At 36.8% G+C, this 72,089-nt stretch overlaps 2 protein-coding genes across 5 annotated transcripts; one reads left to right on the top strand and one right to left on the bottom strand.

The window, feature by feature from the left end:
• Nucleotides 1–43,312: 43,312 nt before the first annotated feature.
• LOC117780647 (cytoplasmic dynein 2 heavy chain 1) lies at nucleotides 43,313–70,301 on the bottom strand. Its single transcript, XM_034617261.1, has 25 exons — nucleotides 69,684–70,301; nucleotides 69,183–69,520; nucleotides 68,790–68,874; nucleotides 67,152–67,281; nucleotides 66,618–67,081; nucleotides 66,030–66,558; nucleotides 65,543–65,966; nucleotides 62,948–64,857; nucleotides 62,050–62,266; nucleotides 61,316–61,561; nucleotides 60,151–60,801; nucleotides 59,898–60,080; nucleotides 58,414–59,327; nucleotides 54,664–54,789; nucleotides 54,464–54,598; nucleotides 53,111–54,026; nucleotides 52,924–53,043; nucleotides 52,748–52,861; nucleotides 52,590–52,692; nucleotides 50,766–51,221; nucleotides 49,229–50,552; nucleotides 47,334–48,628; nucleotides 45,414–46,813; nucleotides 44,460–44,765; nucleotides 43,313–43,629 (listed from the first exon to the last, which is right to left on the bottom strand). The coding sequence occupies exons 1-25, from the start codon at nucleotides 69,718–69,720 to the stop codon at nucleotides 43,348–43,350; spliced, it is 12,705 nt and encodes a 4,234-aa protein (XP_034473152.1). The 5' UTR covers nucleotides 69,721–70,301; the 3' UTR covers nucleotides 43,313–43,347.
• LOC117780648 (putative uncharacterized protein DDB_G0271606) lies at nucleotides 43,939–58,014 on the top strand. 4 transcript variants are annotated; one of them, XM_034617263.1, is made up of 4 exons: nucleotides 43,939–44,262; nucleotides 51,971–52,114; nucleotides 55,211–55,357; nucleotides 55,687–58,014. In XM_034617263.1, exons 1-4 carry the CDS (start codon nucleotides 44,245–44,247, stop codon nucleotides 56,944–56,946), a joined length of 1,569 nt encoding a protein of 522 aa, XP_034473154.1. In that variant the 5' UTR covers nucleotides 43,939–44,244; the 3' UTR covers nucleotides 56,947–58,014. The 4 variants fall into 4 exon arrangements, with proteins under 4 accessions (XP_034473154.1, XP_034473155.1, XP_034473153.1 ...); XM_034617264.1 differs by having other exon boundaries at nucleotides 51,968–52,114; nucleotides 55,211–55,342; XM_034617262.1 differs by having other exon boundaries at nucleotides 51,968–52,114.
• Nucleotides 70,302–72,089: the final 1,788 nt, after the last annotated feature.

The raw sequence follows: 72,089 nt of genomic DNA, 5'->3' as shown, positions 1-72,089 counted from the left end.
ATAGAAGCAGTGAGATGTAGTAAGAGTAAAGACTGTAGATGAATTATGAGCCAAGTTTATGTTCAAGATACAACTGCTGTTCTGTTTAATATTAATAGTAGAGTCAAAGCAAAAGTCAAGCACATGCATTGATTATTATTAATAATATTCATTATCATTACTATGAATCAAGTTAATTAATTACTAAAATTTCCAAAAAGCACACAAATATAATAAATTATTGTCAATGCTTAAGAGCTCAGTATCTATGTGCATGAATATTGTTAAATTGTAATGCTCAAAATAATTTCTTTGACACCAATAGTTTTATTGGAGTTGAAGCTAGATTTGAACAGACAATTATAATTGTGACAATACAATTTTCCAAATTATATATTTGCAATCGTTGAATTTTATTAATTATAATTGTTCACTTAAAAACAATATATTTAATTAATTTGCAATTTACTACAATTTGAGCAATTTATAAACAATATATTGAATTAAAATATTTTATTTTAAATTATGTATATAAAAAAAAACTTTAAGCTGTCATCAAATCTTAACCGATTTCATTGCGGAATTTAAATTTCACCATTATTTGACCTTTACTTTGACTATGCATCTAACTTGGAAAATTTAATTTTTTTTCCTGTTAATCATTGCGGATGGCAGTTCGATAGGTTTAGTCCTAACTAACAAAATGACATATAAGATATAAGGGGGTGTAAGTGGGAGGGGCAAAATTTAAATGATTGCAGCTGGTGGGACTGTTGGGGCCTTTTGGCAAATTTTTTAATTTTTTTGAAAATTCTAATTAAAAATACGCGTTGGTTGACACCAAATCACCCAATTCGATAACTGGTTCAAAAGATAATTAAATTTGAAATTTTTTGTGGACTTCTCCAAAGGAAATGAAAAGTCAGTTTGCTTGTTTGTTTGTTTGTATCAAAGCAGTAAAAAACCTTAGATATTCTGATGAGGATTTATTCCTCTTCGAAAATATAGGAATGTTTGTTCTACGACTTTTTGAAAAAACTGCTACTTTAGCGGGAAAACGCTAAATCCCGCTAAAATTAAAACTTTCCCAGTTTCTAAACCATAAATGCTGCAGATATGTCCTATATATCTTTGGAAAGGTAAGTTTGAGGGCTTTTAGGCGTGCCTTTAATTCGGCAATCGGCACATTGGGCAAAAAGCCTTATACCTTTTACATTTTACCAATGCCGAACTATTTTTATTTTTAAATATTTAATATATATATAATATTTATATAATTTTCATATTAAATTTTTTATTGTTCGTCACAAAATTGGATATCAGAAATTTTGGGGCATCTAGCCTTTCATCACTAGACTTTTACCTCGTGAAGATATGTTCTATACTTTCTACTTGACACTTAACAAAAAAGTGTATTTGGGATTAATTGATATCTCTAAGTCGATGTATTATTTACCGATTGATGCACAAGTCGAATCTTTTTTTTTTGTCGATTCTCACATTTTGATTTTAAACTTGATTCACAGTTTGAATTTACATCACTGATTAATTAAGTGCTTTTCTAATTCGAACAGTAGAATTGAATCGAAAATTTATGCACATACAAAATTTGTTCAAAGCTATACATTTTTCTGCCGCTTAAGTGATTTTCTGAAGTCATTTGCTTATGAAATTTTGTATTGAAATATTATTTATTGTTTGTTACTCTATCAGAGTTGCCAAAAACAAAAGACAACTTGAGTTATTTGTGGTTTAGCGCAGAACTGGCAAAGCTATTGTTATGGAAGTCTCTATTAAATACAATAAGAAAAATTTTTAGATTTTATTTATTGCAAATGCAAACTGACAAATGCAGTAAAATTAAACATAAGTTCAATGACTCTCCGATTTGAGTGAAAGGCAAGCAAGAAAGCAGTCGAAATGGCCAATCGGCAAATTCATTTCAAGAGCTTTGTCGAATTGGCAACAAAATGTGCTCAAAGAGCATTGCCATGGGCATTGCTTAAAACTTGGCACAACAATAACATTTGGCTGAAATAGACACAAAAAAAAGACAAATAAGAAAGGCTATAGTCGAGATCCCGACAATAGGATACCCGTTACTTACTTCAATATATATAAATGTACTTTCAAGAAAATAGTACTTTAAAAAAATTACTTGTATTACTTTGAAAAAATTAAATCGCCATAGCTGCCGTTCTACTTGTCTGATATTGATGCGATTCAGTGGGATAATAGATAATATTACTAGATAACGTTAATTACCATAAAAGCTGTATTATCTTAAAAACTATGGGTGTGGTGGTTTATTGCGATTTGTCTGCCAAATTTGGTTACTCTATCTCTTTTAGTTTCTGAGATCCTTTTCGTTATACAGAATGTTTATCGCGATTTGCGAGGGCGAAAGGGGGCGTGTCAAAAATTTAAAAAAAATTTGGCCCTCTCCAACGCTTTTGGAGTCTGTGTGTGAAAGTTTGGTATCTCTATCTCATATAGTCTCTGAGATCTAGCCGCTCATACGGACGGACAGACGGACGGACAGACGGACGGACAGACGGACGGACGGACAGGCACACATGGCTATATCGACTCGGATGTTCATGCTGATCAATAATACATATTCAATATGGGGTCGAAGATGCCTCCTTCTCCCTATTACAAACATTCCAACGACCACAATATACCCTTTTACTTATTTTTTAAGTAACGGGTATAAAAAGAAAAGAAAATATGAGGAAAAGAATGCTAGCAAAATAGATGCATAAAATTTAATCCACTTCAGAGAAAATTTTACTGAGGAACAATCTCAATCTGATGGTAAAATCCGAAGAAAGTGGGCGAAAGTAAATGCTTGAGCGAACTGCTTTCACTTGAGCCTCGCCAGCAAATTTGATTTTGGCGCTGGGGCGAAGAAAATTTATTACCATATCGATATGCGTAATAACTTGGCAATAAAAATAAATCTCAGCACAATGCTATAAATACAAAAAACATCAGCACAAATGCGTTATAAATAATACTGCGATTGCCGTATTACAAATTCATTTCGGAAGCGCCAAACTCCAAATAATTTTTGCAGACAAACAAATAAACAGGCAAATGGACAGACACATAGACAAACCAACACACGAACAGTGCTGATAGACAAAACAAAACGTTCACATCAAAAGCTTGCAAATGCAGATTGGAAATCATCATGGACCAATGCTCAGAATGCCTGTTATGAAGATGAGGAGAACGTAAATTTACCCGCTAATATGAATATTGTCGTGAAAACGGAAATAAACAAATGTTTGCTAGCCCCTCCTCCACTCCACCCTCTCCACCCGCTCACTCACCATTCTCGATGGCGTGCCCAACCACGCCCTCTTTCACGGCCATTTTCATGCGCTCCTCGTTTTATGCCCAAGACATGAAGCATGCGAGATTTCATAAAAAGCGCAAAGAAAGTAAGTAAATGTATTTCTTGTTGATTGGCTCTTGCTTCCTAGCCAGGATATTGATAACGGCATTGCGAAAAAGAGGAAGCGGAGATAGAGGCGTGGACGGGGACGGGATGCGGGATTATCAGGGTCATCCAACGAAAACTTCAATTTCATTTGATGCAGAAAAATTGCTGGCAACACGTAAGTGCTTCATGGAAAATAAAATATACAAACGATTTGCTGCGCATTGTATTGCCCTCAAGTTGAATGTTCACTACTCATGATGCTCCATGATTCGTAGCACTCAAGCACTTAAAGACTCAATATTCAATGGGATAAAAAAATTGACTTTCACAACATTGTGGCATATTTTCTGTGCTCGTCTCTCTGTCTTTTAATTGGATCAGGTAATTTGAAAAGTGATTTTAGAAATATTTTCATTACATTTTGCATTGTTAATAGCGTTTCATCCATTTCGGTTTCTCTATTTTATCACATACAATTAGTTTATAGCTGAAATGACAAAAATTCAATAAGCTAGATTATATATATTTTCTCTTTGCTCCAATAAGTATGCTATATAAATTAATATTCAGTTTTTAGCTGGATTTTAAAGAGTTGCATCTTAAATTATTTTATTTATACTGTCATGACCAAAATTTGCATTTGATTGTACCGATCTAAAGTTGAAAATAATTGTTCTACAGATAGAATCAGTCAGATTCGTGAGTTTACATTCCAGGTTGCTAGCATTAAATATGCTCAGCAAAGCTGTGGTTCCTTTAGCTCTTTCGGTAAATTTCCTTATCGCACTGCACATTCTTATCTTTAGCATGCACATATTGCAACCACACACCCACTCACACTCACTCAGATTCACACCCATTTAAGTCCTTGTAAAGCCACGTCAGTCATGGGCGTGTTTCACTCGTCGTGTCATGAGGCTTATCAAAATTTACAGCTGTCCTCAGTACTCCGATCTCATTCCCCTCAATTGTCTCAGTGTCTGTCCTCAGTTGTCTGTTGGCATCTTCCATATTTTCTTTATTTGTTTGCCTTTGCCTCAGCTATAATATTTCCACATGAAATTAATTTCTCAAGAGCTCAAGTGCACATGTGACGAGTAAACACACACACACACACACACACACACACACACACAGAGCACATGCACACACATTCCATTTTCTATACACTAGCTAGAAGCATTATGCGTACACTCTTCTATAAATATATTTAAATACATATATACATAAATTTTGTAAATATGCTCATATGCATTATGTTGACGTCCTCGTTGTAAAATCTGTTCAATCTGTGCCAGTGACATGTGTTTGTTGTTGTTGTTGATGTTGCTTGTGAGATTAGTTAAGTTTGTTGTTGTTGTGACCATTTTGTATTATAATAACTCAGAAGATAATTCAAGTGTAGCTCAGTCTGTTGATGTGAAAATTGCCATTAAAATGTTTACTTTAAATGCGTTGAGTTGATGGTACTCAACTTACAGCGCAGATTCGAATTTGTAATGCAAATTAAAAAAAGAGAATTAAAAAGTCTTCTAAGGAGAGTGTTAGTTCAAATGCGATACACGGGATAATATAATAGTAATAAAAGCGGGGTGTATATAAGGATAGTCTCAAGATAGCTTACGATAGTTTTTCCATTTATTTTCTTGGCAATATAAATAAATTTTTTATTAATATAAACATTATAATCTCTTTGTTTTTATTATTTAAAACTGATTCATTCTTCTACGTCAGTATTGATTGCTTTGTTAAGTATCAACTTTATTATCTCAGCTGCATTGTTTTGTCTGTTAAAAGCATTTTCATCACTGTAATTTATTTCTTCATAAAAGAAACTGAGAAATGTTGTAATGTAATCAAGCAGTTTGAACTATTCGGTAGCATTTATAACAGTGCCACGAAAATGCAATTAAATGTGGCCCACAGACACTGAAATAAGCTCATTTGTCTCTGCCTTCCCCTCGATAAATTCACTTAATTTAGCTTACTCGGCTCATTCTGTGCTTGTGTATATGTAAGTATATATTTTATATGAAGTTGAATAATTTTTGATATGCCCACAAGGTGTTTATTAGCAACACGGGAATAATGTGCGTATAAGTAATATTATACAGCAGGTTTTTTGTTGTTTCGCTTTTGTTGGATGTTGCCTTGGGACATTACTCATACGTCATGCACGCCACCGCAAATACTCTGAGCCTCTTAAGAGGCCACTAAAAGCCAAAAGTCATAAAAGCAACAAAAATGTATGAGAAATAAGTGAAAATGCCGACGAGTGCCGCAGCAGACAAATGAAATAAACTACAGGAAAAAGCGCAAAAGGTGCACCTCAACAAAGGCAGTGCGGGGCGAGAGCGGGGACACTGAAGGCATTTGGAATGAGGCAGGCTAAGTAAAGCAACAATTATGGCTAAGAGGCTGCCAGGCAGTCACCGACACGGCGACAGCGACAGCGACGGCGACGAGGCGACGTCAGTGCAGACAGTCAGCAGTCGTCAGACGTCAGACGACAGTCGTCAGTCGTCAGTCGTCCGTGGGCTTTAATAACACTTAGCCAAGCCGAAACGAGAACGCGACGACGCGTCGGCAACAACATCATCATCTTCTTTAACAGCCAAGTGACGAATTGAAGCTAATATATACAAACAGAGGCATATAAATACATATATACAAACGTATACGTATACGCTGTATAAGTATACTTCAACATATATTAATGGTACTCCCACTTCTTGGTCTGCTCTGGCGGATGCCCTTTCTTGAGCGGGTTCACATTTTTTATGCCTTAACATTTGTTTTGTTTATTCTTATTTTTTCTCTTCGCATTTTGAGCTTTGTGAGCCGTAAAACAGCTCACGTAAGAACAACAACTACAACACAAAACAACAATATAACAATAACATGTGTTGTCCAAAAACAAAATTGAAACTCGGTTAAAGCTATTTATAACAAAAATAATCAGAAAATGCGGATATCTCTATAAAATACATTTAAAAAAGATACATGATTGACTACTACAATATTTAAAATGCCAATTAAAAGAATCTGTAGAATGTGAATACAAAATAAATAATATTTATAATTAATAATATTAATAATAAGAAGAAAAAATTACAAATATTATCAAGATATAACTACTACCTAACTACCAAGACATAAATAAAAGAACAATAAAAATTATATTTACCATAATATCTTAGAGCATAAAAAATATATTATAATCATAAAAAAAATGTTACAATTGAGACATAAATATTTAAAAATGTTAAAAAATACCAATGATTGTTGAAAGATCTTTGTAGTAATTAAAATTAATTAAAATAAATATATATATATATGAAAAATAATTCATCAATGTAATAAACCATTAAAAAGTATTGCATACTCCAAAAATTCACTTAACTTAACAAAATTATGAGCTAAACGCTTTAAATTCTAAAACATTATGAAATATTCGTTAAGACAATATATCATATCGACTCGGATTAGTTAAATCTATAACAAGTTTTATTTGTCTTTGTTAAACGAATATTTCATTACCATAACCTTTGCTAACTCACACAACACATAATACTCTGATAGACAGCCGAAGGCGATGACCGTCAGTAAAAAAACCTCGTAAGCCCCTCTTCCTTTTTTTGCCAGCCGAGCACCCTGTAACAAGTTGCTAATGCTGCCTGCTAAATTTATTGTTCGTCTGTCAGTTTGTCGGTCAGTTGCTTTCCCTCTCTCTTCATCTCTCTCCCTCTCTTTGTCTATATATATTTCTATCTCTGCCTCTTTTATGCTATTTGTTGTTTCTATTCTTGCTGCAGCGCCTTGGGGAAATTAGTTTTGTGCGGCTGCCTGCCTTGCCTTCTTTTCCTATTAGAGATTTTACTACTTCCTATTTCCGAAGTACATACACACATACACAGTGTTCCGGCTCTTTCTATTCTATGGGTATTTGTGCTCTGCTTTTTTACGTTTACTTTTATTTTATGGAAATTTCACACCATTTATTAGCCGCAAGTGCGAACTGGCCAAGTTATACTTTATGTCGACTTTTTTCAGCCTCATTCTCTCCATTTTGACGTGTTTTTTTTGTATTGCGTAGATGCTCCTCTGGGTAGATGTTTAGTTTTAATTTTCACCCTGCGATTGTTCCAACTATTAGCTGCGTAAATTTGCATATGGCCAGAACTATGAACTCAAGAGGATAAGGCGACCCGACTGTTGAAATGAGTTAGATAACAAGTTTTTGCACTTATAAAATTAAACAAATTTAAAGGTGATTTCAAAACCAAATAAAATTGTAATTATTATTATATTTAAAAGCATAGTTTAGCTTCTATAGATAGTTTCGAGAGTCACGCTTTGACGTTGTGGCAAAAAACTCTGTTTCAAAAATTTTGCTTTAAAAAATATCCACAGCACTCGCCACACTTTGGCCAACAACTGTCGCAGTAGCAGCAACAGCAGCAGCAGCAGCAACAGCAACAGCAAAAGTAACGGCAACAGCAAACAGAATAAAACTGAAGAATTATTTGAAACACGTAGCAAACATCAAACAAATTGCGGCGGAATCCTTTTAGCCAAGCTCTTTTCACGCGACAACGGGGAAATGTCGCAATGGCAAACAGGAGCTTCTATGGCTGCTTCCGGTTGGCTCTGCGTTATGGCAGCACTTCCGTTCCATCTCTTGCCACACAGCCAGCTGTTGTTGTTGTTGTTGTTGCTGTTGCTGTTGCTCTTGCCTGCACTCCAAAATTAATTCAAGCAGCAAAAATGGCGCGTTGATAACTTTTCACAAGGCAACAAGCAAGAGACAACACAAGACTGTGCACTGTCGGCGATCTCACCCGCAGTCTAAATGCTCACACAGATGTTGCTTTTTCCTTTTCATTTCCTATATTTTATTATCATTTACCCAATTCGTTTCGGTTCTTCTGCAGACCACATGCAGGTTTAAATCAACCTTCAAATTTGTAGCACAATATGTGTTTAAAGTCCCCCTCTGACTTAGCACAAATAGAAGCCCCGAATGCCAACTTACATGTGTGTAAACTTAGCCGCGACTGTCAAGTAAGGTCACATAAGTCATCTAGGCAACATCAGATACATTTCAATTGCCTCACAAGCAGGCAGACATTCTTAAAAAGACTACAGTATCAAGGTTATTGACAATAGCTTTTAGTCCTTATAAATTATTTCAATGACCACAGATGGGACAAATTTAGTTCAATTGATGAAAATCATGTTCACACTATCAGGACTATATTTTAGTTAATGTTGCCTATTTAAAATAGATATTTTAAAATTTTTAATCTTTAATTTAAAAGTAGCTTGTTCAATTAATAGATATATTTTTTATGTATATATATATTTATAATTTTTTAAATATTTGAAAGACTCTTAATCTGCATTGATTTACTTAGACTATACTAATTTCGATAATTTGGCATACACACTGAGAAAAAAGACCAATTTCTAATATCAAGAACAATCATCTTAAATATTTTGTTCCTAAAATAAGAACATTTTAAGACCGTTTTACTAATACTAAGAACATTAATTTAAAACATCAAAGTTCTTAATACAAGAATAAAAATCTAATATTGTTTGGAAAGTATAAATATGTACTACATCATACAAGAAATCGATTCAGCTGTTAATTGGCTCGAATCCCACTCGTAAGAAATTAAAATAAAATTTATTAGTAAGACAGAATAAAATGTATATAAATCAAAATTAAAAAGAAAAAAAATTATAAATTTAACAATAATTTTTTAAGAACAACGTCTTATTTGAAATGTTCCTAAAACCAAATTGTGTTTTCTTAATTTAAGAATTTTATGTTCTCGACGCGTTTTTAAACTGAAATTTTTAGCTTTATGACAAAAATCTTGATTTTAGAAAACTTTTTTATCAGTGCAGATTAAAATGCAATCATAAAGCATTCTTTAAAAATTAAATTTAAAAATGTATTCACATTAAATATTTCTTTTACAGAAAATTTATTCATTGAAGATTTCACAATTTCACTATTTATTTTCTTATTGAAGGCATTACTTTCTATGTTAATTTCTGTCTCATTCAAAATATCAAATCCTTTTAAATCCTCTGATATTTATATCGATTTTTAAACTTAATGAAAACTAAGGAAATACGTTTATCAGACAAATATCCGTTAATTCTATCTGCAAATGCACCAAAAAGTATGCAACAAAATTTTTATGCACGATATTGATGACAGGCAACTTCTGGAAAACATTCAATTGGAATATCTGAATTTCAGTAGCGCTCTTTTTTGTTTCGCTCGAACTAAAATGATAGAACTAACCACGTTAAACCGTTAGGGCGCACCACAAAATGGGACAAATGAAAACTTTTGCCTGGTCAATAGAAATACGTATCTAGTAGTACAGTGTGGCACGATGGTTGGGTGGGTGGTTAAGTGGACGGTGGGTTTGGCAAACGCCTTTGTGTGCTTGCCAATAATTCAAGGCGTACGGCAAAAAAAAATGTTTTATCTGCCTTGGGATGCTGTTTACATAAAAACTGACTGCTGACTAAATCCAAAAAGAAAAAAAGAACAAGAATTAAAGGCACACAAATGAAAAAAAGTGGAAAAAAGGAGGGGGAATAGAAAAGAAATGGAAAAATGGAAAAAGCACATAAGAACTAAATGGTAGGAATTTGAGATTAGATTATGATGCGAGTAGCTCAACGACAGAACACGCTACATATGACAAGGAGCTTAACTGACACTCCCCTTCCCCTCCCCCTTTACTCTGCTGCTCTTTTACTGTGCTACTTAATTAAGGACATTGCTCCCTTGCCCAAAGAATGCAAATGAAGTGCGCGTAAAAACAAAAAGTAAAAAAAAAAATCATTTTCTATTAGCAAGCAAACAATTTTAAGGCCGCAGCATAATAAAACTGCCTTCACGCAGAAAGAAAGAAAGAAAGAGAGTGAGAGCGAAGAGAAGAAAGAGATGGATAGCCCACTCACTTATCAGGTCTGATAAAAGCAATAACGGAAAAAATACTTTTGCTCCCCAAAAGCAGTAGCAAAGAGTAAGTAAAACCAAGGCAACTGGGCGCAGAAAAGTGAATTTTCGCATACACACACCCAAATTACACTTATACACATACACACACTCACCCATACACCCACACGTACAAAACGTTTAGTATGGAAATTAAATTTGCATAAATAAACGTCGACATGGGAAAAGCGACTACGACATCAGCTCGAAGCATTCAACTTACAGCTTTCCTCAGGAGCGAGGACACTGCCAGGATAACAGACAACGTGCCGAGCAACGGACGGGGGAAAATAGTGCCAGAAGAGTTGTCTAAGCTCCACACTAACCACAAATGCCAAGGCAAAGAAATCTCAAAAATGTATACGACTTGAGCACATACAAAATTAAATTTACCAAAAAAACCCAAAAAAAAAATAATAATAATAATAGACAAGGCGTGTCAACACATACAAATAAATAAATAATGATATGAAAAAAAACAAGTGGGAAAGGCTAAAGTCGAGATCCCAACCATAGAATACCCGTTACTTACTTCAATATATATATGTTAAAAGTACTTTATAGAAATTACTTGAATTACTTTGAAAGCATTAATTCGCCTTAACTGCTGTTCTACTTGTCCGATCTTGATGCCAATCAGTGGGATAATAGATAATAATAATATTTAACAGTAATTACCATCAAAAACGTATAATCTTTAACTGACGGTTTATCGTAATTTGCGGAAGTGGAAGGGGCCGTGACAAAATTTAAAAAAAAAACTTGACCTGCCAACACCTTTGGAGTCTGTGTGTGAAAGTTGGGTTGCTCTATCGCTTTTGGTCTCTGAGATCTAGGTGCTCACACGGACGGACGGACATGGCTATACCGACTCGGCTGTTGATGCTAATCAAGAATATATATACTTTTTAGGGTCGAAGATGCCTCCCTCTCCGCGTTACATACATTCCAACGAACATATATACCCTTTCACTTATTTTTAAGCAACGGGTATAATAAAACAATATAGAAAATTGCAAAGTAAAATTTGAAAAACTAAACAAAATAAGTACGGGGTCTAAAAACCACAACGTTTGTTTGTGAAGAACAAAGTGCATTTGGAATGTGATGTTAACCCTGTTCACATCGAATCAAAAGAAAATGAATTGTCATGGCTATTCTGCTTGGCAAGAGGAGGACAAAGGGGTTTAGTTCAAAGAACTTTTGCCTGTCAACGCGAATCGGGTCAAGTGCTGTTAGATTGTGGTTAAAGTCTTGACTCAAATACAAAGAACTGGTTTATGTCAAGTTAATCAACTTAACAAACCATTCAGTTATCTATATTGTTGTAAGTGTGCTTCAATTGTTAAGTGTGTCTGCTTATTTATGATCACTTAAAAGATAAACGGAAATTAAAAAACTGTATGGATAGAAATGTATATATATATTTCAGTTGCCTTTCATTAATAAGTGATCCGTTGAATCCCTTTTTATTTTGAAATTACTTTTATGTCTCTTTTTCTATCGTTCAAGTTGTTTTAGAGACCATCAACCAGCTATTCAATTAAAAATAATTTTCAACAAAAGTTCCACTAATTTATACAATAATAATATGCACGTACATTTTATAAGCAACAATGTAAGCTGAAACGTCAGATTAATTGCTGTGCCACATATGTGCGTGTACACCGAAGACGTTGCCATTATGCTACCTTAATCTTGCATATGTTAATCAAAATATTTGCATTCCCAAAATAACTGATTGGGGAGGAGGAGGGAGGCAGCAGCTGTGGCCAGTAATACGCAACCGAATTAAGTTCATTATGCCGACGTCATGCAAACAATAACAACACACACACTTACACACCCACTGGTAGAAGCGACGATAACAACAACAACAACAACAATATTGCGCTAATTTTGCAGAGCTTAAAGTCTTCATTATTTACAATGCCGACAAAAACTGAGCCGCTGCCAGCCACAAGGCCGCATAAACATTACTCAAGCTTAAAAAAGACAAAAAATTATGATTCTCCTGTGGTACACCTTGACACAGCTTGGCTGCAATAGCAACAACAACAACAACAACTGCGACAACGACAACAAGAGCGTTGAAAACGACAAGGACAACAATAAATAAACTAAACAAGCGCCAAAGCAGCCACAGAATCTACACAAAAATCTGCAAGCAAATGACAAACAAGTGGAGCCAGACAACAAAACAACAAACAGAACCGAAACCACTGTGCGAATACGACGACAACAAAGCCAAGTACGAGGTGTTCTGACTCCTGGACAAACACACACACAAACAAGCATGTATATACATATATATATATGTCTTATATATGTATAGAGAACTTGGCAATTTGGCTAAAACGCTACCATAACATTGGCGGGCGAAGCGCTCTTACCAAACACGCAAAACTTTACCGGTTACAATAATGTTCCATAAACACATTTCGTCGCCAAATCGCCAATTACGGAAGCTTAAAATCATTTTTTAAGTAGATGAATTGGAAATCTTTTTACTATCAAATGTGATAACATTGCAATAATAATGATAGCATAAATTGCATACGAATATAATAATAATAATAAACAACAAATGTTTTATAATAATAATAATATTTTTAAAAATAACCACAATTTTAATTACATTTCTAACTTCTTGCGAATTATTATGACTATTACTATTATTTTTACCTTTACGGACTTTCTTCAGTGCTAGTTGCATGGACACGGGTGTAAATATTTAAAGAAATAACCACAACAAGTTACAAATGAATTTTAGATGCATTTGACATTTGACTTATTGTTAAATGCATTTTTCCAGACCTCCGACTGAATACAACCGATGAGAAGCCAAAGAAGGCGAATGATAAATTTTATCACTACCGTGATAAGATGTGTTTTATATTTTAAGCCTGAGACAAAATTCCTAATTTTTCAAAAGACTGCCATATTTTTATATTTTTCTTAAGATTTGGAGATTTCTTGTTGATTGCATTTTGGCGAATGCAACCAATAAGCTTTATGTTTAGGCGCCTCAATAATATTCATGCAAATCGCCATGGGTGTGGCAGCTTAAAGTTCACACCCTTCTCGCCACACACACAGTTTCTGAATTGGCTACGCTATAATTGCCTCATGCTGGCAAGCCCATTTGCACTGCATTGACTTGTATGTGTGTGTTTGTGTGGGTGTGTCTGTGGGGGTGGGTGTTGGTGTTGGTAAGTAAGCGTTTAGCAAATATAACAAGCTATATGTACTACACACAACACACACATGGACATGCAAATGGAACAAGGCATTTGCTGAGATTAGTTGCCATTGCTTTGGAATATTATTGTTATTGTTGTTGTTGTTGTTATTGTACACCATAGGGTGCGTTACCTGCAGCCAGAATTGGACAGTCTCTAAAACACATTGATACCATCAAAATGGCCCACAGCTAAAATGCACAAATGTATAGCCAAAATTTGTAAATGTAAAAGCAAAACAAGTGGGAATAGCTTTAGTCGAGATCCCGACCATAGGATACCCGTTACTTATTTCAATATATATAAAAGTACTTTAAAGAAATTATTACATAATAAAAACTACTGCATACTTTCAGGTGTTTGAATTAATATAATAACTTTGTTAATAATTTTGGTTAGCTTAGCTAGGGCGGAGGTGGGCGTGTCTTAAATTTGAAACAAACTTGATCTGCGTGAGGTCTATAGAAATCTATGTGCCAAATTTGGCAACTCTATCTCATATAGTCTCTGAGATCCTTCTGTTTATACCGACGAACAGACGGTTTTTCGCAATTTGCGGGGCGAAAAGGGGGCGTGTCAAAAATGTAAATCAAACTTGACCTGCTCCAACGCATTTGGAATCTGTGGGTGAAAGTTTGGTATCTCTGTCTCTTATAGTCTCTGAGATATAGCCGCTCACACGGACGGACGGACGGACAGACAGACGGACGGACGGACAGACACACATGGCTATATCAACTCGGCTGTTGATGCTGATCAAGAATATATATACTTTATGGGGTCGGAGATGCCTCCTTCTCCCTGTTACATACATTTCAACGAACAAAATATACCCTTTTCTTATTTTTTAATTAACTGGTATAAAAAAAAAACACAATGCATAATTGTAATTGGGAAACACAATAGAAAATCATATGACGTTACTTATGCATATATCACATGAATGTATACAAATTCAACTGCTGTTTCGCTCTATACATGATAGACATATACTTTTGTTTGTACATTAATTATGCCCTCATGCATTTTAGATGAGTGGCAAAATTTGCAATGTCGCTTGAGTGTATAATTAACAATCGAATTTTGGTTCATTTGCAAATTATTGTTTTTAAGCATTATTGTTTTTCAATGGCAAAAGTTTGAGTCTTTTCGCCTGCCAATTATTGTGGAAATACTTGTTGTGGTGCCTGATTTTGAGAGTTTTGCCGAAATTTCAACTTATGTCTGGGTGCAAATTGTTTGTCAAGCGATGCAGAGCATGCAAAATTAATTACAATTGTTGAAAGTTCCGCCTTGTGCCCCATGTGCAGCCAATGAAGTGTGTGGCACTCAATTAACGCTTGAAAGCGTATGTGGTTGAATGTGAAAAGATTGATTTATATTCATTGCGGTGTGTGGCATAGCTTAAGTAATGCTTGAATTTGAGTTGGGTACGAGTTGAGAAACATGTGGTAAATAAATTGTTTATATATTAGCGGAATTTACCTAATTAAATTTAACTATTGGGTGTGAAGTCGGACAAATGAATAATTCAAAAGTCAATTGTTGCCAATTCTATTCAGACAATTGATGTCAAATCAGCGTTAAGCTCTTAAAATATCTGTTAATATCTTTACTTTAATTTGTAACAACAGTTTTCTCTCCTTCTGTCAGCTTAACATTAGACTCCACAGGGGAAAATGTTATGAAATTGATGTGACGCTGTTAAGGGGAAGTAACAGAAAGGGGCAACAGCAGGAGTCGCTTAACAGAGCTCTGTTAAAGCAATGCGTTCCACTTGGAGTCCACGTACAATCCCCACAATGCCCCAAAAAGAAATTTCTCAATGCTAATGTCTCTCGGCGGTGACATGTTAATTTCGAAAGAACTTATTACAAGTCGGGTTTGCCTGTACAGGACAAAAAGAAGGCAAGGTGGCAAGTTGGCTTATTGGTTCGGTGGCAAGATGGTTAAGTGGCAAGCTGGTTGCCGGGGTGTGTCGCTTTGATTTCTGCAGAGAAATGCCCTTTAATTACGAGCAGGAGGCTAATTTTTGTGAAATTGGTTTTTAGAGGAGGACAAAGAAAGTGGCAATACTTGCCAACAGAAACTGGGACAAGGTAACACAAGAACTTCTCTTAAAGATTTCAAATGTAACCAGCGATTTTCAATCAATTTAAGGTTATCACACAATAAAACAAAATGAAACTCCGACCAAAGAACGACGATAAAAAATGAAAGGTAACACAGAGAAAGGTGCACAAAATCATTTTTACCATAAAATTTATTGCTTTTGGGTTGCCAAATATTTGCCACACACACAAACACACACATACACAGAGGAGAGAGTGAGTGGAAAGCTTACTCCGATCCCAGACGTTGCTGTAGACTGAAGCTTAAGCACACGGGCTCAAAAGTGTTTTATAAACCTTCAATTGCTGTCAATTTATTGACAACATGTCGCAGCGGCGTCTCCACAGACGCTTGAGGCGACAAACAGACAAAACAAAAAAAAACAAGATGAAGAGCAAGAAGAACGTGTGTAAAAAGGACAAAAAGACAACGAGTGAAATTTGTTTGCCAGCCTTGGGCCAAATATGTAAAGAAGCTGCAGGGCACACACACACACACACACACAGAGACATGTTGGAGTGGTTATCCTTTTTGTTGGGCTTGTGAGAAATGCGCACAATTTACAATAGAAATTGCTGCGTGTGCATTTGGATAACTCGGCGTATACGCAATCAGCGGGAGATTGCTAAAAGCAAGACGATGACAAGAACAGCAACAGCTACAACAACAACAACAATGGCAGGTGACAAAGCAACAACAAAAAATACAAAATACAAAACGAATCTTATATTTTACATTTCAATTGTTTTTTATGATTGCGCTCAAAGTGCACACGTATGAAAAAAAAAAAAACGAATCGAAAGGAAAAAAAATGTTGTTGCTGTCTTCCTGCTGTCAATTTGAAGCTGTGCGTGTAAATTGCACAACAGCTGCTCGATTGACAGTCGCTCTTTATATGTATATATGGAGTTGAATTTGTGTTTGTGTTTGTGTGTGTGTGCGTGCCATCAGCATTTTGCTTGATTTTATGGCATGCCGCATTGAAATTGAAAGTGAAAAATGCTTTTCAGGTGCTTAAGTGATGAAGTGCCAATTGCTGCTTCTGTTTTGCAGTTACTACTTTGCTTTGATTGCGACCATTCAGTGTCCTCGCGCCTATCGATTTCCTCGACACGCCCTTTCCCCTTCTTCTATCCACAGCCATCGCCAAAAAGTAGGCAACAAAATTTTATGCCTTGCGTGTTTGAGTTACACGAATCGTATGCAAATGGAAATCTATGACAGACACTCTTCTTTTAGCACGCATACGTGTGATGAGAATGGATCCAGCTGCCATTATGTGCTTAAAGCCCCGATATGGCTGACTAACGTAATTAGGTTGAAGGTGTGTCTATTGTGAGTTGAATAATAAAAGTACAATCCAAAGAAAAACAATCTGTGATTTAAACGCAATGCATAACATCTGAGAAAATAAATAAAAAACAGAGAACAAAACAACAAAACCTATTCGGTAAATTAATTAATTCAAAAATTATAATTTCAGCTCATTTATTATTTACATTTTTTTTATCTATATAAACAAAATCCTCATTCATTCAGGCCAAGCCGCTTGCCGTACTGTTTGAAATTTTGGCACATCACAGCTATGACAAAATCATTGTGAGATAAGACAGTGCGAGACTCAGACTTACGGCCCCTTAGTTTGAATGATGCTAAGTCGTATTCGATAGATGGTAATCTATATTATTTTAAGACTATTTGACAAAAGAAAGACTTTTACCTCGTGTAAAAGCTCTTTTTGTTTTATATAAATATACTATTTTTTGCATTCAGCTATAAATTTCCAACAACAAAAAATGTCGTGGTTTTTTTTTTTTTCAAATAGTATGAACGCTTAAAAACGTAGTAAGCTGATCATATCCTTCAACAGATATTGACTACTGATCCATCAAGAGTAAAGAAGTGATTACTGGTTTAAAAGCTTGCCGAATGACACCAATACTTTTCTGGAGGTCGAGCAATATAAACTACCTTACATACTATAATATAAGTTAGTAATTACGACACAAAGTTCTCAAACGAATTGGAAATACTTCAAGGCTCAATATTTTGTGTTTACTGCGCATATTATTATTTTTTTTTACATACAAAACAAAAGCATACAAAAGCAATAGCAACCACTTTGTGTGGTGTCCGGGTTACAGAATATTTTGTACACAGAATTTGAGTGTTCAAATTATCGAGATTGTACAGTAATTTTATTTGGTGTTAAAGAAGTTTATTCAAGAAACATTTAAGAAGTTCTGCTATTTTCACACTTCAATTCCGTGAGCGAAGCAAGCAGATGGCGAAGCCCCCTATTATTATTATAAATGTTAAATACAAATAGTCGGCCGGTGCTACAGTCGAGCATACTTACTTTGTCAAAAACTAATAATGGAAAAAATTAAAAAATATTTAGTTAATTTAAATGCATATTCTATCATATTGGTTACAATGTCTCATAAAACATAAAAGATTTTCATACTAAGACTTGATTTTCACTCGATCGGTCCTATGACAGCTATATAATATAGTGGTCCGATTCAAAAAACAAACAAACTTGACCTGCCTGCAAGATAGAGGAATTTACATACCAAATTTGGTGTCACTTGCTTTTAAATTGTTCTTATAATTTGGATATGAAAATTTTTTTTTCGATTTGTGGGCGATAAAGGGGGCGTTGCCAAATTTCAAAACAAACTTGATCTGCTTGCAATATAGAGGAACCTACATACCAAGTTTGGTGTCTTTATCTCTTATAGTCTCTGAGATCTAGGCGCTCATACAGACGGACAGACAGACAGACAGACGGACCGTTACGCACATATTCGTTAAAACAAACCCAATAGACCCCTGTACTTTTTTTAAGTACGGGGTCTAAAAATCAAAAAGTAAATGAGTAAATTTGAAACAAAAATAATAATATTTTCATTTTAATAATAAGATCATAAATATATTTTTCTTTTTAAATTTCCTTATATATTTTAAATTTATTATTAATGAAACTATTTTAGCTAATGGTATACTTTCTCAATTCATCACATTATAAAATATTTGTTCATATAATAGACGTTACTACGTTATAAACATTATATATAGTAAAGCAGCTTGAAAGGAATCATAAAAATGCAAATTATACTTAAAAGGTTACGCTCAAAATTTTTTTAAAGTAGAAAATATAGCAACAGTCGACAACAACAACAAGTATAAGCGTTGGGCCGGTGGCAACTCCCCAAAGTACAGTTACTTGCAAGTAACTGTGCCACTTTAGAGCAAACTACTAAATTAAGGCGCATGGTAATAAAACAAGCTGAAAAAAGACGAATCCTCGGCCACAACAACAACAACATCAGCAACGATACCAACAAAAGCACCAAAAACAGTTTTACAACTTTAGGCTCGCGCTAACATAAAAAAAAATTTCTTATTTACATAAAGAAACTTTTAGGCTTACAAAATATAAAAAAACATGATATGAAAATAAAAATAAAAACCGCAAACGGAAAAATCTTAAGAGAGCAGCCCCAAACATTAACAGAAACAACTAAATTTGCATTTTTATTTTTTTACTTTTTTTGTGCCCCTCTATAATTTGTTTGCATCATACCCATACACGCACACACGCACACACAGACTGTCGGCACACCCAAAGAGTGTGCAGCATCTAAGTGACTTTTGTTGTTCGACGGCTTAGTCAAAATATATCAGGGTGTGTAAATTTTAAGCATGCAATAAAATAAACAGAATAATAATCACTGTTACTTCAGCTATATCTAATTAATTTTAAATAATTAATTAATAAATTAATATAATAAACTTTTTAAAATTAATTAGAAATTGATAAATTTAAATCGCAAGTCGTAATCAAATCGTTGCAATCGATAGCGTGTGTCAAGAGTAGCCACAAACTACAATTTGCTAGCCTGCAATCTAACCCATTTTCTCTCTATCTCCCACTTACGCAACAAATTCAAGCCTAAAGGCTGCTGCAGTAATTTGAAATAAAAGGCAATGTCTAATTTTATGAGATTTTAAAGGAAAATGCTAAGTTTTTTTTTACAACGAAATAAGCAGATACTTATTATATAATTTAATGAAAATATTAATAATTAAAATTATTATTTTGCAGCTTTAGTGCTCGGCAAAGATGCAAAGTAGTGCTGCAAAATGATCGCTATTTCCTCATGCAATATACAACATAGCTATCAGCTTCTTGATTTTGCCATGAAAATTATCATATTAATGTTCAACCTTTTTTAATAATTTGTATATTTGAATACATGAATATACATTAACTTCTCATTACATGAATGATAAATTTTTGCTACCTAATATTTGGTACCAAAAGAAAATAGTACAAAAATTGTTCTGTCTTTGTGCGCGCCTTGCATACAAAGTGAAATGCTGTCTGCTCGCACGTTTGATTTGCCTATGTAATTATTCAACTAAATCTAAATTGTAATTTATTTATGTGTGTGTGTTGTGAAATTTTCGGTCGTTTAATACGCATACATTTCAACTATTGTTCAGTTGGATGTTATGCTTAATTGCGCCAATCGCAGCTGCAATTTGGGGCAACGAAGGGGCGGGCTAAAAAAACAAACATTTGACCGTGTCGTATGGTTGGAACCTACATAACAAATTTGAAGTCTCTTCATATAGTCTTGAAATCGAAGCCCAAAGAAAATTCTACATTTTTACTGTGTTTGTTTGCCCGGATATGTCTCGCTGCACGTTTGTTGCCATCCAAATAATTCAGTCACTAAATTTTGCTTTTTATTTATGGTTTTGAAATTTTCTCTAATACGCACTTCAACTGATTGTTCAGTTAGGAGTGCTATGTCAATTCCGCTGTAAATTTATTTCAATTTTATGACGCGGCGTGGCAATCGAGAATCTGAACAGGACCCATTTCAAATACCTGGCATTCAAATTTGTATTCAACGCTTAACATGACAAATTGCCACGCCCATCGGATCAGGGCGCTGTCAATGAACGACAATTTATGCATTGTTGTCCATTCATGTCGATAGTCAAGGCATTCCAAAAACAAATGGCCATCGACTTTACATATTGAACGCAAAAGATCAAAATTGACTTTGAACTTTAGACAAATTGCCTGGCTGACATCAGGTTTATGTTATATATTTAAATTTGTGAATAATTTCGAAAGTCTAAACTAACAATTTAGTTTGAAATATTTAACATAAATGTGGTAAAAAGAAAAAAACTTGTTGATTATGATTATTACAATTAGGAGATTTTTATGAAGAGTAGTCTATAAGAAAAGTGGAGGATGGAAAACTATAAACAAATTTTAGGACAAAAAAAAACCGAAAATAATGTTTTATTTCTATGAAAACTGACAATCAAGTCAATTTTATACCTGTTAATTTAAAAATAAGTAAAAGGATATATTCAGGGGTGCCACAGAAATCACTGGAGATTTTGACGCCAGCTGATTTGCAAATCTCTGATCAAAAATAAATTTTTGGGGTTTGTTCTTGTTTGTTTAGCTAAACGCATAACGAGAACCACAAAATGCTCAAAAAATGTATTGTTATTTTTGTCTTTGTTTTTAAAGGCAATCCCAAAGTGTTAGTATTATATTTCATAAGTGGCAAAATAACAATGTTTTTGTAACTAATCGCTTGGAAATTAAATACAAAAATATTCAATTATTTTTCCCGCGAACAAATTTTAGTTGTGTGACAACCCTGCGATCATGTCAGCTGCTTAGTCTCTTATTCGATTGCTCGATTGTGAATGGCAAATCGGTTTGCTTACATTTGTAAAGTGCTTAAGTGAAGAACGAAAATTCAAAAGATGCCTCTTTCAAGATTTCTGGCCATTGATATCATGCGGAGGGAACAGCTGGCCAAGGAAAGGATCGATCGCAGGTTTCTTCAAAGTTCATCGAATCCACTGGCGACTGTTCTCCGTTTTTTATGTTGATTATGTACAAATACTGAAAAGTTAAAGTCTATTTTTATTTTAAACAGATTTTGATATAACTACCGTGTCGACAAGCACACATTTATAATGATTTTTAGTTTAATCGAAGAATACATGCCATCTCTTTCTCACTTTGTGTAAACAACCCAGCTCTTCTTCTTACTAAAGAGATTCACACATACCACAAGCACTGCAAAAGTTGTCAAATTCTTTTTTGTGTGAGCGCCTAGATCTCAGAGACTATAATAGATACTTTTTATGTATTGAAATAAGTAAAGGGTAATCTATGGTCGGGATCTCGACTATGGCCTTTCCGACTAGTTTTATTTACAAACTTTAAGCTAGTTAATTTGTCTAAAACTTTTCAACAATGTATTAGAGAAGATTGGCTTTCAAACGTTGAACAACTTAAGCTGTAAGTGACATTAGCACTTTGTTTCGTTAACTTGAAAAACTAAACTATCTGCACCCAAACAATATACGTGTACATATAGGCATGTGTCTATGTTATGTGTTTGACACTTGTACACAATTTTGAGGTGAAGATTAACTGACAGAGCTATCATCACACAAATATACCCACAACCCGCACAAGCACTCAACACTGACAGTCTGGCTAAGAGAACCCACACTTTGGGCCCTGCTTTAAACCTTTTCCATATAGCACTAAAACTGCTTTAGATACTTTTCTCGCTTTTCACTTCGAGTTTGTTTGCATATTTCTTTTTGGTATTTTAGTATCTGGCTATTAATATTTTACTTCTTCAGTTTTGTATGTTTGTTTGCTTGTTTGACTGCCAGCCGACTTGACGCCCCATTGTTGTTGTTGTTATTATTGTTGTTGTTGGCAGGAAACGTGCCAGACACTCACGTCCTTGTGCTCTGGCTAACGTAGCCCATATTAATACTCTTAACATGGGGTAACATGATAAGCTAACAAGTGTGTTTGTCTAGGATTTGACTTGATTTTTACGTGGTTTACGAGTATTTAGCCACGTTGGCTTTGCTTTTGCCTTGAATGCTTTATGACTGTTTACCGAATGTCCTTGACTTGATTCCGTGATGGCCTCGTTTCAAATTTAAGCCAAAAAAATTATATGCATCAATTATTTACACAAACTAATTGCAGTTTATTAAGAACATTATAGAAAAAATGAACGCGCACATGGAAAATCAATTAAAATTTGCCGCAGATAACAAAACATTTTGCGCTAAACCGCAAATCGTTGCCGCAAAATCAAAACAACAGCAACAATGCCAAAGGACACCCACAAAAACCAAACCCATCGGCTGACCCGGTCAATATTAGGTTTTAAAACACGGCGCATTAAATACACATTTGTATGTACTTATATTTACAAGCTCCATTCATGTCGTCAACACTGCAGGAGACATGTAGCGGGGGACAATACAACAATTTGCCAGTGGCTTTATAAATGTGGCCATGACTGTGTGTGTGTGTGCGTGTATTTGTGTGCGATAAGGTGCATACACAGAGACAGCACTTATCCACAGGCCAGATAGTCAAACAAACAAAATGCACAGCTCAAAAACCAAACAAGAATGCATAAAAGGAGCATGCTCGACGTACTTACATGCCCTGGCAATTAAATTTAAAAAGACGACAAGTAAGCTGACTTCATTTTAATGCAGGGACCGTAAGAATTATAATTTTAAAAAAATTTATAAATTTTTTGTTGGTTTTTACAAAAAATACAATTTTTATACACAATTATTTTTTAATGATTATATTATAAGAAAACTTAAACTTTCATTTTTAATTTAACAGATTAAATATTTATTTTAAGAAATATAAAAAAAGGTTGTTTTCCAAAATAAATAAAAGTTATTGTGACTCACACCTTTTATGTTTTTAGATTATGAAAATAATCCACTTAGCTCAAAAGATATCGACATAAGAAGGAAATTTAATTTAAATAATTAATATAATTCTTATTTGTTTTAATTAATAAATTATTTACTTTTAATTCTAAAAAAAATTATTTTTCTACATTTATAGTTCATACAATCTGGATTGCCTTTTATGCGGAGTATTAACATCACATAAAAGGACAACATTTTATTTTATGTGCATTTTCTTTTCTGCCGCTGGCAACAAAAAAGAAAAAAAAAACATAAAAACACAAACGAAATGCGTTTTGCTGGGTAAGAAATACGCTTATTTTTTGTGCAACTGCAACTGCACTAAAAAATGAACAAACTGCTATCTAAATAAATAACAGTATACTACATAAACAAATAAACAACTAGAATCTAGTTACTAAAGTAATTTTTAAACTGCTGATAGGAGTATTAATTTTATTTATTCTTATTTTAAGTAAAGTATGTATTAGATGTAAATACAGCTTTAATCGTTAATATGAAAAGTAAATAGGTAAATTTATAATAGATCAAATACGTATTATTCACATTAGATTTAGTTTATTAACAAATACTTTAACAACAATATCTCACAAATTAAATACATACTAATCGTCTTTAATAGAGAACTGCGATGAAATTTTCCATAATTAAAACAGGCATTGGTCAGAGTAGATTTAAGTTAAACAAATATATGTATAAATTATTTTCACTTTTTCCTCACAAAGTTAATGAATTTTTATTGGCTTTAATAGAGAGTTTAATTTGTTCGTTTTAAGGATTTGTGGCACAGGCTTAGTGAGCCATAAAAAACTATACAAAAATAATAAACTAATAAATATGAATTGTTATTAATGAGCAAAAGAAAAACAACAAAAAATGAAAACCGATTATTTTTAATTGAAATCAAGCTAAAACAATAGTATATCAGGAAACTAGCCCAGTTAAGAGCATTACAAACAGGCTCATTTCACAATTGCAATTAATATTATGCAAATTGTTGGAAGGGAAAAATTCAAAAATTGACTGAAAACAACTGGAAGCAGGATAAAACTGAATACAAGTTTCATTAAGTGTGACCCGCACATCTTTTTCTGACATTTTTTTTAATTTGTTTTGTAGGCTTTGGTTTTTTTTTTCATAATTATGATAATTGTTTTCCAATTGATGAAGCACAAACTCAATGTATGAATTTCAACGATGAAGTTAATACAAATTACTCTTTACTCACTCTATCTTGCTCTCTCCCTCTCACACTTTTTGTCTGTCTCTCTCTTACTGCCAAAAATAAATTAAACATTCGATTTTCAATTCGTTTACCGCTATGTCAATAAATTTATGTTAATATACATTTGGCTTATTTAAGCAGCGCGAAATTGAAATACCCCAAAACGCAAATGATTATACCCTGTATATGGATAAGCAAACGGGCATTTTATATGTTTGCAAGCAAATGTAAATGAATAAACCGACATCTATTAGAAAGAAATGAGAACAGAGATTGGATTAACTCCAAATCCATCAGTCCTGCCTGAAAGACTCTCGATTATGCTACAGTATAATCTAGTTATATATGCTCGATAAATAAAATTGTAGACAACGAAAAGCAAAATCAATGCAAATATTTATGAAAATCATAACTTTAATTGGCTTTTGGCTGTGAAATTTTATGGCAGCGATATTATTATTTATTTAAGAACTTAAATAAAAAAGAAAAACATATTGTTAACATTATTTTGTTTTCATTTCAAACGGTGCTAAATGGTATTTGATTGACCCAATTATGTCCAAATATCTTTCCGTTGCAAACGAAGTAACTTGCATTCTTTCCTTCTCTATCTGTCATTCTCCCTCTGTCTCTGTCTCATTCTTCATACTTGCCTTCTAATTATTTAACAAGTTTATGCAGAAATATCCGAGGGACATCAGCACCAGTTACAGCCACATCAATAACTGCAAGTGGGCCAAGCCCAAAGTTGGTTTAATGCAAATGGTTGCCAAGTCGTTTCAAAACGCATCAATGTACAAAAACTGCAAAATGGCATATTCTCCCCCGCCACAATAACTGGCTAAATGTATAAAAATTTTAAGCGTTTTAAGAACTGGTTTGAAAAGTTTCTGTTGCTGAAAGTCTATTAAGGCACTCATTTAATTTAGCTATAAAAATAAATTCATAATTAAATCAACCGATATTAATTCTGAATGTTATTTGATAGATACACAACACTGAAATAATTACCGTATAATATTAGGGCACTCTAAATATTTAATAACGATTTTACAAAACAGTTGAAGTGAAAGTATTTGGGATTAATTTATAAAAGCTCCATTTTTATTTATTTACTGAAAAAAAACTTAAAGTGGCAGTACACTGAACAGATTCTTATGTAAGCATATCGAGCCCTATTTGCATAAATAACGTAAGCGCCAAAAAGCAATCTTTACAGGATAGAGTAATTTTGAGTAATCGTGTGTCGTGTTTCGTATGCCGCTTTTCGCTTACGTTATAATTGACAATATCTTCGTAAATATATACAATACAATACAAATATAATATAAGATGCGGTTGGTAATTATGAGCACATTTGCATCAAAAAACAAATTTCGGAAAAATGGCGCTTACGTTATTAAAAATAAAATAAATAGGGCTCAATATGGTCACCCTAAATACGTAAAGTTTTAATATATTTTATTTATTTATAAGATGAAATTTCAAAGAACGGTACAACTCGAAAGCACAATATTGTACAACAAATTAGAGACAGTTCATAAATTGAATTTCATTTCGAACAAGTATTTGCACTTAAAAATGTTTGAAAATATAACAAATTTTTCATGTAGAAAACACACATTTTGCATGTAGAACATTTCCATTTAAAATACTATTATACATTTTTATTGAATTGCTATGCCTTTTACTCAGAATTTGCGCCTCTTCCTTAGTCGCAATTTATGCCTCATTCTATGATTTTTCTTTCCCTGCCCGCCTGTTGCAGTGTATACAATTTGTGTGGCAGCCAAAAACTTTTGACTCAGAACCCAAAAATGTGTGTGTGTGTGAGAGAGAGAAAAATGGGGAGGGTTAGAAGTGGAAAGTGATGTGGAGTCCAAAGGCGTTGACGCTGTCAGCCTGGCCGCATAAATATTTTAGATTTTATTCGCCAGACTCTTGTGTCATACGATATAAAGTGGTGACCAGAAGGGTAGGTAAGGTGGGCGGTGGGGGTAAGGGAATGAGTCGACAATAGCGACAGATGCATATTTTGCCAGACTAACCGGCAAGCTGTTCATCCGGCTGACGCTTGTTGTTACGGCCACTTCCCTGCCGCTTTCCCGCTTCTTGCCACTTGCATATAGTTGGCCAACTTGGCATGCGGCAACTGCAATGTTGACGCTGCTGTCGCTCAGCCTGAACACAGAGAAGGAGACAGAGAATAAGAGAACAGAGAAGAGAGCAGCTGCAAGAACATAAATTTGTTCTGGATGCCTTCGCTTGAGTTCTTAACTTGGCCTTTATTCAGAAGGGGGCAAATCGGGTTTCGGGTATTAATTTGTTGTATGAGCCAAAAATTTTTAATAAATATTTTAATGAAGAGTCAGCTTATGACATGGACGAGGGAAAAATGTCAGAATTTGACATTGTTGAAACCTGTGATGCATTTTGTCAATAGATATCGAAAGTTGAAAGCAAGGAAATCTTACGAAACATTTTCAGATAGAATTTCAACTTTTGCAAAGACTAACTTTTTGGCCAGACCAAAAGTGCATAGCTTACTTTATATAAGTCACATACACACACACACAAACACACACACACACACACACACACACACATACATACAAACCCTTCTATGTTAGTCAAAATTTAAACCTCACGCAGTTTTTGCCAGCCTTGGGCGACATTTAGCACTTGGCATGCCCCAAGAGCAGACACCCAGACCTGAACCCAGACCCAGACCCAGACCCGAACTCAGCTGTCGACATGCTCTCGGTCTCGACCCTGGCGTGGCGTACATGGCGCAGCTTAACTGTGACACATTTTACACATAATTTTCAACACCTAAATCCGCAAGTTAGTGCAGCCATCAGATTTTGCACACGTTACCGCAAACATAAAGCGTTGGATTTGCAGCATGTGGATGGAAGCGTGGATGAACCAGGGCTGTGTGTTCAAGTTGCCATAGAAACAGTGAGCTCGACACCATGGACACTTGTCCACTTGCCCACTTGCCCAGTTGCCCATATTCGCACTCATGTTCTGTGCCTTTTAAGTCAACCTCTGAGGCGCGAAATGAAATGCACAGCTTTCTGCATATGTTAACTAAATTCTAGGGACGCCAGACGATCCGTTATAAGCTACAATTAACTTTAACATCTGTGCTGTTACCGCTCCCAATAATATGCGAATATTAAACCCGGCACGATAATTCTTAATTTTTAGAATAAATCTTAATTTTAAAAATACTTAAAAAAAAAATATTAAAAAAAGATTTAACATCTTGATTATATTGTACAACCACTTTTCCCTAAATTTTTTTTATTATTTGCAATTAATTCTTTAAGTTCTGTCATAATATAAAATATATATATTTAAAAGAAATATTTTTAAAATTAGTAAACGATCTTTTATTACTATCTTATCTTAACTCTCGATATATATTCAATTTATTTAATTGTTAACAACATTTTTTCGGAATAAATTTTAAATTAAATTTTTGTCGATTTTCTTCGTTTCAGTTTCAGAATTTTTTCGTGGTCCCGTGGTCCTCTGGATAGAGTCGTCGACCAGGTACAATTATGAGGTTTTAAGGTTTGAAAAATGTGTTTGACTCCACACACTACCATGTTAAGAAAAGTCATGAATAGCATTTAAAAATTTACAACCCGCTAAGGAACAGCCTTAGAATTTAATGATTGGGTCACAGAGATTTGAGACCTAATATGGGAAAAGAAAAGTCTCCGAAATATACACGAATATATAAGTATACACTTTACTTTAAGCCAACTTTTTTTGTACACCTTCTCTCGCTTAACCCTCAACCTTTCTTTCCATACATAACAAACTGTTCAGACTATTCACAATTATTTCATAATATTTTTCAACACTTAACCTCAGGTATATATCATCTGGACACACATACGGCATCGGCACTATAATGTTACCTACATCTGCTACTATAATTTACATTTTAACCCATTTGTTGATGTTGTTCTTCTTGCTTTTGTTTTTGTTGTTACCCCTGAAATTGTTGACCGTCCATCATGTGAAGTAACATGTTTATTTTAAACAAAAGTTTATATTACATGTGGATGGGGTAGACGCGAGACGTTACCTACCAACTTGAAATGGAAATTAATAAAATTGTTGGCAGGCAGCACAACAGAGAGAAACTTACATAAAATTAATATGCAACATTTTGCTGTGAGTGCTGCCTCTGGCAGACACGTGTCCGTGTGGCATGTGTTGCATATATGCAAATGTGATGAGAGCATAACAAAAAAAAAAAAAAAAAACAAGGATACAGTCTGCTCCCTCAGTATATCAGTATATTATAATTCCTGCCCGGCTTTGTGGGCAGGCTGAGACTGTGTAAAGATTATAGACCAAAGGAGGCAGGGAGGGGGGTTCAGCCTTGGGGTCTGTGTTGTTTTGTGCGTAATCAATTACATTTATAGCGTGGCAGCTGCTCAGCGCAACATTTGTATAAATTAAGTTTGCCACGAGAATGCGGCAAAGAATCTCTCCATGCACCTAATCGAGTGTGTGTTGTGTCCTGGCATATTTATCAGTTGTGCTGTCAATGACAACCGACCGAAAGACAGAAAGAGAGAGAGTGAGAGAGAGGAAAGGGAAACGGATACTTCAGCGGCAATCGCTGCCTGCCACAATATTTTGCCAATCAATGCGGCAGCAGCAACAACAAAAAACAACTTGACTTCGGCCCAACTACAAGCTGTAAACAAATAAACGAAACTCAAACCCGACCCCGACCCCGACTCTGACTCTGACTCCAACTCCGACCCTGACTTCGACCCCAACTCCCATCGAGACACTGACACTGAGCTCCGATACGACCACGAGTCTCCCAACCAGGCCACATTGCTGCTATAGATATTGGCAAACTATGGGCAGGCAGGAGGCAGTCAGGAGGCAGTCAGGCAGGCAGTCAGGAGGCAGGCAGCATAAAGATAAAATGCCCAAAGGAATTGCAGCAGTTGGTAAAAGTTTTCAATAAGCTTTTCCCCCAGCTGTTGGCCGAGCGCAACAGAAAATGCATAAACATGTACACGAATTTCCTGAGCATGTTAAACATAATTTGATCGCATCGCTATTGACTGAAATGCTTTCACATAATATTTATTTGTTAGCAATGCATAACTATAATGCTAAAATTGAAAAAATACTTCAATTCTTTGTTTAAAATATTGTAGCGATTTATTTCGATAAATGCATTTTCATTTTAGTAAATTTGCTATTTCGGATTGGTTACACTTGCACACATCTATATAAAAACTGCAAATTAAATTAGATTTTGCATAATATTTACAAAATGAGTAATGAAATATTATGAGTGAAGTATGAAATTTTTGGTTTTAATGATTATAACAACTTTTGTAAATTTGCTATTTCGGATTGGTTACACTTGCACACATCTATATAAAAACTGCAAATTAAATTAGATTTTGCATAATATTTACAAAATGAGTAATGAAATATTATGAGTGAAGTATGAAATTTTTGGTTTTAATGATTATAACAACTTTTGCCTTATATTTACAAAATGAGTAAAGAAATATTAAGAGTAGGTATGCAATTTTCGATTTTAATTTAAGTAAAATGCTTACAGCCCTTGCCTACACTGATAAAAAAAATGTTCTAAAATCAAGATTTTGGTCTCAAAACTAAAAATTTTGGTCTTAAAAATGCGCCGACATCATAAAATTATATCTTATTTATTTCTTATGAAATAGTACATATTTATACTTTCCGAACTATTTAAGATGCACGTTCTTGATTATAGAAGTTGGTCTTTTTTCCAGTGTAGCATATGTTCATACTCATTTTATTATTATACAACTGATGCCAATATGATGTTGTTTCTTTTAACATTATTGTTTAATTTAATGAAATTAATTCAAATTTTCAAATGTATTACAAATAAAATATTTTTTTATTTTAAAATGTACTAAAATAAAATTCAAATTAATTTTATTTATACAATTTAGGGTAAAACATTATTTCAAATTTATTTAATGTAACTGCAACTTATATAAATTAATATTTAGCTTTGGTTTGCCATAAGCGAGCACACGGACAGTCGCAGAGTTTAACAAACGACAAACATTTGTTACCCAAAACGCATGCTCATGTGTAAATATATCCCTAAGATCCCAGATCCGATGCCTAATGCGGCCATAACTCAATTCAAACCTATTGAATCACGGCAAATTAACATGCAGACGAGTTTATCTCATGTATGTGATGTGTGTGTCAGTGTGTGTGTGTGTCTGTGTGTGTGTATGTGTTGTGTATGCCCACAGGGGCAGATGTCGCCTGTTGGCGTTTATGTTACCCAGCCCCGCCCACACAAAGACCCTTGCCCCCGTTTAAGCTTAGGCTAGGCATAGCAAAATAAGGGAAAACAAATTCGATAACAAATGGTTTGGAATTGAAGCAACAACAAATACTCGGACATAATATGTGTACACATAACTATACATACTATATGCTGATGCTGAAAGCCAAAAAAAAACAGTACAATAACAAATGAAGGAGGAACATCGCCGAATGTGAAACAAATGACATATTGTCATTGGCAAACAAAGTCGAGACCAGCCAAAAAATAGAGCAAAAGCAAAACACAGACGTATACTTATATCCCATACATATATATACTCGATGTCTCTGATATTTGGTATTTCCTCAACGTAAGTATAAAATTTATTATCAAACGAAGTGCATAAATTATTTAAGAAATCAGAAACAGTCCGAGATCTTGATGATTACAAATGAACTCAGACTGAGCGTATGTGCACAAAGTAGAATATATGAATTGTCTGAGGGAATAAACACTACGTAAAATGACCACTAATCAGACTGGGCTCTTACTAGATGGTCAAATTATCGGATCATTAGATTTAAGTTTCAAGTAGTGTTTAATAGAATTAAACTTTTTTAGAGATGAATCGTTTCGTTTATTTCCAAATGAAGCTCGAATAGATCATAGCTAAAAATTTAATTTATTTAGACTGCTAAATCTATATATATAAAACTATTTGTCCTGACTCACTCACTGACTGACTAACTGATTGATCATTGCACAGCCCAAACCATAAGATATAGGAGGCTGAAATTTGTACACAACATAGTTGAAAAACTTTTTTAGTATAAAAAACAATGATACAATTATATTAGGAAGCGACAGCACAGAGAGTGCTCTCATTTTTGTTAACATATATTGTTCAGTATGTAAGCAGACTAGCAGGCTATGAAATGTTTTGTCTCGCTCTCACTCACAGAATTTTTTATTATCGTATTTTGCTTTCGCTGTCATACATCTGCTGTTGTCGCTAGCTTATATAATTGTATCATGTAAAAAACCATGTCAATGCTCAGAAAAAAGGGGACTTCTTCTCTAAATGAACCACATTAGGTACAAACAAATAAACAAATTTTATTAATGACAATTTATCTTACATTTCTCAATAAAAATGCAAAATTCAACAATTTGTTTGAATAAATTCAAAAGTGTACAAAGGGAGTCTAGTAGTTTCACTCATGCCAATGGAAGACACAGTGTGCAATGAGCAAGTAAATTGAAGTCACAACTACCGTCATTATCATGATTGGAAAACCGATAATAAGGAATTGCAAAAAGTTAATTGCATAACCATGTTGATGGGCAATAGCAACAGTTACCACATTCGCAGAAGCTCCGATTAATGTGCCATTTCCCCCGAAGCAGGCACCAAATGAAATGGCCCAAATCAAGGGGGAAAGTGGCAGGGCCAACTTACTATTGGTTGCCAATTTAATGGTCACTTTCAGCATCATCGTTGTGATGGGAATATTGTCCACAAACGCAGAGGCAATTGCACTGACCCACAATAATAATAAAATAGCGACAGCCAATTGATAATTCTTATCCACACTCATGATCACAGAGATGGTTAATTCTCCCACCCAATCGATGAGGCCCATTTCAACCAAAGATTCCATGAAAATAAAGAGAGCCGCAAAGAAGATCAGAGTCGACCATTCGACACCTTTCAGAATTGAATCAAAATCTGGTTTGTTGCTTAAAATAGTTAAAAGTAGCGCTCCCAAAATGGCTGCCCAACACAGACTAATGCCGGACATGAAGGGAAATGAATGTAGGAAGAACATACAAATCGCAAATCCAAAGCAAACACTACATTTGATCAATAGAATTTTATCCCTGATTCTATATTTCTCCTTCATGTCAGCCAAAGTTTCATGAAAATTCGTCGACTTGCCGTCCTGTTCACTTTTTAAACGCTCCTTCAACTCATCGATGCGATTACGAATATTATGATTGACCAATACATTATCTTTATATTCATTGAGTTGGTTTTCCAGCGAACCTATTGAATCTAAGAGACCAGCTTCATTGGGATTAACAATTTTGTTACGACTCATTAAATAAAGCATTAGAAATGCCAATAACGTAGATGCAATCACACCAGGAAACATATGCAAAGTAAAGTTGAGAAATTGAATCCCATTTCCAGATACATATGGATTGGTTGCGATTATCAAATTGGGTGGATCACCAACTGGAGTGAGAGTTCCTCCGATATTCGAGAATATCGCAATGCTGATGAGCACCACTATCGTATTCAATCTGAGAATTTCACTCAATCGAATTGTTACAGGTACCATCAGTAGAACCATTGTTACGTTATCCAAGAAGGCTGATAGAAGGGCCGTAAACATGCATAGATAAAAGATAAGATACCAGACCTTTCCCCTCGACAGCTGATAGGCAAAGACAGACAGATAGTCAAAGACTCCAGTATCTGAGAGTATTCCCACCATTACCATCATACCAAAGAGTAACATCAATGTTTCCATATCGATCCAGTTAATAATAGTCTGTAATTTAGGCCGTGAATTCATCAGACTTAGAACTCCAATAGAAGCCGTTGCAGTTAGTAAGGCGGCGAATGTGCGATCCGTTATGTCGAATATGATCAGGGTATACAAAAAGAACAGCAAAATAAATCCATAAATAACGCCTTGCGTTGTGTCCAATGGATTGGGATCGATCAACATAGATATGCCAGTCGATTCATTATACAGATTCAAAAGCGAGATCTGCAGTTGATAGTTGAGATTATCCCATTTTTTATTTGTATTTTTTTGTATATGCCAATTTAGTTTAAAGTCTTTTCTCATAGATTCAAATTCATATATATTCTGAGAGAGGTAAACATTCCAATCTTTTGATTTCCACTCCGTTTCGTTAGACATGATATTATATTGTGTAAGACACAATTTAATGCAAGGCTCATTCTCCGAGAGAAGATTGTTAGTTTTAATAACATCGATATTACCCTTTAGAATAACTCTAACAAAATCATTAGTCGGTTCCTCCTCTATCCTTACAATCTGTTTCACCCGAGTCTTCAGAGCAATGAGAACTTCATGCGGCTCAATGTGCGGTGTGATGCCAATAAGTATTGTAAAAAATAACCAAATTACCAGAAATATTCCCATCTTGATGAAATTACGAATACGTAATCGGATGGCACGATGAAGCAGCTGCTCCTCCGATAAATTTCCAGTCGGATCCTCATTGGCCTGCAAGTGGAATGAACGACGTGGCCGGGACGAACGGATATCCATATATATAAACAAATACCACAAATCTGTGTAAAAATTGGCTAATTCAAAAGTAACTATATAACAAAAATTTAAAAAATAATGAAATGAAAAGTATTTCAAATCTATCTATCTATATCCTACATATCATATTACTTTTAATCCATCTCTTTGGGATATATTCCTTCTGTATTCTGTCTATCTTTTATTTATTATATCTTTCTAATTATCCATCGCGTATCCGCCGTTTATCTATCAGGAACGATTTAACAAGCTTTATTCTAAATTTTATCATATTTAATTTAATTTTTCTATTTTTTTGTATATTCTTCCATTCTCATTTATATATTTTTTATCTATTAATCAACATTTTATCTACCTTTCAGTTTCTCTTAAAGTTTTTCGGTACTCCCTGTGGAAATATTTACCAAAAGGCGACCGCAAAACATGTGTTTTCTTTTGCTCACAACTTTATCGATGCACTCAACCAAAATATAAGCTTCATGAAAACTACATTTCCCAAAGGCCAAAGCGGTACTTTTCACACTACATGCTCTGCCATGCTTGTAAGCTTAAAAAAATATATAGAAAATGCAAGAAAAAAAAGGGGAAAAAAATATGGAGTTTAGATAAAACGGGTCGCATTTCACGCGCGAGTTTTCCAGCTTTTCCAGTTTGCCTGCTGCAGGCCTGTTGACAGCGCTTCCGTTTCCGGTTTGTGACTGTTACCGGCTGCCTAGCGCCACCTGGCGACGGCACGTGATAAAGTTATGACAGAAAGTTGTTGTTAGAAAGAGAAAGGTGCAAATCTTTTACTGCAAATAAATTGCATTTGTTTTGGCCAGCGCATTTCACGTTTGTTGTCGTTGTTGTTTTTGTTGTTGTTGTCGATGCTTAACCCAACAGTGCCCGCGATTTTATTATGCAAGGCTCGCATTTTTAGTTGCTGTTGTCGTTGTTGTTATTGTAGTTGTTGCTCGAGCCTCTTTTTTTTTATTTATTTGCATGTAAACTCAGTCACGTCCACAACGCAACTAGAGAAACTTTGGCCGCCCTGCAATCAGCGTTTTTATGCATTCCAGCAACTCATGCCCCTTCCATTTCCCCGCTTCCTCATCCACTTTTATCCCGCATCCTGGCTATCCCATTTGAGAATTCCATTCGAGAGTCGCGCTCATTTGACTTATTTTTTCTGTTTTGTAGCGCAGCAACAAAGCTGCATAATTTCAGTTAACATTTTTGGCATTTTATGCACGAAAACGTTTCTGGGTTAATTTGCATTTCCACAGCACGGCTTTCACTCCCCCAACCTCTCTCTGTTTCTCACCCTCTCTGGGGCAGGTGAAAAATAAAATTGAATTAACAGCTAAATGAAATGGAATTTATGTGCACGCGTTCAAAAATATTTGCCGTCATGATTTTCTATAAGAGAAATTCCATTTGTGCAACCTCACAGCAGTTGGCTTGTTGCATGTTCAATGTTACATGTTGCACGTTGAATGTTGCCCGGGCAACAGGTGCATATATTCAGTAATACCGAGTCACTCAACTGACGCAGCTGTAAGTTCAGAGGTTTTGATGTCATTTTGAGCGTATCATAAACATCAGATACATATACACATGCAATTAAAGAATAAAGAATCTAAAGGAATAAAGAATCAAAAAATGCAGTTGCAGAGATTATCACAATTAATGATAAAAATATCCAGGTGCATCCATGGATTCAGATACAGACTCCGATAGAGTATATAAAGAAAATAAACTTAAATATTATAAGAGATACAGATACATACAAAGATATGGGGAAGCACACAGAAACAGAGATATTGAAAAAATACTGATCTAAGAATAATACCGGAACCAGTACCGGAACCGTTGATCGAAACTAACCGTTTTAATTTTAGTAATGGAACCAGAACAGTAACTGAAATATCGCTTACGTCTTTTATGCAAATAGGGCTCGATATATTCTTTTTTAAAAACCTATAATCGATCGGTATTTTTTCGTTTTTCTGTATGAACGTAAATAAATTTAGCTTTGTATTAAAAAATATATTTAAATTTTATTGGGACAACAATTTTGACTTGTAAAATAACTGGATCCAAACTCTGACCATCTTCAAACTGTCATAACTTTATTAAAACTCAACCGACTTTGATCAAGGTTCGGCTTCTAAATATCTTACACATTCAGCTTTTATTAAATTCGTTCAAAAAATTGTGTCCCTCTAGACCTACATAGATATTGACTCGGATGCTAAGGGTTCTCCCTTTGGAATTTTTAAAATGGAAATTTGAAATCTGAACTTTTCACTTTTAGTCGATTTCTTTTATCGTAGTTAGTCTGAAACAAAACTTTCAACTTGATTCTGAGACATTTAATTTTCTTGTAACAAATCATGGCAAACTTGAACAAAATTGTGACTAGTAAAGTTGCTAGATCCAAAGTCTGACCAACTTTAAACTGTCATAACTTTATCATTACTTAATGGATTTCCATGAGGAATGTCATTTTGATTATGGTTTGGCTAAATAATTTATTTTTTATTCTTTAAAATTGTAATAGTTTTGTGATAATATTTTTTTTTTCGAAATTGATGTAAATGGAAACAACAAGATGCAGATACTCAGATGTTTTTATAAAATGAGTGCAAAATATATCTCTAGTTCATAGTTGACTGTTTATTTGGCAAGCAGATAGAAAATGAGACAGAGAGGAATGGACAGAAAGTGAGAGAAGAGAGAGAGACAACAGGGAAGTAAATTTATTCAAATTTATTTATAAGATTGACTTTCTAAAATTTGAATTACAAACTGAGTCATTTCAAGAGCATAAATAAAATAAATACTTGCTGGCAAGTTTGCATAAACTTTCTCATTCCTCTCTCTCTCCCTCTACGTTCAAGCTGTCCTCTCTTGGCCTTCAAATAGATGTTGCAACAATTAGCTAACAGTTATCTGTTCATTACACCAAAAAGTCCGGGGCGGATCCGTTCTGGGCATAAATTTTTGGCTGCAGGCATTAAACCAACTAGGACAAAACTCATTTGCTAAACAGACAGGATATGCAGGATGTCTTTGTGTGTGTGTGAGGAAGATACCAAAAGCGAGAAAGAGAGAGAGAGAGACAGAGAGTGCATGTTTGATTGTGTAGGACTTTCAACACGCCTCAAATGTTGCAGCTTTGAATCTTAAAAGTTTCGTGCGGTTTTGGCAAAGTTTTCGTTGCTTCTTTTTTGTTGCTGTTGCTGTCGTTATTGTTGTTGTTATTGCAATTGTTGTTATTGCCACTGTTGTGTTTGTTCATGTTGCTGTTAGAATTTTGTTTTTGTACGAAATTCAAACATGCGTTGAGACTGCAGATCCTTAACCTATTCAAGTCCTTGACAGAGCGTTGCCGAAAACCAAAAACTTTATGGCCAAAAACACATCAAAAGCCACTTGCTGCAGGTTGCCGTTATTGTTGTTGCTTTTGTGGTTTTCCAGCGCTTTCCCACAAGTCACTTCCAAACTAAGTCAGAGTGAGAGTTCAGCGTGAAAACTTTCAAAATGATTTCATTAACCATCCGCATGAGAAAATTAGCACCTGTATTTAGAATTTCAGGAAGCAAATTGAGGTTGGGAGAAAGAACGCCTTCAAGTGTGATTTTCCCGAATCAAAAATATCCCTCGAGGTGAGAGGCATGACATCTGATATGATTAGTTGATAATATCTTTTAACTCTTTTAAATTCTGATTAGTTGAAAGTTTAGTCTGCCGCAGGCTAATTGAAGCACGAGCTGACAGAACTTAGGCAGGATATCAATTTAAATGAAAGTTTACTTAGAAAGATACAAATAGAGTGTTACTTTGGGGAATATTAAATATAAATTGTCTAATTTTATTTGAACGTTCCTTTTCAATTTGGTTATATATAAATTAAACTTTAGTTACTATAGTTAAAGATATAAACGGATACGGATACAAAAATTACTATTGTAAGAATACCAAAAAGTTAAATCAAAATAAGGAAACAACAGTGGAAAATAATTGAGAATAAAAACTAAGAAAAATTTGGAAATCAAAAATAATTTATTTAAAAATTTCGCAATTTCTTTCCATTCTTATTATTCTGATTAAGTTCTTTTATCATTTTACGATTTAGCTTTTAAGCATATAGAATCAATTGAGTATCTAATGTATCATAAAAACGGATTCACAGACTGAATTTAAATATTTATTAAATTATTTGAAAAGAAAATGCATACCAAGTCAGAAAAATCAATGTCCTTTAGTTACAAAATTAAATTTATTTCTAATTTGTGTAATCTTGTTGACTTCCTTGTATGATCCATTCATCCTAATGTTTGTTTTTATTTTAAAAACATTTTTGTTGTACAGGTACAGATACATATATGAATATTTTTCTAAATATAAAGTCAAACTTGTGGATTAGAATTAACTGGATTTAATCACATAGAAATAAAGTAAAATATATGTGCTAAATTAATTTCAATTTAGATGAAGTTTCTAAAATTATCTTTGATACGTATACATTACCAGACAAGCTAAAAGCCACAATTGAAGAAAGCAACTCGAACGTGAAAGCTTTTCTGATATCAATGATAATAGTTTGCTTTGCTCATTTAGGCCGTTACCACACTTAATTGGCCAATGAATGAGCTTTGCCACAAAAGCCCGAACAATTCAAGTGTATGTATGTTGAGGGCATGTCATAACCTTTAGCCGCCACTTAAATCTGACCTGATGCATGAAAAGGGTCATTCAAGTGGAAACCTAAACATCTGAGTGGCATCTGTACAGGATTGTGAGGCAGAGAGGAGGGGGAGGGTTATTGTCGATTAATAACATTTGGAAGGCTTACAATTAGCATAAAGGAGGGAGTCTAATACACATGTAAATGTCACTGTCGAGCTTTGCTTTAATTTTAATTAATTTGTAATCCTTGACATTGAAGTTTTGGGGGCTCAGTGCAATTAGTGAGGCAGCTGCTGCCAAGGATTACAGCTGGAGACATTTGTTCCATGCATTTATCAAATGTCAACATACATGCCATACACACACACACCCACACCCACACACACACACATATGTACAACACACACGATACGCAACTCCCAATCAAATTGCAATTAGACATTTGAAATTTAATCATCAAAGTTGTCTTAGTTCCCATCACAAAAGCCTTGCAAAGGGGTCAAAGGGCAGTGGGAGTCGGTTGGCATAATTAAGCCGCGACTGGACCCAAGAGAATATCTAATTCAGTTAACAGCATATACGGCTAAATACTACTTCAAGTTATATCAAATTTAGGCACACTATATATTTAACAACATTTTACCACTTAACATCTGGCAATTGAAAATTGTGGAAAGCTTTATTTGTTTTAACGACAATATTGTTCTTTATTGTATACACTACTTGGTAACAAAGGGTATATCTATTTTGTGCTAAGGCTTAGGCAACTGAAAGCAACTCCATATTATTAAACACGACAGTTAAATCTTTATTTTATTATATTATAAGAAACCGCAAATTGTATTCTGAAAATTAGCCAATATTTAAGGAAACTCAAAACATTATTATAATTGACATAAAGACAATGTAGTTTATTTATTTACTTTATTTATCAGATCAAGCGGATATGTTATAGTACAGAAAAAAGGGAACATATACCCTGTAATTTTGATGTATACACAATTTTCACAGCATGTTAATGAACACAAAGGATCACTGTGCACAATTTTATAATTATACAATGCAAAGCAATATAATTAATAATAATTACGGCTTAAAAACTTTTCGATACAATTCGAAAGTTATTTGCGAGGTGCAACCAAAAATGTTGTTGTAAAAATTGTGTTAGCGGGAAATGCGTAATAACTTCTGGTTGCTGGTTGTTGGCTGCTGGCCTATAAATTATTTATGTCAAAACTAAAAGCCTTGTGAATTACAGTTACGACCACGCCCACCGATACGGATGAAACGATTTGTGAGTGCTGTCGTTGTAATTGCATCTTTGATTTGTGTTTTTCCATCGAAATTTGTCTGTGACAGACAGGCGGACAGAGAGACAGAGGGGCAGAAAGACAGACGGCTCCCTTGAAGCACTTTACTCACAAATTGTGCTCATTTGCATATTCGAAACTTTGCCTAATTGAACATAATGCCACTTAATTAAAGTTAAGCAACTTTCCCAAAGGGCCTGAAGAGTGGGGAGTGTGGAGAGAGGTGAGGAACATGTTGGCAACAACTTGCAACCAGTGTAAAACTATGGCCCAAGCAATTATGACACTTTGTTGTTGGCATTCCACAATTAGTTTAACATGTCGCAAATCGCAAGCCCGAAATATACCATCTCAATTTCTATCCCATTTCATCGCCTTTCATCCCCTCTCATTCACTTTCCTTTTATTCTATACATGAAAGCTGTTAAACATTTATGACTTCCCGTTTAAATATTTATATGGATTTCAAATTGGCTTAAACGTTGGCTAAATGGCAAATGCTGCAATTACTTACTATATTTCAATTGCATCAGTCGGTGATTAAAAACATGATGATGTCCAATAAAAGCAGTTTTCAATTTGACAGAGACCGAAAACCTTTGGGCAAATCTGGTGAAATTTTATGAACGAATTGCAGAACCAAAGCATTTGGTTATTAAAATAAAAAAAAAAGCAGTTTAAAATATCAACTTTGCTTAACATATGAATAAAGTTTATTATTCAAATCTGAAATACAAGACAGAAAATTATGATCTACATTCCGAAGATTAAAAACCCTTGCAATGTATTATATTCAATATTGGATTAATAGTTATTTTTCTTAAAAAATTAAGAGCAAATAAAGAGAGAAAGATAGAAAGATATTAATTGTAGATTAATAGAGGGAAAGAGAAAGAGAGTGAGAAAAAAAGAGATATCAAGGACAAAATATTTGAATTTATTATATATATAAATTCACTACAAATATACAAATAGAAATAATGAATAAAGAAATGTTACAATTCCGGAATTTTTGAGTATTTTTATTTTATTTTCTTAAATTAATTTTTAACTATGCATAAATATATAAGGTGGCCCACGAAAAAACTGCGTTTTAGAATGGCTTAAAAAAAAGGGTGGATATTTTTCACATATTTTGTTTTATTGAATAGCCCCAACATTGCTGTTTATTTGTATCAAACCAAATATAACCTCTACACTAAGTAAAAGTCTAGTGACGAAAGCATATTCTAGCCTCAAAATTTCTGATATCCGATTTTGTGACGAAAAAAAATAAAGTTTAATATAAACATTTTAAATAAAAATTTAAATTAATAAAAATAAAAAAAAAAACACGAATATTGGCATTCTGAGCTTCTTTGTACATAAAAACTACTTTTTGCGCAGTGCCGAATACCAATTTTCGTGTTTGTTTTTTGTTGTTTTTTTTTGTTTTTAAATTTTTATATTTAACTTAATTTTGTTCGTCACAAAATTGGATATCAGAAACTTTGGGACTAGAATATGCTTCCGTCACTAGACTTTTACCTCGTGTAGAGGCTTTTTTTGTGTGATATCAGAAATTTTTGCAAATATCTTTTGCTTTTGACATTGTAACTTTATCATTTATATTAAATATTTGTTGAATTTCTTTCATATTTAAAAAAAATATCGTCAAAAAAACAAAACTAAAATGCCTGGCAACACTGGATATTTCAGCAACGCAAAAAAACTTTCTGCAACATGGGTTATTTGTGCAACGCAAAAGCTGTCAGCTACACTCTCAAGATCTGGCTGCTACGCCTGCCTTGTTGCTGCTGTCCTCTCTAAATTTTTATTAAAATATATATATACATTAAATATCTTAATTCCTTAGCCAAAAAATATGTTTTATATACCAAAGAACGCGAAATATTACGTTTTACAATATATTGAAATTTAGCAAAAATCGTTAGCGCCATTTTGTCATAAATCGCAAAAATTTAAAATAAAAAAATCTTATTTCACCTGTTACCTGAGTACTCAAAATAAAAAGTTAAAAGGTACGCCTAAAAGTCCTCAAAGCTACCTTTCCAACGAAATATATATCTATAGCTTATATGGCTTGGAAACTGTTTTGGTTTCAATTTTAGCGGAATTTTGCGTTTCCCCGCTAAATTAGGGGTTTTTTCAAAAAGTCGTAGAACCGACATTTCTATATTTTAGCGCTTTGATACAAGCAAAAAAAACAAACTGACTTTTTATTTCATTTTAAGAAGGCCACTAAAAATTTCAAATATATTTCCTCTTTGAACCAGTTATCGGATTTGGGTGATCATGGTATCAATTTTTGATAAGAACTTTTAAAAAATAAATAAATGTTCAACCTCTGAAAAATAACGAGCCTTTTTTTTATAGCAAAATTAAATTTCAATTTTTAAATGGACCACCCGTAGCTCGAACTGATCGGACAGTCGTAGCAAATGTTCCATATTAGCATTATATATTGCTAGTCGCCTTCGCCCCCCTTGTGCTGCTTTCGTCACTAGCGCGAACTGCCGTCCGCAGTGATAAGTAAGATTATCTATATATATAAAGTTGTTTGTTATATATAAATTTCACAGATATCGATAACTCGAGCACTTATCGAAATTTCTTGATTCCAGTATATTAAAACACATTGAACAATTTTCTTTTCCTCCTTTTGTTTTGAGGAAAGTTTCTCTATAATTTCTTTTAAATCCTAGTAGGCTTAAATTTAAAAATTATTTGTTATTTATTTCAAAATTGTCAGCAGTAAAATGTCGTTTTTGGCATTTTTTGTGTTTCTGTACCTTTGGTCTGGAATTTGCTGTTTCATTTTCGTCATTGAATCGATTTTCTGGGATGAATTTGAGTAGATTTTAAAAGTCACTGACAATAAGCGCAGTTCCCGCCAAAAGAACTTGTTCCGCGGTGGCTCCAAATGATTGGACTTCCAGGTGACAGAGGAGCTTGTCCCGGCTGGCACGCGAGTACAGTGGTAAAGTGATTCTTTCATCCGAGTGTTGACTGTGATTAACGAACTGATCGATTTTCTTATATTTGTCGATTTTTGCACTGCTCTGACGATCATCGTTGATTTTGTAAGTGATGTAAAATGACGTCGAATCACTTGCATTTGTTGTCTGCGTGTCACCATCAAGCTGCACAATAAATAACAATTTATATTTGAATTTCAATTATTAAGTTAACTAAAAAACATCGCATTTTATTTAGACAGCAACCGTTGCTTAGCCTGTGCATGCACCAAGCCTAGAGTGTGCGTCAACTGACAGAAGCAGCTTGTCACAAACAATTTACAGACTTGACGAACCTTAACAGACTTGACAAGCACAGCTGCTCCACACTGTTAAAACATAAAATACTTGTGTGGAACTGTGCAACAATTGATCATAATTGTTAAAACAATTATATGAAATATTTATAAGTAAAGCACCTTAATTAAAAAATTAAAGTAAATAACCAAAAATTCGTGAAGTTATATGCTTAATAACAGTGATTTTGTGACATGGGCACTAAAAAATACTTGTGCCAATTAACAGTGCGCATAGCAATGTGCTGCAGCCCTGGCACTAGTTAACAGAGCGCCGGAATGTCAATCAAATAAACAAAAAGAAGCGGCGTGAAGAAAAAAGCGAAAAAAACTGCAGCGAAATCAATTCCCGAGTAACAAAAAAGCAAAACTAAATGTTGTAAATAAAAGTTATAAATTAAATACAAGTGTTAAACATAAAGAAGACAAGCTGGAGACGCATTTTATGGCCAAGATGGGCAAGGTAAGCGCAGAACGAGAAAAATGAAGCAGAGAAAAAAAGAAATAAAAGACAAAAGAGACAACGCTGAGTGACAGACAGACAGACAGACAGAAGAGACGGACAGCGAGACAGACGAAGGGACGGAAGAAGAAGGGACAATAACATACGCGTTGTTTGGAGTCGATATTTGTGGTTGTAGATACAAATGCGATATTTACCTTGAGCGGCGCCAGCTTCAACACTATGCAATTGTTCCCCTCGTCGCTCCCTCTCCCCTGGAGGCTCTGTAGTTGCAGTCGCTGCGTGGAGACGCCAAATTGCTGCGCCTGCTGCAACTTGAGACAGGCCAAGAGATTCTCGCAATTGTAGACATGTGTCAGATTGATTTCTTGCCCAAATCTTAGCTGCACTTGCTCCTTGTAACGCTGCTCAGCCGCCTGCGCACGCACCATCAAGCCCCGGAGATAATCCACAGCATTGTTGCTGCTCGATCCTGGCCAGAGTTTCTGCCAGGCACTGGGCACCTGTAAGACAGTTAGTGGTAGAGAGAGAGAGAGGGAGGGTGTAACAGAGATTGATAACCCATCAGTGTTGCCTTTTTAGCTATTAAATAGCTACTAGCTAGACTTGAATTTTGTAACTGCAAATCTAGCTACATATTTTTAATAATGAATTGACATCTTAAAACTCCGCAATTTTGAAAATAATGAATTGAAGAATTTTTCTAGATTTGCAGATAAATTCAATATATGCATGTACTTGGAAAAAATATTCGAAATATATAAATATTCTTCTCTTAAAACAGTACAAGTGCAATATTGGAATATTTGAATAGAAATAGTTTTGTTCAGATAGGAAAAAACTACTTAATTAGATATTCTTTTTTTTTTTGTAAATATATGAATACTACAATTCCCCATATCACAATATTTAATTTTAAAATAGTTTTTTTTATAAATTAATAATTTCTAATAATACCAAAAGCTAATGTCGATCTTCCTGTTGATATGCACAGAGCAGTGTTTCTATCATTTAAATTTTTATCCTGTAATCTGCATTTTTAAATTATGACTTATAAAAAAAAAAATGAATTTTGGAATTTTTAGCTATTTTTAGCTACCTTTTTTAATAAAATTAGCTAGAGATTCGGGCAACCCTGACTTTCCACTCACCTGCTGCTCGGCGAGAGCTTGCAGCGCCTTGGCCTCCACATCCAGTGGAGGATTTGCTGACGCCGTCGACTCCTTGAGCCAGCCGTGTAATTGCGAAAGTAATTGATGCACTGCTCTGTATAAAAGCGCGCCCAGTTGCAGCTCGGCGAGCACAAAGAGTTGCCAGGGCGAGGATGAATCCGTGCCCTTCACTTCCAGCACTTCCTGGGCTGTCTGCGTTATGCTGCAGTTATTAGCCAATTTGCGCCACAAGCTCAACAATGGTTTAATTTGTTGTTCCAGGCGTTGTCTAGAGTTTGTAGTAGACACTTCCCCGCCAGCTACTCCCGCTCCATAGCTTACTCCGCGCAGTTGTTTGATCACCAAACGTGCTTGCTCCATTTGCCGCTGCTTTTGCGCCTGACTTGCCAGTCCATACATACGTGGTTCATCCACATCCGGCAGCTTCTCCAGCGCCGCATAGTAGTCCTGTAACTGTCCGCTCGTCGGCATGTTGCTGGCCAATCCCAGAGGCAACCAGCGGTTGCTCAGCACATCTGCAGTACAAAACTGCGACAGATAACATCTCAGAATCTCCACATCCCTGTCATTATTAATTCTGCCGCCATAGGCCAAAGCCTCGCAGAGTCTCTGCATTAATGTCCAGTCGCAGCGTCCACTTGCGAGCTGTGCATCCAGCCAAGTTAATACGCCCAAGGCCGCTTTGAGATCGGCCTCACCAAATTCATAGTACTTGGACCAGCCCTGAGGAATATATTGGCGCCTCTGCTGCAGCACCCCCTGCAGCAGGAAAATTACCAAACGCATCTTCAAGCACTTGGCTGATTGCCTTTTGGCCAACTCCGGATCGAGGCTGGCGGCATAGTTCTGCAGCATGCGTTGCACCTGCTGCTTGAGACCACGTGGTTGCTCGTAGCGCACCTTGAGACACTTGTAAACTGTCGACTCACTGAATCCTTTGGTGGATTCACACAGCAGCCACAAGCGAAAGTCGGGAGATTTTTTAATTTCCCCCAATTGCCTTTCCATTTGTGGCAAGCATTCTGGCACCAAGTGCATATTCTTGATGCACAGCCATTGTCCCTCTGCCGCAGCTTGTTGCAAGGCCATTAGGGCGCGTTGCTCGCTGCCACGCCCAATGGCCAACTCCTGGTATTTCTGGGATCTCTTTAAGGCCACGCCACGCAGCTCTGTGGCCGGATCCAATTCTGGTTGACTTATCATCAAGATGGGTCGATCGCAGCTGCTTTGCTCCAGCAATTGTTGCACGCTCGGCTGTGTGGCAGCTTCAGGCGAGAGTCCCAACAATTGGCTGCTGGCCAAACGCAGCTGCGACAACAGCAAATCGGGCCGAAAGATTTGGGCCACAAGCACTCGATGAAACGGTGATGAAATGGCAGCTGTAAGTTGAGAATTTGAAGTTGATTTAAATCAGGGATCGTAACAATTATAATTTTTTAAAAAAAAGACTACAAAATATTACAATTTAAAATTTAAAATAAATTTTACTTGATTTAAATGAAAAAATAATGGCTCCATAAAATTGTTTATGTAAAAATAATTCATAATTTCAATACTTAAAATTTAATACAGTATATTATTGTATGATTTTCAAATCAAAATGAATTTAAAATAAGAGTTATTCAAGAATTTTTATATAAAGATTAAAATTAAACTATTATTCTCGGACTTAGGAATTTTAAAACCGGTTAGTTTACAATTCTGGAACACCCCCTAATGCTTTGTTATTATTTTGTAATTTTTTCAATTCAGATCGAGAAATAAAAATAATCCTTTAATTGGAAATAAAAATGTAGCCTTCTACAGCTTACATTTTTCGGGCTTGCCTTTTTTAAACTCATAACTGTTTAACCGTGATCCCTGACTAAAATGTACAAAAATTAATATTAATTTACTTACGCAGCACATCGTCCGTTTGCTGCTCGATGAATCCTCGCCACACATAATCCTTGTCTAGTTGAAGTTGCGTTCTCAATTCCGGCAGCTGTTGCAACAACTGTGAGAGCTTCAATTGCGAATCACGGCTCATGCAATCCGGGAAAGCTGCCAATTGATTGTTGCCTCCATCGGCACTGCCCATGAAATTGCTGACAAACAATTCCCATTCCTTGATGCCAAGTGCTGAGCCATAAGCCTGTCGACACACCCAGAGAGCCAATGCCAATTGATCCTCTCTCGTTGTGGCACGCGCCAGTTGCAAGTAAACACTTCTCACAAGACGCTCATATAATTGAGGCAACTCCTGACCACGCAACGCGCCCAAAAAGAGTTCGATATAAACCAAGGCGGAGAGTTCATAACCTTTTGTGAGGCCAGCATAAAAATCTGCCGCCTTGACGCAGAGTTCCCGGAGTGCTCCAAACTGTGAGAGCAACGTCTGCTTGACTTGACCACTTTGCTCCAAGGCGGCATCAATCTGTGCGCTGCTTTGTTTCACCTCATTGAGGCTGGCCAGGAGCTGCTCATTGCGTAGTATATCTCCCTCAGCTTTGGACAATTGCTCCAACAATTTATCTTGCAACACTTGACGCTGCTTGAGCAGCTCGCCTTCACGCTGGAGCAGCTCAATGCGTTGTTGCTCCAACGTGGGATTCTTCAAGACAATCGCCTTGGACAGCAATTGATCCGCCAATCCCGTGGCAGTCACTGTGAATCTTAAGAGATTCACGTGACCACACTGCTCCGGCGGCAACTCTTGTAATCGATGCGACTTACTGATCAACACAAGTTGAAAATCTTCATGTAGATCCACGAGTTTACTCCCCACCGCCAATTGACGTTTGTTAAACCTTACATAGATGTGTCCCTGCAGCAGCTCCAGCAACGGCGGACGCAGTTGCTCACAGTCCATGATGAGCAGCGTTTTGCCAAATCGCACAGCCAACTCCAATTGATAGCAAAGTCGTTCATTTCCTTGTGTGGTCAACTCACTCGCTCGTCCTGTGGCACGTAAATGCGCCGATAGCCATTGTCCGGCCGTCTGTGTTGGATCGAGGAGCAAGGGCACTGGGCAGCTGCCATAAGGCAGCGATAGCATCTCTCTGAGCAACGCAGCGCTCTCAATGATCTGTGCATCACGTGCCAGTCCCTGGCTTTCCCAGATAATCTGCTGCTGCTCCGTAACGAGAGTTTGACGCAGTTCGAAGTGCGATCCTGGCAGGCGAAACTCCAGGCTGAGGCGCTTAAGTGAAGCGCTGAGGAGAAAAAAGAGAGATTTCTTAAGATAAGCCAACTTTCGTAAGATGGAAATTCTAATTTTTTTAGAAAATTAAATTATTCCAGAGCATGTTTATTAAATTTTATTGTGAGCCTCATTTTCAAAATATTCACATTTACTAACAATTAAGTTTGCAAATCTAAAGAGACTCGCTCATATGCTAAAGAAAAAAGTTGCCTGGTGACAAAGGATTTTTTTTTATAAAAAGAAAAACATTTTTAAAAAATGCAACACTATAATTTTGACCAACTTAAATACTTTTTCAAAGATGTTTTTATTTTAATTTGTGGAAGATATCAGAGAGATATTATGATGATGATATGCCATTTATGCTTGTCTGTTGATCATAACTTGGTTTTAAATTGTTCAATTTTACAGTTAAAATATTTTTGAAAAAAGTATTAAATTAAGTCAGATTTTGGCATGGTAAGAATATGAGCATTTCAGGAAGGATTGTGTTAAGATTTATTCCATATCTGTGAAAACCCATATCCAGATATTAATCTAGATATGCTTCCATTATAAATCTTTTAGAGTAAAGATTAATCTGTCGATTTGTGTTATTCTTATTACTCACCCTCGCTGCTCCACGCCCCAACCCGCATAGTAAGTGATGGCCATAGCCAGAAGTAACATTTTCCCATCAAGCGTTTTGTGTGCTTTCTTCAACTCCGCGAGCTGCTCGCTCCAAGTGGCATACTCCGCACTTAGTTTGCCCACAAGAAGTTCAGCTGCCTGGAGTGTGGCTCCCGCCTCTTGGAGCTTCAGCTCCAGCACAGCTGCCTCTTGAGTGTACGTCTGCAACTTGGTCGACAGCTGCTTGACCCGCTTGTCCACATCATCCAAGCCGCTGGCCAGTTGCTCCATCTCATTCTCAGCCGCATTGAGATTATGCTGCAATTCGTTTTGTTCTCGTTCCAAGGGCTTAATGCTCTGGATGACACGGGCATAACGGACGCTGGCTTGCACCCAGGCTGCCAAAGGAGCCGCCGCTGCCGAGGCACGTTTGGCATTCTTGGATTCATAGGAATCTCCCTTCGCAGCGAGCAGACGCTCAACGGCCTGACAGTTCTCCGGGCTAATATGAGCGGGGTCTAGAGAACGTATATCCTCCTTTACGCCACGTTTGGCCAGAAAGGTCTTCATGCTGTTCCACGAGGTGTCCCTGATGCCCATGAGTCGCAGCACGCCTTCGAGGATGTCTCTCACCGCCTCCGGTGGAGCACGCAATGAACGTATCTCGGAGAGAGCTTCGGATTTAATTTGGCCCACTGCTGTGCTGGCTTCGGCTAGAATGGGTTTCACCTCAGCCAACTCCTGTTGAATCTCCCGCTGACGTTGCTTCAGTTGCTCACTGCTCAGCTGCGTCTGTTGCTTCAATTCCAACATGCTTGACTTCTGTTCATTTGCATTGTGCATCGTTTGCGAGATCATTTCCAGAGCATCATTCGCCAGCTGTCGCTTCTCTCCGAGAGCCTGCTCCTGTGCCGAGGCATTGGACTTGAGTGTGTCCACCAGACCATGGGCAGCTGCTAATTTATCCACTCCCAACTGCAGCTTTCCCAGTCGCTGATCAATCTCTGCTGCCGCATTGCTATACATGTGATAATAGCTGCTGATCAGTTGATAATATCGATGTGAAGGCTGCTCCCTTGGCAGCTCCTCCTCCACATCGGCAAAGTGACTACAGACGGGCACCTTGCCACGCCCCTTTCCTGCGCCCGCCTCATTCAGCTTCTCAATGTACTGCTTCGGCAGCATGGCGTGTGTTTCCCGCGATTCGGGACGCAAATAGAGCATGTCCATTTGGCGATGTAAAGCTGGACAGCTGTTGAAATACTCCGATAACTGTGGACTGCTCGGATCGAGCACCAGAATCAGATGCAGGTGCTCTCGTGCACCTATAAAAGGGAAAAGAGAAAGAAAGTTGTATGTTTTATAGTATTTATAATAATGGTTTGCCATGTACGAGGCTCAGTCAGTGAGTGAGTCAGGACAAAGATTCTTATATATATTGATAAAAACAAACAGTTTTCGGGAATCAAACCAACAACCAACTATTTTGTCTAAATTTGGATCTGTTCCAAGTTGATCTATTATCCTCTCAAACTTACGTTTCATAAAGTAGGCGCCCAGCGACTCCTGGTATCCTTCCAACTGTGCCGCCTGTTTTAAGGTGCTTGCCACTGATTCGAGATCATCACCAAATAGTTCCAAGATCTCGCTGCCCTCGAGCAAGGCCTCAATGGGTTTCAATATATCTGGCACATAGCTGAGCCAACAGTGTTCGATGAGGAGGTAACTCATCTGTTGCTCCAACGCGGCTGTCTGCATCGCCAGCTTTAGTTCGTTATAGAAATCGGTCAATCCGTAGTTGGAGTTACCTTGCAGACTCAGCACCTTGGCCTGTTGTAATGTGGCAGCTGCATAAATCGCATCCATGTGTCGATCTCCAGCCTCTGCCAGGATCAACAAGTGTGCATCGTTGCGGGACAATATTCGAACTACTTTCGCCGTCTGCTGCAACAGTTCCTCTGTAATGGGCGCTATAATGCTATAGCTTTCGGCATCTGAAGGAGTATAGACAATTTGAAACGATTTCAATTCCCGAAAAAGTTAAAACTATCAAATAGTCTAAAGAATTATCAAGAAATGTCCACTTTACGTACTTTATTTTATATATAGCCGAAAATATCTTGTCCTTCATTCTTCGTCTAACATATCATAGTGATTCGACCCATTTCAATTTGTATCATACTAAAACAAAACCCTCAAGTTTTTATTGACAAACAATGAGGAATGTTATAATATGTTTCTATTAAATAAGTTTAGTTTATAAGAAAAAAGTAAATGAATTTGAGAGAAAGCTACATTCTATATTAAAACGATTCGACTCTTTTCATATGTCTTAAACATAAAATCTTCAGAAAGAGAATCCACACAAAGAACTGTCGATAATCATAGCTAATGTATTCAGAACTATACTCATGAAAATTATTTTATCCATTACATAGTGTTTCAGACAGTTTCTTAACTCTCCAGCGATCTTTCACTAACATTTGCATGTTAAGAACTGCACTTTCTTCAATATTTCACGTACATTCGTAATTAAAAACTATTTCGGAGATTAACAAGTATCTACGCGCATCGTCATTGAAGTTGACTCCAATGGTATCTTGCATACATCCTCTAAGAAACTGATGATTACAAATTATACTTCAATCAATTTTTTGCACAATTTTTCTGCTTCAAATGTTTTATATCTAGCCGCAATATTTTCTGCTTTTTTTTCTACCCGTTCTTTCTGTACTTTCAGTGGATGACCCCCGAAGAGGAAGCACGCCAAAAGTTTATCATGCGGGAACGGGATCGGGAGAGAAAACGCATCAAACGCATGAATCCCGAGTATCGACAAATGGAACGAGAGAGGGATCGATTTCGCAAACAGACGCCAAGGCCCAGTGTAGTTATCCCAAATCATTTAAGCATATTCACACATACACACACACACATACCTACATTGTGCTCTTCTTCTTGTGCCTTTATTTTCTAATTCTCATCATTTGTTATTCGCATCTTAAATCAGCTAAAAGTCATTTTATAAAACAATGTACAACTTCAACTTCGATGCGCGTGACCAAAAAAAAAAAAGATGAAATTCCTATAGAAAAATGGACAGATTATCTTGGGGTAGAACATTTTCTATGAAGAACCACGATTACAGACAGGTCTTCCTAAATTCAATAATACATTTAATTTAAATTTGTCTTAGATAGGTATACATCAATTATTATATTGATTTTGCTTAGCTAAGGAAATTTGATTTTAAAAAGTTTAACCTTTTGGATAATAGACAGATATTCAACTAGAAAGAGCTTGTTATAATTTGTAAAGTACTTGGAGTAATTATCATCATATATCATCTAATTCCCACTTACTGCATATTGTGATCTGCCTTTGCACCTCCTCCAGCCACTCATCATGTGCCAATCCATGCAATTGTCCCTTCGACTTCGGGGACTTTGGAACAAAGTAGACTTTCTATACAATTAAATACAATTAGCAACTATGGATAGGCATTTATTAAAAACCTCACCTCCTTGCCAAAATATTTACGCATGGTCTGCTTGAGAATTGATTCAAATTGCTGCACATGCTCCTCGCAAGCCAAACGATCCTTAAACATCCCCAAAAGCTCGCAATTCAAAGCCTGCAAAAGAAGTCAAAGAAAAGTCAACTGACAATTGGATTAAATGAAGTTTAGCAAATTACCTCATTAAAGTTAGAAGGGGGATAAAAGATAAGCGACTCCAGTAATTTCATAATGCTTTTGGGGCTAAACTGATAATGAACATGATGCTGAACTCCAGAGGTTGTAAAAGTTGTCTGCAACTGCAACAGAGAAAAGCGAGTTAACAAAGACAGAGAGAGAGAAAGAGACCACATTTTGTAGAGTTACCTTTTCAAAGCACTCTATTAGACATTCGCTAACATGTTGCAAATTGATGTTACTGCCAGTTGTCCTGAAATGTCCGTTGAGCAGCGGCTCGAGGCGACACTGAACGATGGCCATCATATCGGAGGCTGTTGGTCGCCCGACGCGCACATATTGATTGATGGCCAAGTAACGTGGAGCAATTTTCAGCAAATTACCGCTAATGGACGCACAGATTTGCAATCCACTGACGGTTATCCATTCCAGATTGTCCGCATAGAAGCCTCCACGTTGCACAAGTTGCAACAGCAGCTCGACAATCTCACAGGCACCCCAGGCATCCAATTGACACAGATCCAGATTTTTCATAAAGAGCACCAAACGCGATTGCTTTGGTCGGTATTCACGTCCTCGCACTCCGCTCACTGTGACGCAGTGCGTCCTTAAGGTGTGGAGCACATAAGCAGCCGTCAGCTGTGTGGAGCAATTGATGCTGGCCAACTGATAACCTGAATGTTCCAACATTGCCTGTTGCAAAAGCAAAGTTTTACCCGCTCCACTTGGGCCGACGAGCATAAAGGGAGAAGCTCTTTCAGCTGGCGGCTCTAGCAGAGATCCAATTATATTCAAATATGATTTAACGTAAGCTGTAACTACTAGTTGACTGTCCCGCTCAGGTGGCTCTGTCACGCCCACCGCATACTGTTTTAGTGCGTTGCGTTGTGGCTCAAAGTAACTCAGCTCGGCGTGATTTGGTTGTGCCACATAGACATTCGCACGTTGCAACACCAACTGGGCGAATTCTCGCTGTCGCTCGCTAGGAATGTAGCCGAGGAGTGATCGTAGTGTGGCAGCTCCATACTCCTCAATTGATTGACTATTGTGCAACTGCAGCAACAGAGAGCGCAACAAACTGACTTGACTAATGCCAGGCATTTGACTGTCAAAAAGAGGGAAGATATTGAGAGAGTGATCAATCATTCAGTAAGAATGTAATGAATAGCAATTGTAAAAATTTTGTTAGTAATAGTTTCAATCAACAGGAGTTCATTTAATTCATATGATTTTGCTGTAAATTATAATTGATAAAAACTCCCTTACTTCGTATTATCATCCTATGTTAAATCGTATTTCGAAGGTGTATGAATATTAATTCAATTGATTGCATCTTAATTAATATCGTGTTAGCTTTCAAAGACTGTTGCTAAACTGTAACTTTTCATGATAAATTAATAACATACATCTAAATGTAATTAGTTTGAATATAAGCTAAAATATTTCTTGAAATAATTATTATAATATTTTGCTAACTTTGAACCTAATCATTACTCTTTGATTGGCTATATTTCAAAAACTCTTTTTGAAATCATTACTTACTCCAATAAGCGTTCGGTTTCTAGCCAATCGACTGCAATCTTAAAATTTCCATCGATATAGTTTTGTAGTAAATCTCCATAAGGTTCTTTAGTCAGCTCGTGCTTTAGTATTTCTTGCAATGGATAATAGTCGTAGCTATAAAGGAGTTGTAGGATCTTTATTGAGAGTTAGGTGATAAGATTTCTTGACTGAATACTCACCTCATGTTGACAATTCCCATCCGTGATATGGTAGCCGGGGAGGCGTGACGCACATCGTCCGTTTCGAATATAAAGTTGACATTGTTGCCGAACTGTATGCGCCAACCAGAGGGCAGTGTGAGGAGTCTATGCAAATGGAAAGAAATGATGCAAGAAGAAGACACAAAAAAAAAAAACAAAAATACACTCTTACTATACTTAGAAAACTTATTTTGATTTTTAAAATACTTTGCTATTGACATGTATATGTCTATTGGCTAGGAAACCACAAAAGAATTGTTAATGCTAACAGCGTCTGTTAATGTTACTAAAAGAGCGCCTAAAACGATAAAGAAAATCTTATGTTTGTTGACCCTGGGACAGCCTCAGACATATACATGCTCAATGTCGATGATATTCCTCTGAAAAGTAGATTATTTAAATAGTGCTCCTCATTTATCTTCTGTTCTTTTGAACTTGCCCAAACAAGAGCTCTCTCTGACTCTGTCTCTTTCACTCCCTTTGTATACCAACAAAAACAAAACGCTTCCCAATCTCTATCTTGCAGCTGATGACACCCGAGGAGGAGGCGCGCCACAAGTTCATCATGCGCGAGCGAGATCGAGAGCGAAAGCGAATCAAGCGCCTGAATCCCGAATATCGGCGAATGGAGCGCGAGCGCGATAGATTTCGCAAGAAGGCACGACGTGCTAACGTAGCATTTTTCCAATATTTCTAAAATATATTTAAAAAAAACTCACACACACACACTCATCTACATACACCTACACTCATTCCACACACCCACACATACCTTAGTTTTAAGTAGTTGATAGTTTGACCTGGGCTTGGGTTTCTGGGGACTCACTTAGTTTTCATTTGTTTTATAACACTTCTAAGACTGACCTTTGACCTTAGTTTCTTTTTCTACAATACTCCATACAGTTTACAATTGATGAACAATTACAAGCAATTGATTAAACCAGCTACGTTGTGCTTTAATAAGTTTTCCCCATTTTCTCTCTCTTCACATTGAACTCTTAGTTGACGCCCGAGGAGGAAATGCGTCAGAAGATGATACAAAGGGAACGGGATCGTGAACGTAAGCGTATTAAACGCATGAATCCGGAATATCGGCGCTTGGAGCAGGAACGTGATCGGGATAGAAAAAAAGCGCGTCGGGCGAATGAAGCGTTTCGACAATTGGAAAAGTTACGTGATAAGATTCGGAAGGAGCGAAAAAAGGGATTACTGGTGACGGATCCCACGCAATTGCCGCCGGAATTTGCGGCCATCATACCGCCAGTGCCTGTTGAGCCTGAGGTGATTATATCGACGCCGCAGACACAGCAACAACAACAACAGCAGCAGCAGCAGCAGCAATCATTGCAACAACAACAGCAGCAGCAGCAGCAACAACAACAACCAGCGACACACCTTCAACAACAGCAACAGCAGCAGCAACAACAGTTGGCGGCAGCTGCAGCGGCGGCGGCGGCAGCGCATCATCATCAGCATCAACGGCGCCGCAACATGTCGCATGTGCCAACAGCAACGTCGAGTCTCAACAGCGCGACGTTGACGCAACTGACGGCGGCAGCAGCGGCGGGAAATGCAGCAATGCATACGCCCACGGCGCATGCCACGCCCACGCATTTACAGCAACTGAATAAGCTGCAACAATTGTATCCACCGCCCAGTTTTGCACATCCCGCCCTGCCCATTGCCGGCGTCACGTTGATGCCACAACTCTGCCATCCGATCTTGCATCAGAACCTGGGTGCCACACTCTATGCCCCGCCGAATGGCATCAAGCAGGAGTACGGCCAGGATGTGAGCAGCCTAAGTGCAGCAGCCGCTGCAGCTGCCACAAGCTCGGCCTCCGCTGTGGCTGCCGCCCAGGCGGCGGCACTTGCCTCATTGCGTGGCAGTGGCGTGCAATCGGATGATCCCGATATGGCATTAAATCTGGAGCCTGAGATTATACTGCAAACGCCGTCGGATGTGAATCCCGCGCAGCAGCAGCAACAACAGCAGCAGCAACAGCATCATTTCAATGCACACCAGCAACAACAGCAGCAACAGCAGCAGCAACATCATCTGCAACAACAGCAGCAGCAACACTGCAACATGTTCCAGCACATGGCGCCACAGGCTCACATGCAACACATGCGACCGGCGCCATTGCCACCGCCGCCTTCAGTCGCCCTGCCACCACCACCACCAGCAACACATCAGCAACAACAACAGCCGCCACAGCCGCCGCCGCCACAACAGTTGCAACCGCATGCGCAACAACAGTGAGAGATTTCGACACAACTCGCCTTTAGTTTGTAAGCTCTCAACTAGCCACTCACACCACATACGCATTTCGGAGGTTCAGTTTTATGTTAATTTGTTTTTATAGAGAAAGAGACGGAGATCGAGAGAAAGAGTACTCACAGGTCGGAGTTAAGTGTGTGTGAACTAGTTCAATGCATCGAAAGCAAATTAACATTTAAATAGCTCAATTTATGCGAGGTTCATTTCATTCCGATATAGAATTTCCCGTGCTTTAAGCATTTTAGTAATTTTCCTTTATAGATCGGAGTTATCTATGTGTGAACAAGTGAAATGAAAGAAGCAAACATTAATGTTTAATTTGCTACAAAGCACTTTGAAATAGAATTGTCTGTGCTTCAAGCACACAATAACTGAATTAATTGTATTAAACCAATCCAACTCCAATACCCTCGCATAGATATAGTTATTGTCATTGGAACTGATATAGTAATTGAACAAAATTAGTTTAACATTTGTTACGTCCTTGTTGAGCATAAAATAATGCATTTGTATTAGTTGGAAGCAATCCTGAGTTTACTTAATTGTTTAAATTTTTGAAAGAACTAGTTCAAATAAACGCAAAACACTCCTACACGCACACACATACAAATTAAAACATATGCATACACACACCCTCCTATTGATATGTAAGAGACTCTTGAACGTCATTTTTAAAATGCCGTTACGTTGTGTATTACGTTAAGGTTACGTTACGTTATATTTTAGTGGGCTTCCCCTCATTTAATGTCATCAATAACGTATCCGCATTTCTATGTTTGTTTTTTATATGTATGTCTGTAAACTATTTTCTGTTCGGTAGCTAAGTGATAGGGGGATGGGAAAAGCTAATTGCCCATTCCGAACAATACAATACTTGCAACTTTAAGATACGATATGATATAATGATAATTGTACACCCATACGATATACATAAATATATATAATGAATGATATATATACATACATATAAGGCAAGCCGTAAATAATTATTACGAATTTATGCGCAAGTATGAGCAAAATATAATAGCAAAAGCTGTTGCTAAAATTTAATTAATATACTTTTTTATTGGGAAATCATGAGATTCGATTTTGTATGAACTGAGAAAAATATATATTACCATAGGCATTACGGATATCGAGATTTGTTTAAGAAACTTTAGTATTCTTTTATTGGAAAGTATAATTTAATGACCATTATGATAAATGTAAAGATTTCGATTTAAATTGGTTGGTATAAAATTTATCCGATTACAGAAATAACTTTTACTTTCAAAAAAGCTTGCTACGGACAATTTCAAATGCTACTCAAGGATCGATACGTCAAAAATTGGTGCATCAAAATTTATTTCGCGACTTTAAAAAAAATGGATTGGGATATCGAAAACTGTAGAAATGTTTGTTTTAAAGTAGTTTAACTGTACAGATAGATAGCATTCACAATTTACTTACTTATTGTCATCCAGCACCGAGTTTAATGCCTCTATCCACTCGGGATCAATGCTGCCATCACAGACAATCCACGAATGGACGTGACCTGGTTCCTGATTGACAACAACAGCTGTGTGGGTCAAGACGCCGTCTAACCATTGCCTGGTATCCGTGTCTAAGCGTCCGAGCAGCTGAACGCGACTCATCGACTTGGGACTGATGGTGTGGACCCGCAGTTGAGTCCCCAATGTTGCGGTCAATGCCTGACGAAGCAGAGATAGAATCGTAGACTTGCCGCAGCCGGGTGGCCCAACAAGGACAACGCCCATGCGCTTCTGGAGCTGCTCATGCAATTGCAATGCCTTCTCAATTTGTTTGTCATTGGAGCACAGTCCAAGTGACCTAAAGGCGGCAGACAGTGCTTGCTGCAGCGGTGTTGATGGCGCCACCGAGGTGCCAATTTCCGGAAACACATTTAACAGCAACATCTCAAAACGTTGGACATCATGTTGTGCCAACTTGGACATTGTTGATGAGCGCAGACATTGGACAACAATTCGCATTTCATCCTCTACATTTGCCGGGGGCATTGATTGATTTAGCGGCAATGCTGCCGCTAATTGCAACCGAAGTCCCTCGCCGCAAACGAGCAGCACCGTCTTCAATTCGCGGAGTCCCCAATCATAATGTCGCTGGGCGGATAACATTTTGCCACAAAGATCAAACAGCTCGACGATGCGTCCGGCAATATCTGCAGCAGCCGCAAATCCCTCCACAAACAGCATGACACGGGCAATCTCACCCGGCTCCGGCTGTTGCATAACAATGGGTCTAAACAGAGCTTGAATGTTGCCCGGCAGCTTTTGCCTGCCGCCATATTCACCTCCAGCTGGATTCAGGGTCACAAATATGCCGCAATGCTGGTTCAGTTGCACCTATCAAGCATTAAAGCATTATTACGCTTACAGTAGACTCTCGCTAATAGTAAAACTTCTTTCTATCTATCGGTTAGTTCAACTTTGTGATAGGATTTATTTCTAAAAATATTTAAATACAAATTAAAATCACTTATAATTTTATTTTCTTGTGTATTCTTTAATAAATCTCCATTAATTTGCACGGAAAATTAGAGCTTTTTAATATTAACGATTATTTTAATCGTTCGCTTTTCTCTTGTAATCGCCTAATGCAATTTTAAGAATAACAAAAAACGAAATTTTTTATTTGTTAAATTTATAGTATTATGTGTTATTCCTCCTTTTCTTTATTTAAGCAATAGTAAAAAGAGTCTCTGAGTTAATTAGCCATCCCTTGAAGTTTCATTTCTGAACAAAATTAAATTTTTTTAATTTTAAATTTTAGCTTCTACTGTAAAAAAATAATGTGCAGTAATATATAGAACAATTTTTTTTCAATAAATTACTAAGCAGTTGAAATATCCTAGAGTTTTAGATTGCAAGTATCCACTGTATAATAGATCATTGGTCAAGTGGGCAATTTCTCACCTTTCGCTCGCCAATTTGCACAGCGTCCGCCTTGTCCTTGAGGGCACTTTGAATGGGCTGTATGAGCATAGATATGGATGATAGAGTAGCCTCCTGGAGCCTATTGAACTCATCAAAGCAACCCCAGGCGCCGCAACGCGCCAAACCGGTAAGGATTAGACTCATCGATTCGGTGTCCACATTCTGCAAACAGAATACCGATGACATAATGACAAATTGAACAGAGAAAGCTTCCATTTCCACCTCCGCTCACCTCATCACAATTGAAAACCAACACGAGACGTCCAAGCATGCCACCCAATGCCTTGACACACTCGGTTTTCCCGGTGCCCGCTGGACCAAAGGGATTACCCCCAAGACCCATGTGCATGGCCTGTGTGAGAATGAGATAACACTTGTGTGTCAACCGTGTGTGGACCAGCTTGTTGGCATGCCCCAGAAATTCGTAGGCGTATTCAAATTCAGCATAAACCATTCGAACCAAAACCTGTCGACCATCGTGGTAATATCGCAGTTGACTTAGCCAATGCCAGTCTGTGGCATGCATCACATTATGGCTTTGCAAAAGCTCCACAACACTCTCATAATGTACCAGATCCAGAAGCAAGGCACTCAGCTTAAGGCATATCAAACTGCCGCCTTTTGTACGCTGCTTTATCCCCGCCAGATGAGATATTTCCGCTTTAAGCTGTTGCTGCAATTTTCCCAACGACATGCTGCCAATCGCTTTTTCCGTCTGCTTTGTAAAGTGCAGAGCTCGCGATGTGGCAATAACTTGGCTAACATAACGTCCTAGTAGCTCCTCGTTCAGGTTATCACTTGATCCGTTTGTGTTGTTGTAGCACTCGTAGATCTGAGAGCGCAGCGCCTCCTTCACGGCAAGCACAAGTTCGTTGAGCCAACGCTGTCGAAGAGGAAGCAAATTATGCGATTACTTATAAGATTGAAAGGGTATACCGGAGGATGCTCATAGCTCACTTAAATCATTTACCTTGTGTAAGAAGACTTATATTTAGTATATAATAAAGAAATGGATATCTACACTCCCCCCAAACAAAACTGGAACATTTCTTAGATGTACACGTGCAATTTAAGAGAACATTTTTGTTATCTTATCAGAAAAATACCAAGATTAAAGTATAAGACTGCATGTTGATAGGACAAAATAGTGGCTCTAAAATATCATTATCAATATAGATATATAGATACACAAAAATTTGTTTCAAATGTATCAATTTTTTTTTCATTTCCATTTTTAAATCTTTTAAATCCCTAACTTTTAATAACTTGGAAAGCGGAATTGGAGTTCTTAGAGATTAAGAAGTAAATCATTGTGATTTGGTTTGCCTTTTTAAAGATAGCGGTTTTTATCAACAAATTCAGTCACCTCCTTCAGGTAAAGCGGGATTCACACTCACCTCAATGTCACCGGTCATGTCAACAGCTTGACTTAGTTGGAGCTTATCGCCATCGGCGCTGTGCACGGCCAGAATTCTATAGTGGCCTCCATTAGGTGCCTGCTCAATTGCCAGACTGTGGCAGCCTGGAAAGAGTTTGCGTATGTGACGCTGTATAATATCCGCATCCTTGGCCGCTTGACCCAGCAGCTCCAAAAGATCATCATCACCCAGAAAGTAAAAGCGCGGAAAGGAATTTCGCTTGTCCTGCAAATATAAAGTGATGTATATCCAAACTTTAAATCGAGTTAAAAATAAATACGAAAAATCGGACTATAATACATCAAGCTACAAATATCGAGTTTTTCCAAAACAATTTTCAAGGGGCAAGTATGAAAAAAAGACAGTGGTGAAATAAAATTGAATTTTCCAATTTTGATTCGGAATTAGAGGTCAAATGATAATAAAATTTACATTCCGCAAGAAAATCGGTTGACAAAGTTATACCGGGTTGAAAGTTTTGAAAAAGTGTTAAGTGGAAATTATGCAAAAAATAAAAAAAAATGGACAGTGAGCGAAAAAAAAAACTTTTTAATTTTGAGGCAGAATCAAACTTTAAATTATTCAATTAAAAACGATTAAGTTAGCTCGAATGACTCTCAAAAAAAAACTGAAAATAGTTAAAAATCGCTTTTGCGAAAATCGAACAGCCGATTTTTCAATGTATTTCCTTGTATCATAATCACTTTCTTTACCGTAATGTAGCTCATTAGGTTCTGCTGACAACGGGCCAATTGGGTTTCCAGTGCATTGACTATGGTGTTTATGTTGTTAATTTTCAGCAGTGATGTTACCCGAGAATCCATTTGAATCTCGCGCATGACAAACCGAAAGTCTTTGTCAATGCGTTTAAAAAGAGCATACTCCTGTTGAAGAGTGCCAGCTCCGAAGACGGGCTCCAAGTAGACCCAGCTAAGAGAGTGGGAAAATGGAAAAAATAACGCCGACACCAACAATTATTATTTAACTGAGAAAATTTTAATAATGTTGAAAATACAAAATTAATTTACTATAAGTAAAAAAATAATAAATTTTAATTGATTAGTAAAAAATATAATAAGAAAATGTTAATCAAGGGAGGCATACAGGTGTGTTCCTGAAATCTCTAGAGTTTTTGAAGAGAATTGCTTTTGAAAACAACCGTTCGAAATGGCGGTGTTCCTCAAATGTCAGAGATTTAGTTTTTTCGAACATATTTTCGAAGTCTAAAAAATTGGGTTTCTTCCAGTTTCAAAAACATTTTAAGTTGACAAATATTTTATATAATTTACAAAATTAAAAAACATCGATTTTATGCATTTTTATTCAAATTAAATATTAATTTAGTTAAATTCAATAATTACTTCAATTGTGAAATCTCTCAACAATTTTTTTGACATTTGAAAGCAATGCTTGCTTGTTTTCAGGAGCGCCAACAATTGATTTTGGGTCGCTTTGGCGCTGTTAGAGATTTGTAGAATACCTCTGGTTTAAATGTTTGTGTATAGATTGAATGAACAATAAATATTCCGTTGAGAGCTGGAGCTCAAACGGAGCCATCTCAATTCAGCTAACATTAGTAATATATAACTATATGAATATTTATAAGCTCACCGTCTCTGGGAATGACTCAAGCTAGTGAGTAGCACATCGAGAGTATTGAGACGACTCTCCCAAAGTCCAGCTTGATCGGAGAAACTGTCAAAAGATGCTGAGTTCTTGGCCGATTGCAGCAACGATTGATTGTCGCCAATCTTGTTGAGCACCTCCTGGTAGTCCTTGATCAGGAACACAGCCTGTCCGGCTGAGTCCGTGCGTTCAATCAGTTTCAACTGCGCAGTAACTGACCATTGATCGAGTTCCACGAGAGCTTGTCTCACAATTTGCTCCGATGCCGCCTGCCGCACAATGTTGCCAATCTCTGGAGCGGCTGCTTGCAACGCATCCATGTCCTCCAAGATGTCCTGCAGCTGTATGGCATGCAAGGGCTTGGATTGACTGCGATGCAGGAGCTGAAAGAAGCGTGCCCAATGACGTTCACTCAGTGCATCCGACTGGAGTTGCTGGAGGATTGGCAATGCCGCCTGCAGGCGTTCCACTTGCTGGCGAATACGCTTCGATGGCAGATCAATGGAGGCGTGAACAGAGCCTTCCCATTGGGCAATGAACTCGTTCAACACGTAAGGTCGTCGTCTATAGATTGCCCACTCCTCCTGCAGAATTGGCTGCAGTTCTCCAAGGAATGAATCGTAGACTTGCCACTGCTGCGATTGTTTCTCCAACTGCGCATCGATCTCGGCAAATGGAGCAAGTGCATCCTCGGGGAATTCCATGTTGAATTTGATGCATTCATCCAGGAGCTGCTGCTTCTTCGCCAGCAACTGTTGCCAGTGGGAACGTCGCTCCTTGAACAGCTCGAGACTGGCATTCTCATTAGCCTCCAGCTCGGCAATTGTGGATTCCCAGCGTAGCAGAAACTTGTCCGCCTCGTTGCGCAAATTCTGAAGCTGTGTGTGTGCCTGCGTCTTGATCATGTCCACCTGGCGTTGCAATATGACCGCGTGATTCTCCAGCAACGGCTGCAGTTGCTCCCACTGCAACATGATGGCGGCCAAGGCTGTGACACGTTCCTTGCACCAGCCCGCCAAGCAGGCATCCTTATCCCTGACCAACTCCAAGGTGCCGCTAATCTGCGGCAATTCACTCATTATCTTCTCATACTTCATGCCGGATTGACTGATGCTGCCCTCGTCCATGGGCACATTCTGGAGGAATTGCAAAGCATTCTGCAGGAATTCCTGAACAGCGCCAATATCATTCAATATCGAGGTGCGCAAACTGTTGGCCAAAGCCTCCCAATATCGTCGGCTGAGATACTCAATGTCCGTGCGCAATGGCAGCACATTGATGACAATGCAATCGATAGATTCCTCGGATTGTTGCAGCTTCGCCAGTTGTTGACTGAACTGTTTGCAGGCACGGAAATTGCGATCCCAATCGGCGGCTTCATTCAGGTGAATCCCACATAGCTGTTCGACGTCCACACAGCCCAGCGCAATCCAAGGTAACCAAATACTCTTGAAATCCTCCAGCTTATCGAACAATTCCGCTGCTCGTGCATACAACGGTCCAAAATGATGACGATTCAATGTAACCATGGATTGAAACAACACTGAACTGTGCTCGGAAAGACCATGAAAGTTGCACGGTCGCTCGATAAAACGTCGCAGCTGGGAAAAGTACACTTCCCGTATCTCCTCCTCCGGCGGACTGTAGCAGAGTTCGCGTTGCCTTAAAGTCAGCTTGATGTGTATGTCCGGCAGTTTGTTGTTCATGTCCAGAAGGCCGAGTATATATTGATACTCCAGCACTTTGTAGAGCTGATGATCCCAGTGCAGCTTGAAGGCATCGAGATTGGAATAACCTTGGCGTTCCAAAGTGGCAACCAGCTCCCGCAAATGACGCAGCTCATCCTTCCACACTTGGTTTTGGGTCAACAGATCGGTTCCCATGAGTTTCAAGACCTGTAAGCGGAATTTGAAGTAATTAAAATGAAGACTGTAGACCTTTCAGATTGTACCAGTTCGAACTAGACAATACATAGAAGGCCTTGTTTAGAGTCTCGGTTCAATTTTTATGAGCAAATTATTAAAAATTTCATAAGTTTTTCCATTTTTTTTTTTGATTTATCAAATATCATATCAAGACAATAATAGTAAATCAATCATACTTCAGCTTAAAAAAAATATTTTTTATTTCGCCAATCATTTTTGTTAAATATGAACAATTAAAAAAATATATATTGAGATATAAATTTCAATTATTATCTACTTATATTCAAAAATATATCTCATATTCATATGCTTCTACTTTACTGCATTATCATTTATCATGAAAACCAACTAATGCATTTTTATGAATATTAAAAAAAATTTTTTGTCGTGCCTATAATGATTATTTTTACATCTTAGTTAGCATTGAAAAACATAGAGCTGATGGAATTTAGTTTCAGAAGCATTAAAAAAAGGGGCTGTAACGAAATTTGAAATAACTCAAGCTAATGAAATAATTTTTAATCATAATTAAAAATTAAAAGTAAAGAAAATGCCAATAAAATAGCTTTTATAAAATTAGACCTAACGAAAAAATTGTTAATCATAAGTGAAAGTAAAAAAACAATACAAAATTTCTAGTGCCCGATATACTCACCGTACGCTTGGCCTGCTCATGATAGCCCACCAGGAGCGTATTGTCCGCGGATAGCTTGGACACTGCCTCCTGCAACGTGTTGACGTAACGTTGCACGGAAGCCTCGTCCTGCCAGGCGACTGTCTCGCTCTGCACCAGACGCTGCAGCTCCAAAGCATTCTTAAGCATAATGGGTCTTTGACAGGGAATCATGCGATCCCCAATTGTATTGTGGAATGTGGCAATCTGTTGCAGTCGGCGAGCATAACACATGTACTTGGCTGCATGTGTGGCAGCTGAACGCAGCTCAAGGGGCACATTGTAGCCGAGATTCTCAAACTCGCGCACATCCTGGCAAAAGGTGACGAGCTTTGGATTAAAAGTAACGCGCATCAATTGACGACCTTCCTTCTCGAACTTGACAACGGCCTGATCATCGCGTAGCCTGAAAACAATGAAAACAATGAATACATTTTAATTTTGCCTCCATTTCCAGCAAGAATCGCACCTTAACTCTCCGCTTTTGACGGCCGTTGAGCATTGTCCCGCCCAGATTTCGAAATTGGTGCGCAGCAGCGATTCAGTCTCCTCCTTGATCTCCTGCACCGCCTTGTTGATCTTATCGAAGCCATCACGTCCGCTTATCAAATGGCTGACCTTCTCAATCTCCTGTATCTGATATTGAACGACCTTGAGCCAACGACACTCGTTGCAAATGACCGAAAGGTGACCCGTATCGGGCTCCATATTCGTGTCCGTCATGGCCTTGCGCAGATCCTGCAGCAGTAAATGCAACGATTGCAAAAACTGTTCCCTTTCAATGGTGAGCAGTTCCAGAACGACAGGCCGTTGTATGAGCATCTCGTACTTGGAGAATATATAGATGACCTGGCGTGGATTGCTCAAATGATGATGAAGTTGAGCCTTCAAGGCGGCGGCAATGCGTTCATCAATTGGTTGCAAAACCTGCTCAAAATGCTGCACCGCCTTGTGCCACTTGGCCTGACCCGTTGGAGAGGTGTCAAATATATTGAAATCTAAATAAAAAGCTGATTAATAAGAGTCAACTATGGATGGTGGTAGCCTCTCTACTGACCACTAAAGGCAGCCTGCTCCTGAAACATCTCCTGCAGCTCGGCATCATTGAGCAGCGTGGCAATTTGCTTATAGAGCTGCTTTATGTTGCGAATCTCGCCAAGACGATCCTTAAATTGTTGACCACGTCGTGGCAAATGTGGGTCCCCGACCCAAGGATGCTTGACATAGTTGGGCCAAAAGAGTCGCGTCAATGAATCGCACAATTGCATCCAGGCATCCACCGTGTCCATGCATTGACTCATCAGATTATTAACATGATACGAACCGAGGCTCCAAATGTCCTCGGACAGCAACTGCACCAGACACGCCTCCAGCAATCGATTCCCCATAATGTCCAGCAAATCAGCCATTCTTTGCTGTGGATAATTGTAGGGCAGTCGCCACAGCTCGTCCAGATTGTTGTGGGCGTGGTCGAGGAACTCCTCAATTCGATTCGTTGAGTTGCCGCCATTATCAATGGTGCTGTGTGTGATTGTGCATTAATTAATTTGTAATTAACTTGTAACTTCATCATTTTAAGTATATCCCTTACCTGATTTTCTGCTCAATCTTCTCCAGCACGCCAATAAAAACCTGCGCTGTCTCACGATCCAGACGCGAACTTGACTTTTGGCTCAGCTTTTGCTTCCAGTATTTAATTTCGTCCTTGATGCTCGTAATGCCTGTGTTAATAAGGACATGATTACATTTTACGTTGCAATTGTCAGTGTTGGGCCAAGTAACTGAATTTTAATGCATTTCTCATTGCATTGCAAAAACGTAATGCTAATAAAAAAGCTTTACATTAACATTGAAAAAAACAACTATTTTTACTTCAGTGATAAAAAGAAATTTTCTATTTTGACAATTCCGTTAAATGGCGGTAATAGCTAATGTCAGTGTGACCCCAAGAATTGAATATCAAACATATATAAATATTGCACTTTATCTATCGATAAGTCGATAATTATCGTGTGCATTGTCGAGGACAGTGATGCCAATTTGGCCTTTTTCGGATAGATTTGTCCTATTTTTAACTCCTTCAGCCGGGAAAAATCTCAAACATCCTCTTTCCGAAAATCTGTCCTTTTTTAGATCGTGTTCTTCGAACCAAAAAAGATTCTATTCTGCCAATTTTAGGAGAACTTCAGATCGAAAACGACATTAAAGCGAAAATAGATTCTCAATATGCAAATATTCACCCAATAAAATGGAAAAATTTTGAAAATACGAAAAAGTTTTAAACCGAAGCTAAAGAATATCAAGACTCGGCAGGCAATAACTCTTCTTTGGAACTAATCACTTATGCTCTGACCGTATTAGTATTGCCTTGGTCCAATGTAGAAGAAGAGAGGGTGTTCAGCCAAGTTAATTTAGTAAAAACAAAATTAAGAAACCGTCTTGAAATAGGAACGTTAAATGCTATTTTAACCATAAGGTCAATGTGTATATAATACAATTATTCCTATATATGTATATTTTATCTTCTAAAGATTGGGATTTCGTCGGCACAAGTCTTGTTGACATCTTCATCAATTCCCTGACAAACACCTAAAGCAAATTGGAACCAAGGTGGCCTATGATTTAAGAGAAAAGGCCGAAATGAAAATAATCTATTTATTTTAAAAAATATTTGTCCTATTTTTTATTATATTTTCTATTTTGAATTCTGAATTCTCTGTTTTTTTGCTCGGTCTGTCCTATTTTTCCGAAATATAGCTGGTCGAGCACGAAAATTAGTTTGCGCACTGCGCAGTTTAGTTAGCTTTGTTGTTTTAGTGACCCTGAGCATGATGAAATTATAAGAAGGTGATTACTTCGCTCTCTTTCGGGGCCACGATTTTGCTGTCAGCACTTAAAATTTCATCATGATCCTGAGATCACAGAGAGCACATTTGTGCGATATCAAAGTGATGCTTTCTCTTGTCGACATAGTGAAGAAATTCAATACTCGTAATCTTGATTCGCTTTGTAGAGCGACTTTTTGCAACTAGAAATAAGTTCGAATATTCTAATTGGAAATAAAGTCAGTGTAAGTCGTCTAGTGGAATAAATCAATGTGCAATGGCAATTGTGTGTGAATGATTTGGTAAAAGGTTCGTGGGGAAACCTGAGCATTCTTAAAAAAATCAACTAGTAATATTAGATTTCGTGCAACGTGTTTATAAAAATTGTTTATTGGAGCACTTACCACTTTGTGGTAATCCCAATGTGGAACCCAACGAGACATGCAAATTCTCCAGTAGACCGCTCAGTTCCGGACTGTATTCGTTGCGCTGGAAGGGAGTGAACACAAATTCAAAAGTAAGTAGATGATGAAGTAGAAGAAGAAAGCATATAAAAATATTGAGAAACAAATTACGTTCGTTGGCAAGCAACTATAATCGACAAAATGAAATTGCAAAAAGAATTGAATTATGTGCAAATGCGATTAAAATTCTGCAGCTGCATCTTCAGAAGAGCAAACAGCAAAATAATTTAAGCCGGTTCTGGAATTACTGAGAACTACAAGCAATATATGCACACACTTTAGTACACATATACGAATCTGAATCTGAATACGAACTATACACATGCAACTTACTCGAGCTGTAGCATGGGGAGAAAAGACACGTGAAACGGAATTGTAAATGGATTTAACCAGGCCACCCTCCAGTGTTAATATGCCCAACAGTGGTTCGCCTGCTGCACCGCCTGCACCACCTGAGCCACCTAAACCACCGCCTTGTCCCACCTGCGGCACCTTGTAGAAAAGCAAACAGACTTCCTCGTTGGGTATGCGATGCTGAAATTTGATTTTGTCATCGGATTTATTATGCACGGCCGAGATAACCGTGTGCTCCTCATGCTCTAGAAACTCCAATATAGTCGCTGTTTGCTCATCCAATTCCGTGCCTGGAATGCGAGCTGCAAAGTACTCAACTGAACGACCGGATGGGAAGTAAAAGAGCATAAGAACATAGAGAAAAATAATAATTTTATAGTTTGATGTGTTGTAAAACTGAACTTATAGTGTAATCGCCTATTGATATGTGTCCCACTAGGTAATAACTTTCTATTTCCTTTTCCACTTTCTTTAATTTACCGGATGTGTTTATTATGAATTTAGTACGCTGACTCATATTACAAATATTGTTTTTTTATTGTTTAAAGACTTTTCTGCGCTTCACTTGCTGCACTTTCAGTTTTAACTAAGGTTCTTTCACTTTTCCCCAAAGTTTCTTTTGCTGAAACAATCCAGTTTGTTGTTCCTTTCGGTTGCCCAGGGCAACGGCAAATGTCGTTGCTAAGGATTTTACAGTTGTGGCTTTCTATTTCCATACATGTTTTTTTCTCATGTTATTGTTTGTCTGTGCACCTGTTGTTTTTGCCTTGGGCACGTGTTTTCTGTAATTCGAATAGTTGCCATGGTGTGGAGGCAACTGTGAAACGTGTTTAGTGTTGTCCACTTTTCTTGCATCTGGCAACATTACTTCAATCTTGTCCCAGTGCCTGCTAATGAAACAGAGCATATCTCTTTCATTCTTTCCCTTGCTTTTTCAGAGCACTAAAAATGCCTCAGCAAGTTTATATCGTTGAATGCCCATTAATTAAATTGTACGGGCGTGCTCAGTTGTGGGATAAAGACGGAAACCAAGTCAGGACACGGGCATCATGGAACTTTATGGCTACGTCAGAGTTGTAAACAGCAACTACTCGTACAACAACACAATATTGACAGGCACTGTAAAAGCAAGTGAACGAATCAGTTAGTATACTGCACTCAGTGTATATGGATTCTTGTTAGCCCTCTCAAATCAAATGGCAGCTTATACGGATACTAAAAGAGTCTCATCTCAGTAGAAAATTCTATTGATTTCTTTTAGTAGAATGTCTAGGGCTATTTCAAATACGACTTCCAAATCAATTTCGCCTACCACGTGTTCCCTAATATAGTGACTATAATATAGTCTATTGCTTTTATAGATTGTCTTTCAATAATACTATGAAAAATGCTGGGACTTTACCAAAATTTCAAGTACGATTACATTTTATCAACTATCTGCATAGAATCCTTTATAAATTCTTATTTATTTAACTCTTTTTGTGTGTGTAAAAGGCCTAGGCCTATTTATAACCTATTTAATGGAATTATATTCGAATTTGTTTATTTTTTTTCAGCTTATTTATTATTTAAACCTAGATTTTCATTCTTAAATTTAACAGTTTTTATTTTAATCGGTTTTAATCGATAGTTGAATAAGAACTAAAAATAATAATTTTTGAGAACTTAATTCGAATAATGTTCTAAAATTGAAACTCTTAATAAGCATCAAGTTTATGTTGATTTTAATAATATGTTCTTGTAATTTAATTACTTACATGTAATAAAATAATCACAGATACAAAATTATTGCATATTTATCTTTTAAATGGCTTTAGTGCAAATATTCATATGTGACATTTATGAACACATGAATTCCATACACACCTCGCTCAGTTGAGTATAATCAAATTTTGGCTCCCATTGGGATTTGAGTTGGGCCTAAAAGTTACAATTGTGCGGTATGGTTATGTGTGTGCGTGTGTGTAAACTTAGTTAGGCCAACTATCTGCTAACTCGACAAAACTCTGTATGATACTCAGCGGCATGGCAGCATCAAAAGCCCCAAAGGCAGCTATCAGTAAGCGTAAAAGCGAATTTAATAGCGAATGAAGGGAAAGTGGCACTACCATTGCAATACCCCTACCCAATTCTACCAACTTTCAAGCATGCAACCTACGCTTATCCTGTCGGCACATCTGTTTGTTGCAAATACCGTCAAAATAGTTTGCTAGCTGCCTCCATTTCCATGCCTCGCCGTATGTTGCATCATTTTATTGACAGGCTCACAGATAGGCAAAGCTTGTTATGGTATTTTTTGTCCGTTCCTCTTCTTTTTGCAATCTTTAGTATTTAACTTCCTGAGCAAACGTTGGGCGTTTAATCAAATTAACTAGATTGTTGCGTATTTAATTTAAACCGTCAAAGGACCATATTTTTTTTTTATAACACTGCCACTGAAATTTAATTCTGTTTTTAAATAAAAAGCGAGAGATAGTCAAAGCCCTTCTATGCAGTCATTTTGTTGACAAAAACATGTTAAAATAATCGTCAAGCAGAATCATGAAAAAATGTTCCCAAATTCACTTTCAACAGAATTTTTGAGGAGCAAAATCAACAAATTTTTGCATAATATTAATTTTGAAGTTCGGATTAAAACTTATGTGAGATAATCTCTTAAAACGTTAAAACGATTATAGATTTCAGAACACCATTGCATTAAAATAACTGCTGAATTTCATTGTTACAAGCTAAAAAATAACAAAGGGAGAAATTTCAGCTGGGAAACTATGAAATTGACACATTTTGGAGGATGCTTTGTGGCCTTGTGTTTATGTCGGGAGCAGCTTTTTGTGCGGCACTGTATGGCTTTGTGCAATATGCGAACTAACTTTAATACCATGCGAG

Source organism: Drosophila innubila (assembly GCF_004354385.1).
Source record: "Drosophila innubila isolate TH190305 chromosome 2L unlocalized genomic scaffold, UK_Dinn_1.0 4_B_2L, whole genome shotgun sequence".
Lineage (NCBI taxonomy): Eukaryota > Metazoa > Arthropoda > Insecta > Diptera > Drosophilidae > Drosophila > Drosophila innubila.
Note: the sequence above shows the minus strand (reverse complement) of the source record. Positions and strands in the feature narration are given on the sequence as shown.

What these genes read in the sequence shown, in the direction of transcription:
- LOC117780648 (XM_034617262.1), top strand. An exon ending in AACAGACGCCAAGGCCCAGT is followed by an intron (nt 52,115 to 55,210) that starts GTAGTTATCCCA and finishes TCTATCTTGCAG; the next exon opens with CTGATGACACCCGAGGAGGA. An exon ending in AGAAGGCACGACGTGCTAAC is followed by an intron (nt 55,358 to 55,686) that starts GTAGCATTTTTC and finishes TTGAACTCTTAG; the next exon opens with TTGACGCCCGAGGAGGAAAT.
- LOC117780647 (XM_034617261.1), bottom strand. Translation starts at nt 69,720, where the DNA reads ATGAGTCAGCGTACTAAATTCATAATAAACACATCCG. An exon ending in GTCAAAAGCGGAGAGTTAAG is followed by an intron (nt 65,967 to 66,029) that starts GTGCGATTCTTG and finishes CATTGTTTTCAG; the next exon opens with GCTACGCGATGATCAGGCCG. An exon ending in TGGGGCGTGGAGCAGCGAGG is followed by an intron (nt 48,629 to 49,228) that starts GTGAGTAATAAG and finishes TTTTCTCCTCAG; the next exon opens with CGCTTCACTTAAGCGCCTCA.